The 72089-nt window shown below is 54.7% G+C and overlaps 1 protein-coding gene across 1 annotated transcript; it reads left to right on the top strand.

The window, feature by feature from the left end:
- Nucleotides 1-42293: 42293 nt before the first annotated feature.
- On the top strand, nucleotides 42294-71047 carry LOC142931188 (steroidogenic factor 1-like). The gene is made up of 5 exons (XM_076074793.1): nucleotides 42294-43596; nucleotides 57560-57684; nucleotides 57997-58138; nucleotides 60996-62089; nucleotides 70834-71047. Exons 1-5 carry the CDS (start codon nucleotides 43530-43532, stop codon nucleotides 70972-70974), a joined length of 1569 nt encoding a protein of 522 aa, XP_075930908.1. The 5' UTR covers nucleotides 42294-43529; the 3' UTR covers nucleotides 70975-71047.
- Nucleotides 71048-72089: the final 1042 nt, after the last annotated feature.

Below are 72089 nucleotides of genomic sequence, written 5' to 3'. Positions count from 1 at the left end.
GTTCTTTGGGTAAAGTCACGTGGATAGAAGACAAATAATAATTAAGTGAATAAAAATAATAACAAATACAAATAATACTGTAGCCTGGTTCTTAATCGGAGTGAGTGTACTGGCAGTCTATAATGTAGACTGTAGCCTGGTTATTAAGCTGAGTGAGTGTACTGGCAGTCTATAATGTAGACTGTAGCCTGGTTATTAAGTTTGGTGAGTGTACTGGCAGTCTATAATGTAGACTGTAGCCTGGTTATTAAGTTTGGTGAGTGTACTGACAGTCTATAATGTAGACTGTAGCCTGGTTATTAAGTTTGGTGAGTGTACTGGCAGTCTATAATGTAGACTGTAGCCTGGTTATTAAGCTGGGTGAGTGTACTGGCAGTCTATAATGTAGACTGTAGCCTGGTTATTAAGTTTGGTGAGTGTACTGGCAGTCTATAATGTAGACTGTAGCCTGGTTATTAAGCTGGGTGAGTGTACTGACAGTCTATAATGTAGACTGTAGCCTGGTTATTAAGCTGAGTGAGTGTACTGGCAGTCTATAATGTAGACTGCATCCTGGTCATTAAGCTGAGTCAGTGTACTGGCAGTCTATAATGCAGACTGTAGCCTGGTTATTAAGCTGAGTCAGTGTACTGGCAGTCTATAATGTAGACTGTAGCCTGGTTATTAAGCTGGGTGAGTGTACTGGCAGTCTATTATGTAGACTGTAGCCTGGTTATTAAGTTTGGTGAGTGTACTGGCAGTCTATAATGTAGACTGTAGCCTGGTTATTAAGTTTGGTGAGTGTACTGACAGTCTATACTGTAGACTGTAGCAATGTTTAAGCTGAGTGAGTGTACTGGCAGTCTATAATGTAGACTGTAGCCTGGTTATTAAGTTTGGTGAGTGTACTGGCAGTCTATAATGTAGACTGTAGCCTGGTTATTAAGTTTGGTGAGTGTACTGACAGTCTATAATGTTGACTGTAGCCTGGTTATTAAGTTTGGTGAGTGTACTGGCAGTCTATAATGTAGACTGTAGCCTGGTTATTAAGTTTGGTGAGTGTACTGGCAGTCTATAATGTAGACTGTAGCAATGTTTATTAAGCCGAGTGAGTGTACTGGCAGTCTATAATGTAGACTGTAGCCTGGTTATTAAGCTGAGTGAGTGTACTGGCAGTCTATAATGTAGACTGTAGCCTGGTTATTAAGCTGAGTGTACTGGCAGTCTATAATGTAGACTGTAGCCTGGTTATTAAGTTTGGTGAGTGTACTGGCAGTCTATAATGTAGACTGTAGCAATGGTTATTAAGCTGAGTGAGTGTACTGGCAGTCTATAATGTAGACTGTAGCCTGGTTATTAAGCTGGGTGAGTGTACTGGCAGTCTATAATGTAGACTGTAGCCTATAATGTAGACTGTAGCCTATAATGTAGACTGTAGCCTGACGTTTCGATCGCAACACAAGCGGTCGCTTTCCTGATGACCAGCGCTTGTGTAGCGATCGAAACGTCGTCGCTTTTTATTTACTTTATTTTTAGTCTTATTTTTTCGTCTACGTGACTTTACCGAAAGAACCACAGAGTATGAATTCCTGCAGCCACGAAAGTTTCAAGTCAAAATTCTTAACGCAAGTGTTCGTGTGTATGTGTACACGTGGATATGTGTGTATGTGTACACGTGTATATATGTGTACGTGTGTATGTGTACACGTGTGTATGTGTGTTCGTGTGTATGTGTGTTCGTGTGTATGTGCACACGTGTATATGTGTACGTGTGTATGTGTACACGTGTATATGTGTACTGGTGTATGTATATGTGTACACGTGTATGCATGTGTACACGTGTATGTATATGTGTACACGTGTATATGTGTACAGGTGTATGTATATGTGTACAGGTGTATGTATATGTGTACACGTATATATGTGTGTATGTGTACACGTGTACATGTGTACAGGTGTATGTATATGTGTACAGGTGTATGTATATGTGTACGCGTGTATATGTGTACAGCTGTCTGTGTGTACACGCGTGTACGTCTGGGGAGCGGTAGTTGTGGCGGTTAGCACAACGCTGCGCTACGAGCCCTGGCGACCCGAGTTCGATTCCCGCTCACGGCCACCATCAGTGTCGATTATCTGAACCGCTGAGGCCGGTCAGCGCCGGGGCCAGCCCATAGGGGCCCGAGCACGCGCTCCGTGTGTTCGCGTTGTGGGGAGAGGTGGCGCAGTGGTTAGCGCGCCGCGGTACGAGCCGACTCCACGCGGTTTACAAGCAACCCGGAGAAAATCCAAATTCAGCGACACATTCATCCGTGCGTGTACGTCTGGGGAGCGGTGGTGTAGCGGTTAGCGCTACGCTGCGCTACGAACCCGGCGACCCGAGTTCGATTGCCGCTCACGGCCACCATCAGTGTCGATTATCTGAACAGATTCTGGGCCTCCCCTAGGTCGACTCGGCCTTAAATGCATACCTGGTGCGGTGTGTAAACATCGCCACTCGGGAGACAAAGGCGGCCGGGCGTGGTGTTGGACACCCACCCCCTCGCGTGCCGTTCTGGCCTTCATAAGGTGCTCGCTAACAGCACTTGCCCCAACAGTCTGTTATGGCTATACGGTGGATCTTTGTCTTTGTATGTGCGTACACGTGTACGTGTGCACAGATGTATGTTGCGTACACGTGTGTATTTGTACACGTGCATATGTGCATACAGGTACGTGTATGTACACACGTACGTATGTGTAGCGGCTCCGCATCAGTCGGGCGACATTACCTTTGCATCGGCTACGTCACGCTGTGTGGCAGCTACCTGGTCTGTCGCTCCACACGAAGCATCGGGTCTTCTCGGCCACGGTCATGCCCTCCTTTCTCTACGCTTGCGAAACGTGGACCCCCCCACCCCCACACCACCTAATGGAACATCTTCGTCGGTTAGAAACATTTAGGCCGGGCCTGCCTACGATTCATCCTGGGTTTAACCAGGCTGGATTGTGTGAGGTCACAAATCCTTGAAAGGTCTGGACACATTCCCATCGGTGAGCTCCTCCGGCAAGCGAGGCTGCGTTGGCTGGGTCGTGTAGCCCGCATGCCCAGCCACCGCGTGCCCAAGCAGCTTTCTATTTGGCCGCATAGAGGAGGCTAAACGGGCGCGGCACGGGCTAGAGAAGAGATGGAGTGATGTGGTACAGAAGGATGTGGAGCTGAGTGGACTTGCCCATGAGCGGTACCAGTGGTGTCAAGATCGGCCTCTGTGGAGGAGGAGGCTCGTGAAGGACGCTGCTGCTAGGCAGCTGGAGGCAACAACGGAGGGCGGAGGAGTGACGCTCACAACAACGAGTGGAGCACCGTGCGTCTAAAACGCAGCGAGTTGGCACAGTAGGCGGCACAGGTGATGCATCGCATCTCGGTCAGTCAAGCCATGGCACGAGACGGGGTCTGACCCGTGACCTCCTGTCAGTAGCGCGCCCTCGACACTTCGCGTGACCTCAAAGTGCACCTAGCCTGGCGCGCGCGCCGTGGTGATGTCACCGCCACTTAGTGGCGAATGGCGGTTGTTGTTGCGTGTTTACACGTGCGTGTATCTATATATCTATCTCCCCACTATATATGTGTGTACACATGTATGTGTACACACATATATAGTGGGGAGCGGTAGTGAAGTGGTTAGCGCTACGCTGCGCTACGAACCTGGCGACCCGAGTTCGATTCGCGCTCACGGCCAACATCAGAGACCATTATCTCAACCGGTCCTGGGCCTCCCGTAGTTCGAGTAGGCCTCAAATGAGTACCTGGTGCGGTGTGTGAACAACGCCACTGGGGGAGACAAAGGCGGCCGGGCGTGGTGCTGGCCACCCACCTCGTGTGCCGTGCCGGCTTTCATAGGTGCTACTCGCTAATAGCACTTGCCCCAACAGTCTGTTAAGGCTATACGGTCGGTAGTTCTTTGTCTTAATGTTTGCACACGTATACACTCATGTGCACATTTGAAACTCATGTGCACATATAACCTGCAGACTCCATTAGGGTTCAGTGTTAATCACCGAGGCTCACGGAACTAGACTAAGGCTCCCGCAGGGTTCAGTGTTAATAACTGAGACTCACAGAGCCAGACTAAGGCTCCCACAGGGTGCAGTGTTAATCACTGAGAGTCAAAGCATCAGACTAAGGCTCCCACAGGGTTCAGTGTTAATCACTGAGACTCAAAGAACCAGACTAAGGCCCCCACAGGGTTCAGTGTTAATCACTGAGACTCAAAGAACCAGACTAAGGCTCCCACAGGGTTCAGTGTTAATCACTGATACTCACAGAACCAGACTAAGGCTCCCACAGGGTTCAGTGTTAATCACTGAGGCTCACAGAATCAGACTAAGGCCCCCACAGGGTTCAGTGTTAATCACTAAGGCTCACAGAGCCAGGCTAAGGCTCCCACAGGGTTCAGTGTCAATCACTGAGGCTCACAGAGCCAGACTAAGGCTCCCACAGGGTTCGTGTGTTAATCACTGAGACTCACAGAGCCAGACGAAGGCTCCCACAGGGTTCCGTGTTAATCACTGAGGCTCACAGAACCAGACTAAGGCTCCCACAGGGTTCAGTGTTAATGACTAAGGCTCCCACAGGGTTCGTGTGTTAATCACTGAGACTCACTGAGGCAGACTAAGGCCCCCACAGGGTTCAGTGTCAATCACTGAGGCTCACAAAGCCAGACTAAGGCTCCCACAGGGTTCGTGTGTTAATCACTGAGACCCACAGAACCAGACTAAGGCTTCCACAGGGTTCAGTGTAAATCACTGAGACTCACATAACCAGACTAAGGCACGCACAGAGTTCAGTGTTAATCACTGAGACTCACAGAGCCAGACTGAGGCACCCACAAGGTTCAGTGTTAATCACTGAGTCTCACAGAACCAGACTAAGGCTCCCACAGGGTTCAGTGTTAATCACTGAGACTCACAGTGCCAGACTAAGGCTCGTACAGGGTGCAGTGTTAATCACTGAGACTCACAGAGCCAGACTAAGGCTGCCACAGGGTTCAGTGTTAATCACTGAGACTCACAGTGCCAGACTAAGGCTCGTACAGGGTGCAGTGTTAATCAATGAGACTCACAGAGCCAGACTAAGGCTCCCACAGGGTTCAGTGTTAATCACTGAGGCTCACAGAACCAGACTAAGGCCCCCACAGGGTTCGTGTTAATCACTGTGGCTCACAGAACCAGACGAAGGCCCCCGCAGGGTTCAGTGTTAATAACTGAGGCTCCAGAACCAGACTAAGGCTCCCACAGGGTTCAGTGTTAATCACTGAGTCTCACAGAATCCGACTAAGGTTCCCACAGGGTTCAGTGTTAATCACGGAGGCTCACAGAACCAGACTAAGGCCCCCACAGGGTTCAGTGTTAATCACTGAGACTCACAGAGCCAGACTAAGACAGCCACAGGGTTCAGTGTTAATCACTGAGTCTCACAGAATCAGACTAAGCCTCGCACAGGGTTCAGTGTTAATCACTGAGACTCACAGAACCAGACTAAGGCCCCCACAGGGTTCAGTGTTAATCACTGAGACTTACAGAACCAGACTAAGGCTCCCACAGGGTTCAGCGTTAATCACTGAGACTCACAGAGCCAGACTAAGGCTCCCACAGGGTTCAGTGTTAATCACTGAGTCTCACAGAATCAGACTAAGGCTCCCACAGGGTTCAGTGGTAATCACTGAGGCTCACAGAACCAGACAAAGGCTACCACAGGGTTTAGTGTTAATCACCGAGGCTCACAGAACCAGGCTAAGGCTCCCACAGGGTTCAGTGTCAATCACTGAGGCTCACAGAAGCAGACTAAGGCCCTCACAGGGTTCAGTGTTAACCACTGAGGCTCACAGAACTAGACTAAGGCTCCCACAGGGTTCAGTGTTAATAAATGAGACTCACAGAACCAGACTAAGGCTCCCACAGGGTTCAGTGTTAATCACCGAGACTCACAGAGCCAGCCTAAGGCTCCCACAGGGTTCAGTGTTAACCACCGAGACTCACAGAGCCAGCCTAAGTCTCCCACAGGGTTCAGTGTTAATCATCGAGACTCACAGAGCCAGACTAAGGCTGCCACAGGGTTCGTGTTAATCACTGAGACTCGCAGAACCAGACTAAGGCTCCCACAGGGTTCAGCGTTAATCACTGAGACTCACAGAGCCAGACTAAGGCTCCCACATGGTTCAGTGTTAATCACTGAGTCTCACAGAATCAGACTAAGGCTCCCACAGGGTTCAGTGGTAATCACTGAGGCTCACAGAACCAGACAAAGGCTACCACAGGGTTTAGTGTTAATCACCGAGGCTCACACAACCAGGCTAAGGCTCCCACAGGGTTCAGTGTCAATCACTGAGTCTCACAGAATCAGACTAAGGCTCCCACAGGGTTCAGTGTTAATCACCGAGACTCACAGAGCCAGCCTAAGGCTCCCACAGGGTTCAGTGTTAACCACCGAGACTCACAGAGCCAGCCTAAGTCTCCCACAGGGTTCAGTTTTAATCACGGAGGCTCACAGAACCAGACTAAGGTTCCCAAAGGGTTCAGTGTTAATCACTGAGGCTCACAGAACCAGACTAAGGCTCCCACAGGGTTCGTGTTAATCACTGAGACTCACAGAACCAGACTAAGGCTCCCACAGGGTTCACTGTCAATCACGGAGGCTCACAGAATCAGACTAAGGCCCCCACAGGGTTCAGTGTTAATCACGGAGGCTCACAGAGCCAGACTAAGGCTCCCACTGGGTTCAATGTTAATCACTGAGACTCACAAAGCCAGACTAAGGCTCCCACTGGGTTCAGTGTTAATCACTGAGACTCACAGAGCCAGACCGAGGCTCCCACAGGGTTCAGTGTTAATCACTGAGGCTCACAGAACCAGACTAAGGCTCCCACAGGGTTCAGTGTTAATCACTGAGACTCACAGAGCCAGACAAAGGCAGCCACAGGGTTCAGTGTTAATCATCGAGACTCACAGAGCCAGACTAAGGCTCCCACAGAGTTCAGTGTTAATCACTGAGGCTCACAGAGCCAGACTAAGGCCCCCACAGGGTTCAGTGTTAATCACTGAGGCTCACAGAGCCAGACTAAGGCTCCCACAGGGTTCAGTGTTAATCAGTGAGACTCACAGAGCCAGACTAAGGCCCCCACAGGGTTCAGTGTTAATCACTGAGGCTCACAGAGCCAGCCTAAGTCTCCCACAGGGTTCGGTTTTAATCACGGAGGCTCACAGAACCAGACTAAGGTTCCCAAAGGGTTCAGTGTTAATCACTGAGGCTCACAGAGCCAGACTAAGGCCCCCACAGGGTTCAGTGTTAATCACTGAGGCTCACAGAGCCAGCCTAAGTCTCCCACAGGGTTCGGTTTTAATCACGGAGGCTCACAGAACCAGACTAAGGTTCCCAAAGGGTTCAGTGTTAATCACTGAGGCTCACAGAACCAGACTAAGGCTCCCACAGGGTTCAGTGTTAATCACCGAGACTCACAGAGCCAGACTAAGGCTCCCACAGGGTTCGTGTTAATCACTGAGACTCACAGAACCAGACTAAGGCTCCCACAGGGTTCAGCGTTAATCACTGAGACTCACAGAGCCAGACTAAGGCTCCCACAGGGTTCAGTGTTAATCACTGAGTCTCACAGAATCAGACTAAGGCTCCCACAGGGTTCAGTGGTAATCACTGAGGCTCACAGAACCGGACAAAGGCTACCACAGGGTTTAGTGTTAATCACCGAGGCTCACAGAACCAGGCTAAGGCTCCCACAGGGTTCAGTGTCAATCACTGAGGCTCACAGAAGCAGACTAAGGCCCTCACAGGGTTCAGTGTTAACCACTGAGGCTCACAGAACTAGACTAAGGCTCCCACAGGGTTCAGTGTTAATCACCGAGACTCACAGAACCAGACTAAGGCTCCCACAGGGTTCGTGTTAATCACTGAGACTCACAGAACCAGACTAAGGCTCCCACAGGGTTCACTGTCAATCACGGAGGCTCACAGAACCAGACTAAGGCCCCCACAGGGTTCAGTGTTAATCACGGAGGCTCACAGAGCCAGACTAAGGCTCCCACTGGGTTGAGTGTTAATCACTGAGACTCACAGAGCCAGAATAAGGCTCGCGCAGGGTTCAGTGTTAATCAGTGAGACTCACAGAGCCAGACCGAGGCTCCCACAGGGTTCAGTGTTAATCACTGAGGCTCACAGAACCAGACTAAGGCTCCCACATGGTTTAGTGTTAATCACTGAGACTCACAGAGCCAGACAAAGGCAGCCACAGGGTTCAGTGTTAATCACCGAGACTCACAGAGCCAGACAAAGTCTCCCACAGGGTTCAGTGTTAACCACTGAGACTCACAGAGCCAGACAAAGGCAGCCACAGGGTTCAGTGTTAATCATCGAGACTCACAGAGCCAGACTAAGGCTCCCACGAGTTCAGTGTTAATCACTGAGGCTCACAGAGCCAGACTAAGGCCCCCACAGGGTTCAGTGTTAATCACTGAGGCTCACAGAGCCAGACTAAGGCTCCCACAGGGTTCAGTGTTAATCAGTGAGACTCACAGAGCCAGACCGAGGCTCCCACAGGGTTCAGTGTTAATCAGTGAGGCTCACAGAACCAGACTAAGGCTCCCACAGGGTTTAGTGTTAATCACTGAGACTCACAGAGCCAGACAAAGGCAGCCACAGGGTTCAGTGTTAATCACCGAGACTCACAGAGCCAGACTAAGTCTCCCACAGGGTTCAGTGTTAATCACTGAGACTCACAGAGCCAGACTAAGGCCCCCACAGGGTTCAGTGTTAATCACTGAGACTCACAGAGCCAGACTAAGGCTCCCACAGGGTTCAGTGTTAATCACTGAGACTCACAGAGGTTAAGGCGTTTACAATCAAAGTACAGGACAACAATGACGATCGTGAGATAAGGGATGAGGGAGTGAGAGAGGGAGTGAGAGACGGGGTGAGAGTGCGAGAGACGAGGTGAGGGAGTGAGAGACGGGGTGAAGAGTGAGAGACGAGGTGAGGGAGCGAGAGACGGGGTGAGGGAGCGAGAGACGAGGTGAGGGAGCGAGAGACGGGGTGAGGAAGTGAGAGACGAGGTGACGAGTGACAGACGAGGTGAGGGAGTGAGGGACAGGTTGAGGAGAGACGAGGTGAGGTAGTGAGAGATGGGGTGAGGAGTGAGAGAAGAGGTGAGGGAGTGAGAGATGGGGTGAGGAGTGAGAGATGAGGTGAGGGAGTGAGAGACGAGGTGAGTGAGAGACGGGGTGAGTAGTGAGAGACGAGGTGAGGAGTGAGAGACGAGGTGAGGGAGTGAGAGACGGGGTGAGGGAGTGAGAGACGAAGTGAGGAGTGAGAGACGAGGTGAGGGAGTGAGAGACGGGGTGAGGGAGTGAGAGACGAGGTGAGGAGCGAGAGACGAGGTGAGGAGAGACGAGGTGAGGGAGTGAGAGACGAGGTGAGGGAGTGAGAGACGGGGTGAGAGAGCGAGAGACGAGGTGAGGGAGTGAGAGACGAGGTGAGTGAGAGACGGGGTGAGGAGTGAGAGACGAGGTGAGGGAGTGAGAGACGGGGTGAGGGAGTGAGAGACGAGGTGAGTGAGAGACGGGGTGAGGAGTGAGAGACGAGGTGAGAGAGCGAGAGACGAGGTGAGGGAGTGAGAGGCGAGGTGAGGAGTGAGACGAGGTGAGGAGTAAGAGACGAGATGAGGAGTGAGAGACGAGGTGAGGGAGTGAGAGACGAGGTGAGTGAGAGACGGGGTGAGGAGTGAGAGGCGAGGTGAGTGAGAGACGAGGTGAGGGAGTGAGAGACGGGGTGAGGGAGTGAGAGGCGAGGTGAGAGAGCGAGAGACGACGTGAGGGAGTGAGAGGCGAGTTGAGGAGTGAGACGAGGTGAGGAGTAAGAGACGAGGTGAGGAGTGAGACGAGGTGAGGAGTAAGAGACGAGGTGAGGAGTGAGCGACGAGGTGAGTGAGAGACGGGGTGAGGAGTGAGCGACGAGGTGAGTGAGAGACGGGGTGAGGAGTGAGAGACGAGGTGAGGGAGTGAGAGACGGGGTGAGGGAGTGAGAGACGAGGTGAGAGTGCGAGAGACGAGGTGAGGGAGTGAGAGGCGAGGTGAGGAGTGAGACGAGGTGAGGAGTAAGAGACGAGGTGAGGAGTGAGAGACGAGGTGTGGGCGTGAGAGACGAGGTGAGTGAGAGACGGGGTGAGGAGTGAGAGACGAGGTGAGGAGTGAGAGACGAGGTGAGAGAGCGAGAGACGAGGTGAGGGAGTGAGAGACGAGGTGAGGAGTGAGACGAGGTGAGGAGTAAGAGACGAGGTGAGGAGTGAGAGTCACTCACCCAGGCCGCGCTCTCTCCATCTTGACTTGGACTCTGCGTCTCCGCGACTCTCCGCTTCTGACAAGCAGCGCGCTCCTCCCTCTCTCCCCCCACCCTCTCTCCTCCCACTCTCCCCCCACTCTCCCACCACTCTCCCCCCACTCTCCCACCACTCTCCTCCTACTCTCCCCTCCTCCCTCTCTCTAGTAATTCACCCCCCACCCTCTCTCCTTCTCCAACACTCTCATTCTAATCACTCTCCACCGCACTCCCAACTTATCTCTTTCTTACGCTCTCTCTCTTTATCTCACTCCGTTAGTCCTTCTTACATCTCCCCCCCCCACACACACACTCATCTCACCCCCGACACCACTCGCTCCCCATCTCCATCCCACTCGCTCCCCGTGGTTCCACGCGACACGTGCTCGCAGAGTCACGTGACTCCTTCAATCGTTAATTAATGGGGCAGTCACGTGACTCTTTCCAGGATAATTCTCGCCTCGCCGGGGGGAGAATCACAGCCCCTCTCCCTTCTCCCCCCTTCCCTCTCTCTCTCTCTCCCTGTCAACATCATCACTTCCTTTGCTCTCTCCGCTCTCTCCTCATCTCTTCTCTCGCTCTCCGGGTTACCCCCCCCCCCATCTCTCTCCCCTTTCTCCCTCTACTCTCCCATCTCTCTCCAATCTCTCCCCACTCTCTCTTCCCTCTCTCTCCCCCCACTCCCCTCGCCCACCTCTATCCCCCCTCTCCAATTGCTTACTATCCCCATCTCCCCACCCCTCACCATACCTGTTCAATTTCTCTCTCCCCCAGGTCTCTCTCACCATTCCCTCTTCTCTCCCATCTCTCCCTCGCCCTTCTCTTCACTCTCCAATCTCACTCCGCTCTCTCCCGCACCATTCTCTCCAATCTCTCCCAGCTCTCCCTCTCCCCCCTCGGTCTCTCCCCCCTCGGTCTCTCCCCCCTCGGTCTCTCCCCCCTCGGTCTCTCCCCCCTCGGTCTCTCCCCCCTCGGTCTCTCCCCCCTCGGTCTCTCCCCCCTCGGTCTCTCCCCCCTCTCATCTCTCCCCCCTCATCTCTCCCCCCTCATCTCTCCCCCCTCATCTCTCCCCCCTCATCTCTCCCCCCTCATCTCTCTGCTCTCTCTCCGCTCACTTCACGCCGGAATTCCCTTTTTATAGCAAGGAGCGCAGACGGGTCACGTGACTTGCCCCCCCCCCACGACATCTATAATCCCCCCCACCAGTACTCCCTCTAATTAAATGTGATTGGCTCGCGGTGGGTCCGGCTCGCGTCTGATTGGTCAGCTCGGAGCCCAGCCCCACCCCCGTGTTTGGGTGTCTGCCTCGCGCCCGGGGAGGGGTGGGGAGTGCGCGAAGGGGCGGGGCTGTGGGCAGAGGGGGGGGCTCGGGGACTCCCTCCACGAGTCATTGTCTGAGCAGACTTAACCCCTGTGTCCCCCTGTCTCCTAGTGTCTCCATGTCTCTCCATGTCTCCCCGTGTCTCTCCCTGTCTCCCAGTGTCTCCATGTCTCTCCATGTCTCCCCGTGTCTCCCCGTGTCTCCCTGTGTCTCCATGTCTCCCCGTGTCTCCCAGTGTCTCCCTGTGTCTCCCAGTGTCTCCCAGTGTCTCCCCCTGTCTCCCTGTCTCCTAGTGTCTCGCCGTGTCTCCCTGTCTCGCTGTCTCCCCCTGTCTCCCCGCGTCTCCATGTCTCCCCGTGTCTCCCTATCTCCCCGTGTCTCCCTGTATCCCAGTGTCTCTCCCTGTGTCTCCCAGTGTCTCCATGTCTCTCCATGTCTCCCCCTGTCTCCCTGTGTCTCCCAGTGTCTCCATGTCTCTCCATGTCTCCCCGTGTCTCTCCCTGTCTCTCTGTGTCTCCCCCTGTCTCCCTGTGTTCCCCTGTCTCCCAGTGTCTCCCTGTGTCTCTCCATGTCTCCCAGTGTCTGCCCGTGTCTCCCCCTGTCTCCCTGTGTCTCCATGTCTCCCCGTGTCTCCCCCTCTCTCCCCCTGTCTCCCTGTGTCTCCCAGTGTCTCCATGTCTCCTCGTGTCTCCCCCTGTCTCCCTGTGTTCCCCTGTCTCCCAGTGTCTCCCTGTGTCTCTCCATGTCTCTCCATGTCTCCCAGTGTCTCCCCGTGTCTCCCCCTGTCTCCCTGTGTCTCCATGTCTCCCCGTGTCTCCCCCTGACTCCCCCTGTCTCCCTGTGTCTCCCAGTATCTCTCCATGTCTCCCAGTGTCTCCCCGTGTCTCCCCCTGTCTCCCTGTGTCTCCATGTCTCCCCGTGTCTCCCCCTGTCTCCCCCTGTCTCCCTGTGTCTCCCAGTGTCTCCATGTCTCTCCATGTCTCCCCCTGTCTCCCCCTGTCTCCCTGTGTCTCCCAGTGTATCCATGTCTCCCCGTGTCTCCCCCTGTCTCCCTGTGTCTCCCAGTGTATACATGTCTCCCCGTGTCTCCCCCTGTCTCCCTGTGTCTCCCAGTGTCTCCATGTCTCCCCCTGTCTCCCTGTGTCTCCCAGTGTATCCATGTCTCCCCGTGTCTCCCCCTGTCTCCCTGTGTCTCCCTGTGTCTCCCAGTGTATCCATGTCTCCCCATGTCTCCCCCTGTCTCCCTGTGTCTCCCAGTGTATCCCCCTGTCTCCCTGTCTCCCAGTGTCTCCATGTCTCTGCATGTCTCCCCGTGTCTCCCTGTCTCCTAGTGTCTCCCTTTGTCTCCCAGTGTCTCCCAGTGTCTCCATGTCTCCCCGTGTCTCCCCCTGTCTCCCTGTCTCCTAGTGTCTCGCCGTGTCTCCCTGTCTCGCTGTCTCCCCCTGTCTCCCCGTGTCTCCCTGTCTCCCCGTGTCTCCATGTCTCCCCGTGTCTCCCTATCTCCCCGTGTCTCCCTGCATCCCAGTGTCTCCCCGTGTCTCCCTGTCTCCCAGTGTCTCACTGTCTCCTCGTGTCTCCCAATGTCTCACCGTGTCTCCCTGTCTTCCCGTGTATCCCCATTTCTCCCTATCTCCCTGTGTCTTCCCGTTTCTCCCTACCTCCCCGTGTCTCCCCGTGTCTCCTTATCGCCCCGTGTCTCCCCGCGTCTCCCTATCTCCCCGTGTCTCCCCGTGTCTCCCTATCTCCCCGTGTCTCCCCGCGTCTCCGTGTCTCCCCGTGTCTCCCCGCGTCTCCTTATCTCCCCGTGTCTCCCCGCGTCTCCCTATCTCCCCGTGTCTCCCCGTGTCTCCCTATCTCCCCGTGTCTCCCCGCGTCTCCCTATCTCCCCGTGTCCCCGTGCGTCTCCGTGTCTCTCCGCGTGTCCCCCTGCCTCCCAGTGTCTTCTGGACATTTGTGATTTTAAAAAATAAGAGCTTCATAGCTCATCAGATTCCTCCAGCCTCTACCTGTGCCTCTTTCTCTCGCCCTCAGTATCGCCCTGCGTTTCCTTGTCTTCATGTATACGCCTGTGTCTCCCCGTGTCTACCATTGTCTCCCCCCCCCCCCCCCCGCATGTCTCCGTGTATCGCCCTGTGTGTCTCCGCGTGTCTCCCCGCGTGTCCCTGTGCCCCTGTGCGTTTGCCTGTGTGTCCGTCGCCGTATCTTTGTGTGCGTCTCTCTGTGTCCCTCTGTGTCTGCGCTCGTGTCCGCACAGAGTGAAGCCTTCCATAGACACACACACACAGAGACTGTCTCTGTGTCCCTTGATCTGTCTCCTTGCCAACTGTGCTTGCTTGCTGGTGCAGCGGTTCGGCCGTTCGCACTACAAACCCTGGCCACTAGGCCTCGGCAAGGTAATTTACCCCTTTTTACCGGGTAAAAGGGTAAAGGTAAAGGTATCGACACGCCAAGGGGTAAGGTAAAGGGTAGGGTAAAGGTAACGTGAAGTATTACCCGGTACACACCTTGTTTACCGCTCGCTAAAAGCTCCGTGGCGCAGTCCGTGGCCTCCATTTAAAATTGGAATCATCGATAGTGTTCTAGAGATGAATAAAGCGCTCTACCTAGCATTTACCTGTTACAAACCTTGTTCATGTGTAGTACCACCCCAGTAATTACCCTGTGATCGGGTAATTTGTATGGGGTAAGGGTAAAAGGTAGGGTGGTAAAGGTAGGCTCGTTGCTTTTGACCTTTGACCTTTTACCTGACCTTGCTAAAGGTAAAAAGTAAGGGTAGAGTGATTGTATTGTGGTAGGATGAAAGGTAGGGTAAAGGTAGGCTCGTTGCTTTTGACCTTTTAGCATACCTTGCCGAGGTCTACTGGCGAGCCGAATTCACTTCCCGCTCATGGCCACCGCCTCTCCTCGGAGGACTCAGCATCAAATGAGTACCTGCCGCGTTGCGTAATGCATCAGCAATGCGGGAGACAAAGGCGGCCCGATCCTGATTCTGGCCACACCACAACACTCTTCCTTTCCGCTATCGTGTGCCGCAGTTCCGGCCTTCATAGGTGCTCGCTCGCTAACAGCACTTGCCCCAACAGTCTGTCAAAGGCTGTACGGAGGGGAGGGGGGGGGGCCTTTGTCTTTGTGTGTCATCACGCGCGCTGCTCGCGATGGTCGTCTCTGTCTGACACCAGGGGTCACAGCTGCGACATTCGCAGGAAGCGCCCGGAGGAAATCTGCGGAAGCGCCCGGAGGAAATCCGCGGAAACGCCTGGAGGAAATCCGAGGAAGCGCCCGGAGGAAATCCGAGGAAGCGCCCGGAGGAAATCCGAGGAAGCGCCCGGAGGAAGTCCGCGCATCTCATTAACGCTCGCTAATGAATAAACTGTTGACGATTACAGCATTCATGATGACGGCGTTTTGCTAATGGAGATGATGATGATGGTGGTGGTTCTAGATTTGAAGTTTTTCTTACTGCAATGATCCATACTCTTTGGTTCTATCGGTAAAGTCACGGAAGCTTGTGTTGCCTCCGAAACGTCGTGATTTTATTAATTTTATTTTTACCTACGTGACTTTACCGAAAGAACCAAAGAGTATGATGATGATGATGATGGTGGCGGTTTGTGAAGACGTCAGAGATGATGCTGATTGTATGATGAGGATGATGATAATGATTGTTATTCAGTAATTTTATGTTACCAGGTAAGGCCAACTGACGTCTGGAGCTCTTTTTCAGAAGCGACCAGGCCACAGATGATAGCCCCGCGAAAGTGACTTATCACGTGGACATTCATAGCAGCCACACACTCTAAAAGCGCGTTTCTAAATGTGGAGGGAAAAACCAGAGCACCCCGAGAGAAAGAGAGACACCGCAAACTCCAAATATACAGCAGCAGACGTCAGGGCCGGGATCGAAGCCACGACCTCCTGCGTACCAGGCGAGGTAGTTAACATCCCCTAGCCACCGTTATGATGATGAGAGAGACACGCAAACTCCAAATATACAGCAGGCGTCAGAGTTGGGATCGAACCCACGACCTCATGTATACCAGGCGAGGTAGTTAACATCTCCTAGCCACCGTGATGATGATGAGAGAGAGAGAGACACGCAAACTCCAAATGTACAGCAGGCGTCAGGGTCTGGATCTAACCCACGACCTCCTGCGTACCAGGCGAGGTAGTTAACATCTCCTAGCCACCATGATGATGATGAGAGAGAGACACGCAAACACCAAATATACAGCAGGCGTCAGAGTTGGGATCGAACCCACGACCTCATGTATACCAGGCGAGGTAGTTAACATCTCCTAGCCACCGTGATGATGATGAGAGAGAGACACGCAAACTCCAAGTATACAGCAGGCGTCAGAGTTGGGATCGAACCCACGACCTCCTGCATACCAGGCGAGGTAGTTAACATCTCCTAGCCACCGTGGCGCCTCGTAATTACAACGAGGCGGTTCGTGACATGAAGGCATTTCCAAGATGAACGCGCACTGACCAGCGTGGTGAAGTATGGTCAAACAACCCCAACCACCGCCCACCGGTGACCTACACGGCGTGCCTCGGCGTGGGCTTCATCCAGCAGTGGATCGACCAAGGTCCTGATCGTGATTGATCTAAACCGGCCACGTGACCGTCACACGCGACGGCCGAGACGAGGAACGGAGTGGCAGCCAAAAGGAGGGAAGAACAAAGGCAAAGATCCCCCGGGTGGCCTTGAACAGACTGCAGGGGCAAGTGCTGTTGGCGAGTAGCAGCACCTATGAAGGCCGGCGCTGTGGCACACGAGGGGGTGGGTGACCAGCACCACGCCCGCCAGGCCGCCTTTGTCTCCCCAGTGGAGATGTTTAACTACACACCGCACCACCAGACACTCACCCACAACCCTACCCACACACACAAATCCCGCACCCCCGCCCCCACCCCACATACACCATACACACGCCCAGCAGTGGATAGACCCTGGCTTGGAGTGGGGTGGGGGTTGATCCGTCCAGCAGTGGATAGACCACGGCATGGGGGGGGTGGAGGGGTGATTCACGCAGCAGTGGATAGACCACGGCATGGGGGGGGGGAGGGTGGAGGGGCGATTCACGCAGCAGTGGATAGACCACGGCATGGGGGGGGGGGGTGGAGGGGTGATTCACTCAACAGTGGATAGACCACGGCTGGTGGCTGTAAAACCATCGCTCGTGGACCATCACGAGAAGCAGCAAACAGCCATCACGCAGAACATCACAATTAGCCGGGCCTCGAGGGGGGCGGGGGGAAGGATGGAGAGGGGGGGGGGATGAGAATTGGGTGACCCCCTCCACTTCTCCCCCCCCCTCACCTCCTCCTTCTTCCCCCTCCTCCCCCTCCACCCCCTCCCCTCACCCCCATCCTCTCATTTCTCATGCCAAGACTCCGGTCTTCATTACACGCACGCAGACAGAGACAAAGGTACCCCCGCCGCCGTGTTAGCCTGCGCAGGCTGCTGGGGCAAGTGCTTCGGGGTGATGGTGTGTGGCCAGCAACCACACGGGCACACAGCTGTAAAGGCATGCGTACACGTGTGTGTGTGTGAGCACGTGGTAGGGAAGGAGGTGATGGGGGAGGAGGTTGATGGGGGAGTACGAGGGGGAGGAGGTGAAGGCGATGGAGGAGGAATGTGATGGGGGGGGGGGGAGGTGATGGGGAGGATTCGGTAATAGGTGTGTGGAGAAGAGAAAGAGGTGATGTTGAGGAGGTGATGGGGGAGAGGAGGAGGTGATGGAGAAGATAGAGGTGATGTGGAGGAGGTGATGGGGGAGAGGAGGAGGTGATGTGGAGGAGGTGATGGGGGAGAGGAGGAGGTGATGTGGAGGAGGTGATGGGGGAGAGGAGGAGGTGATGTGGAGGAGGTGATGGGGGAGAGGAGGAGGTGATGTGGAGGAGGTGATGGGGAAGAGGTGATGGGGGAGAGGTGATGGAGGAGAGGAGGAGGTGATGGGGAGGAGGAGATGATGGCAGAGGAGGAAAAGGTTATGGGGTAGGAGGAAGTGAAGATGATTCGAGACGAGGTGAAGGTGATGGGGGGAGGAGGTGACAGGGAGAAAGAGCAGGAAGCAGGTAGTGAAGCCCTGATCGACTGATGGTATTGTAATGCCGACTTAACACACTTTATTGAAGACACGTTCACTTGACATCAGGCGAAGACCCCTACTGCAACAGCCCCGAGTCTCCCGTGCAACACCCCCTTATATACCAACACGAGGCCACGCCCCCTTCCCGAACCCTCTCGCTGATTCTGAACGCTCGCTCCACCGGCAGACACCACCGTCCTCTTTCGTCGCCTGACCACGCTCCCTTCTCGAACATTCCCGTAGCCACCGGTCCCTTCGCACTCACAACTGATACCCCCGTCATTACCTCCCGTGGCCACCAGTCCCTTCACACTCACAACTGATACCCCTGTCATTACCTCCCGTGGCCACCAGTCCCTTCAGACTCACAACTGATACCCCTGTCATTACCTCCCGTGGCCACCAGTCCCTTCAGACTCACAACTGATACCCCTGTCATTACCTCCCGTGGCCACCAGTCCCTTCAGACTCACAACTGATACCCCTGTCATCACCTCCCGTGGCCACCAGTCCCTTCGCACTCACAGCTGACTCCCCCGTCATTACCTCCCGTGGCCACCAGTCCCTTCGCACTCACAGCTGACTCCCCCGTCATTACCTCCCGTGGCCACTGGTCCCTTCATACTCACAGCTGACTCCCCCGTCATTACCTCCCGTGACCACTGGTGCATTCATACTGTAAGTGACCTCCCTGTCATTAACCTCCCGTGGCCACTAGTCCACTCACACCTCGCGCAGGCTCGCTCGATCGTCATTGCACTATCACAAACAAGCAGAGACGTAGGCTCCCTTTTAAAGTCTCCTCCCACCTCTGCTGCAGCAGACGGACAGAGAACATGGCGTCTGTGCAGGACCGCCACGAAAAGCCTGAAAATCACACCGTGGGCTCAGCGAAGTCTCCGGTGGTGATGTTTACACACCGCACCAGGTCCTCATTTGAGGCTGAGTAGACCTAGGGGGAGGCCCGCGACGGGTTCAAATAATCGTTACTGCTGTTGGCGAGAATCCAACTCGGGTCGCCAGGCTCGTAGCTCTAACCGCTGTCCATTCACACACAATAACAAAGACAAAGACAAAGATCCCCCGTATAGCCTTGTCAGACTGTCGGGGCAAGTGCTGTTAGCGAGCACCTATAAAGACCGGCACGGCGCATGAGGGGGTGGGTGGCCAGGACCACGCCCGACCGCCTTTGTCTCCCCAGTGGCGATGTTTTTACACACCGCACCAGGTACTCATTTGAGGCTGAGTCGACCTAGGGGCAGGCCCATAACCGGTTTAGATAATCGTCGCTGGTGGTGGCCGTGAGCGGGAATCGAACTCGAGTCGCCAGGTTCGTAGCGCAGCGCGCTAACCGTTACACCGCCGCTATCCACTAACACACACAAACTTACACTCATGCAGGTAAACCTACACAGAGTGACACAACAACAGCAGTAGCCATTCGCCACGAAGTGGCGGTGACGTCACCACGGCGCTTGTGCCAGGCCAGGTGCGCTCCGAGGCCACTTGAAGTGTGCGAAAGTTGGCTGACAGGTCACGGGACTGAGTCAGGTGGCATTGAGTTGACTGACCGCCGAGACGACTAGCCGATGCTCCAAGCTGTGCCCCCTACTGTGCCAGCCTGTAACATCGCTCCAGGTTCAGCACCAGTGTCTTCAACACCTCCTCTGAGTGAGCAGCAATCTCCAGATCAGCATACATAACGTGGTTGACCAATAGGGAGCCATCCCTAGACCGCACCCGGGGCATCGATCAGCCTCCCATTGTATCTGATGTGCCAGATGGGAATTCCTCCGGTACAGCCACGGAAAGCTTCTCGAACTGCGTGATCAAAGGAAATGTTTAAACCAATAACGCATGGGGGCAGAGAGCATCGATGGTATCACAGGCCTTGACCAGGTCAATAGAGCGGAGATGTCGGTCTTGTTGGAATTCCCTCCACCTCTTGTTCGTGTTTTTGTTTTTTTGTTTGTTGTGGTTGCACCCGATTCAAGAGCCGAATGGCTCACAGAGCTATACCAACATAAATCAACTGAAACTGAAGCTGGCGGCATCTGCGCAGGACCGCCCTGGTCTGAAACCACATTGGGGCTCCGCAAACCTCTCTCCTCAGCGCGTTGTCTGGCGAAAAGGGGATGTTGCATAATCCTGGCCAGGGCGAGGATGGAGACGGACCGGGTAGGCAATCAGTCCGGTCCCCAACCCCCCTGCTTTTAAAAAAAAAAATGGGAACCACCAGGGCACACTTTCAATCCTGCGGAAAGCCTGTCCTGTGGACCGGGCAGTCGTAATGATTTGGCAACGTGGCAGTCTGTACACAAAACGCCACCCTCCCCAAGCAGGTCGCTTGAGAGGTCATCTCTGCCCGGCAATTTACCTGGTCTCAAACTCCGAATCGCACTTCCTCGACAGATGGCCCATCAGCCAACCAAACTCGCACACGCACGCGCGCGCGCGCGCACACGAACGCGCGCGCACACTCCCTTACACTGCAGCGCACATACGCGCGAACACAGTCTGGCGCTGATGCGCACGTACACACGGCAGGTTCCCCGCGAAGCCTTAACAGGCTGTTGGGGTAAGTGCTGTGAGCGAGTGATATATATTAAGGGTGGCCAGAATCTCGCCCGGCCGCCTTTGTCTCTTCAGTGCTGATGTTTGACAGACAGAGCACCAGGCAAAGATTTGAGTCGACCAAGGGGAGGCTGGGGGCCGGTTGAGATAATTGTCACGGGTGTTGGTGGCGGCCGTGAGCGGGAATTGAACTCGGGTGGCTCGCTTCGTAGCGCAGTGCGCTAACCGCTACGCAACCACTCCCCACACACAAACAAGACAAAGATCCACCGTGTAGCCTTAACAGACTGAAGGGGCAAGTGCTGCTAGCGAGCGCCTATAAAGGCCGGAACGGTACACGAGGGGGTGGGTGGCCAGCACCACGCCCGACCGCCTTTGTCTCCTTAGTAGCAATGTTTACACGCCGCACCAGGTACTCATTTGAGGCTGAGTCGACCTAGGGATGGCCCGGGACCGGTTCAGATAATCGTCACTGGTGTTGGCCGTGAGCGGGAATTAAACCCGGGTCGCCAGGTTCATAGCGCAGCGCGCTAACCGCTACACCACCGCTCACACACAGACACACACACGACAACAACCACCATTCGCCACTAAGTGGCGGTGACGTCACCACGACGCTTGTGCCAGGCTATGTGCACCTTGAGGCCACGTGAAGTGTCGAACGCCCGCTGGCAGGAGGTCACGGGGCAGACACAGGTGTCACAGGTCGACTGACTGAGACGACTGGCTGATGCATCACCTGTGCTCCCTACTGTGCCAACTTGCTGTGCTTTAGCCACCCGGCGCTCCGCTCGTTGTTGTGAGCGTCGCTCCTCCGCCCTCCGTTGTTGTTGGAGGGCGACTGCCTCCAACTGCCCAGTAGCGTCCTTCACGAGCCTCCTCCACAGAGGGCGATCTTGACACCGCTGGTATCAGTCATCGGCAAGTCCACTCAGCTCCACGTCCTCCTGTACCACATCACTCCATCTCTTCTCTAGCCCGTGCCGCGCCCGTTTAGCCCCCTCTATCCGGCCGAACAAAAGATGTTTAGGCATGCGGTGGCTGGGCATGCTGGCTACATGGCCCAGCCAACGCAGCCTTGCCTGCCAGAGGAGCTCACCGATGGAACTTTGCCCAGATCTTTCAAGGATTTGTGAGCTCCTCACGCAATCCAGCCTGGTTAAATCCAGGATGGATAGTAGGCAGGCCAGCCTAAATGTTTCTAATCGGCAAAGATGTTCCATTAGGGGGGGTCCAGGTTTCGCATGCATAGAGAAGGGAGGGAATGATCGTGGCCGAGAAGACCTGAAGCTTCGTGCGGAGCGACAGACCAGGTAGCTTCCACACAGCGTTACGCAACCGATAAAAAGATATTGCTGCTCAACTGATTCGGAGTGAAACCTCTGCTGTTAAACCGGAGCTGGTTATGAGAACACTGCCCAGGTATGGGAAACTCTCCACTCTCTCCACAACTGCCCCATCACCGATTGGGAGTTGCGGGGGTGGAGTGTCCGATGGTACAAATTACCCAGGCAGGTGCTTAGTTTTGGTGGGGCTGATGGTAAGGCCTCACTTCTTAGTGGCACGCTCCAGTTTCAACAGCAGCGTCTCCAACGCCTCCTCTGAATGAGCGGCAATTACCAAATCATCGGCATACATAACGTGGTTGACCAATAGGGAGCCATCCCTTCACCGCACCCGGGCATCGATCTGCCTCCCAGTATATCTGTACCAAATGGAAACTCCTCCGGTACAGCTGTTGAAGGCTTCACGAACTACGTGGTCAAAATAGATGTTAAATAACGTGGGAGCCAGAGGGCATCCCTGTCGCACACCAAGGTGTACAGGGAATGGCTCTGACTCCCGGCCACGTAGTTTTACCCGGGTCTGCTCACCATCATGAAGGTCCTTAATAATCGTGAGCAGAGGGTCAGGGACTCTGAAAGCACGAATAACAACCCAGAGCCCAGGCCTACTGATGGTATCATAGGCCTTGACCAGGTCAATAAAGCAGAGATGTAGGTCTTGTTGGAATTCCCTACACCTCTGCTGTAGCAGACAGACAGAAAATATGGCATCTGTGCAGGACCGCCCTTTCCTGAAACCGCATTGGGGCTCCGCAAGCCTGTTCTCAGCGTGCCTGGCAAGGCGATGTTGAATAACCCTTGCCAGGACCTTTCCCGGCACACTGAGGAGTGAGATGCCCCTGTAGTTGTTACAGTCTGTGCGGTCCCCCTTCTTAAAGAGGGGGACCACCAGGGCATCCTTCCAATCCTGCGGAATCCGTCCAGTGGTCTAGACTGTTGTTATGTCATGTAGGGCAGTCTGTGCACAAACGCCACCCTCCCTCAGCATTTCGCTTGGAAGATAATCTCTGCCCGGTGCCTTTCCTGGTTTCGCCTTCAGTACTTCCTCAACAGATGGCACCTCAGCCAGCCACTCACAGGGGGTGACTTCTTCTTCCAATATTTGAGGCACTGCAGCCTCAGCAGGGTCATCCCCACTTTTTGCCACATTGTTTTCCTGGCTGAGGGATTTCCCCTCCCCCAGGACCTCACAGAAATGCTCAGCAAATCTGCAAACCTGTTCCTGGGGGTCGGAGATTGGATCACCGTTTTTCCCCCAATGATGGTAATAGGTGTGGCGCTGCAGGTTACTTTTTGATGGAGTTAAATTGGGATTTGTGATCGCGGGCCACTGAGGCAGACTCCATCTCCTCAGCAACCCGCGACCACCACCCATTCTTGCAGCGCCTCACGGCTCTCTGAACCTCCGAGCGAAGGCTGCGGTAAGCCTCCTCATTCTCTGACGTGGGATGCTGTAGACGATTAGAGTGGGCCTGTCTCTTTTTCTCAACCATCCTGAACACCTCTGTCAGCCAGGGTCTCTGGGGAGGTCTAGACCGCGTACCCAAAGCAGCCATTACAGCTGCATGAGTCACAGTCCTAAACATCGCCCATTTACCCTCGATATCAGGAGTGGATTACGATGCCAACCCCAGCCGCAAGCGATGATGAAATTCTCGCTTGCAACTTTCATCAGCTAACTGAGACCAGACCACCTTAGGTTGGAATGGGGTCCTGGGTGTACACCCACCACCGGAGTGGAAGAATGGCAGGCGCATCTTACAGATGACAAGTCGATGGTCAGCGGGCAGATCAGCTCCACGGTAGGTCCTGGTGTCAAGGACATGGGCTCGCATCCGCTGGTCCGTCACTATGTAGTCCAGCAGATGTTCTTGCTTGGACCCGGCATGCATCCATGATGTTGTGGGGATGCGCCGATGCCGGAACAGCGTGTTGGTAATTACAAGCCCATGGGCTGCACAAAAATCTAGCAGCCTCCTACCGTTGTTATTGAGCTGATCTGGCCCATGCCTTCCAATCACTCTAGACCAGGTGCCAGCATCATGACCAACTCGGGCATTGAAGTCACCCAACAAGATGACTCTATCCCGAGGGGAAACTTTAGCCAGCACCTGTGACAGGAGGTCATAGAAGGCATCGGCCTTGCCTGCATCCCTCCACGGATGTTCGTCTTCGGTGGGGGCATAAGTAACCACGACCACCACTTCTCGCCTCTGGTTGATGGGAAGGCGAGCCCAAAGTAGCCTGGGGCTTACAGCTTCCCACACCTCACCGCCACGCTCCCACGCCCCCTTCATTCTTTTGTTCAAAAGAAGAGCCACACATGGTGGCAGGAGCCAGAGCCGGTCCACCTGACCTCCTGAATACTACAGAAATCCAGACGGTCCTGGTCCAGCTACCGACAGAGGAGTGGCAGCCTCTCCTCCGCAGTGAGCGTTCGAACAATCCACGTGGCCATCCATAGTGACTTTTCGTTGTTTCGGGAGGAACCCCGAGGCTAAAGATTAAATCTCCGTGCTCCAACACACACACAGACACACAGACACACGCAGTCACACGCAGTCACACAAAGATCCCCCGTATAGCCTTAACAGACTGTAGGGGCAAGTGCTGTTAGTGAGCACCTATGAAGGCCGGAACGGTACACGAGGTGGTGGGTGGCCAGCACCACGCCCGGCCGCCTTAGTCTCTCCAGTGGCAATGTTTTTATCCACCGCACCAGGTACTCATTTGAGGCTGAGTCGACCTAGGGGAGGTCCAGGACCAGTTCAGATAATCGCCACTGGTGTTGGCCGTGAGCGGGAATCGAACCCGGGTCGTCAGGTTCATAGCGCAGCGTAGCACTAACCGCTACACTACCGCTCCCCACACGCGGTCACAACGCACAGACACACACATAGAAACACACATAGACACACACATAGACACACACATAGACACACACATAGACACACACACATAGACACACACACAGTCACACACACAGTCACACACACATAGACACACACATAGACACACATAGACACACACATAGACACACATAGACACACACATAGACACACACATAGACACACATAGACACACATAGACACACAGTCACACACACACACGAGCGCAATCTTTCACGCACGTACGCACTCAGTCTGGCGCACGTGCACACACGCACACTCAAAGGCAAAGATCCCCCGTCTAGCCTGTAGCAGACTGCAGAAGCAAGTGCCGTTAGCGAGCACCTATGGATTGGTACACGAGAGGGTGCATGGCCAGAACCACGCCCGGCCGCCTTTGTCTCCCCAGTAGCGATGTTTAACACGTCGCACCAGGGACTCATTTGAGGCTTAGTCGACATAGGGGAGGTCCAGGACCGGTTCAAATAATCGTCACTGGGCGTTGGCCCCGTGAGCGGGAATCGAACTCGGGTGGTAGCAGGGTTCGTAGCGCAGCGTAGCGCTAACCACCGCGCCACCTCTCTCCACAAAGGTACTGACACACACAGAGACACACAGAGACAAATACACAGAGAGAGAGACACACACGCACAGAGACGCACAGAGACAAATACACACAGAGAGAGAAACACACGCACAGAGACGCACAGAGACAAATACACACAGAGAGAGACACACACGCACAGAGACGCACACACTCACACAGTCTAGCGAGCCCCGCCGCCACCCCCCCACTCCTCCCCGCGGCCCCCCCGGGTTTTGCTGCAGCAGCAGCCCCCCTCCACTCTTTCCCCCTCTCCTCCCCCCCACCACTGCTGCCCCCCACCCTCTCTCCTCCCCCCCCCCACCTTTCTCTCGAGCTTCGAGCTGGATTAACCCATACTAGGTCTCTGTGTGAGTCTATGGGTTTCTGTGTGAGTCTATGGGTCGCTGTGTGAGACTGTGTCTCTGTGTGAGTCTATGGGTCTCTGTGTGAGTCTATGGGTCTCTGTGTGAGTCTGTGTCTCTGTGTGAGTCTATGGGTCTCTGTGTGAGTCTGTGGGTCTCTGTGTGAGTCTATGGGTCTCTGTGTGAGTCTGTGTCTCTGTGTGAGTCTATGGGTCTCTGTGTGAGTCTATGGGTCTCTGTGTGAGTCTATGGGTCTCTGTGTGAGTCTGTGGGTCTCTGTGTGAGTCTACGGGTCTCTGTGTGAGTCTACGGGTCTCTGTGTGAGTCTATGGGTCTCTGTGTGAGTCTGTGGGGCTCTGTGTGAGTCTATGGGTCTCTGTGTGAGTCTATGGGTCTCTGCGTGAGTCTATGGGTCTCTGTGTGAGTCTATGGGTCTCTGTGTGAGTCTATGGGTCTCTGTGTGAGTCTATGGGTCTCTCTGTGAGTCTACGGGTCTCTGTGTGAGTCTATGGGTCTCTGTGTGAGTCTATGGGTCTCTGTGTGAGTCTATGGGTCTCTGTGTGAGTCTATGGGTCTCCCTTTGTCTATGGGTTTCTGTGTGAGTCTATGGGTCTCCCTTTGTCTATGGGTCTCTGTGTGAGTCTATGGGTCTCTGTGTGAGTCTATGGGTCTCTGTGTGAGTAGATGGATCTCCCTTTGTCTATGTGTCTCTGTGTGAGTCTACGGGTATCCCTTTGTCTATGGGTCTCTGTGTGAGTCTATGGGTCTCTGTGTGAGTCTATGAGTCTCTGTGTGAGTCTATGGGTCTCTGTGTGAGTCTATGGGTCTCTGTGTGAGTCTATAGGTCTCTGTGTGAGTCTGTCGGTCTCTGTGTGAGTCTATGGGTCTCTGTGTGAGTCTATGGGTCTCCCTTTGTCTATGGGGCTCTGTGTGAGTCTATGTGTATCCCTTTGTCTATGGGTCTGTGTGTGAGTCTATGGGTCTCTGTGTGAGTCTATGGGTCTCTGTGTGAGTCTGTGGGTCTCTGTGTGAGTCTATGGGTCTCTGTGTGAGTCTATGGGTCTCCCTTTGTCTATGGGTTTCTGTGTGAGTCTATGGGGCTCCCTTTGTCTATGGGTCTCTGTGTGAGTCTATGGGTCTCTGTGTGAGTAGATGGATCTCCCTTTGTCTATGTGTCTCTGTGTGAGTCTATGGGTCTTTGTGTGAGTCTATGGGTCTCTGTGTGAGTCCATGGGTCTCTGTGTGAGTCAATGGGTCTCCCTTTGTCTATGGGTCTCTGTGTGAGTCTTATGGGTCTCTGGGTGAGTCTATGGGTCTCTGTGTGAGTCTATGGGTCTCTGTGTGAGTCTATGGGTCTCTGGGTGAGTCTATGGGTCTCTGTGTGAGTCTATGGGCCTCCCTTTGTCTATGGGTCTCTGTGTGAGTCTATGGGTCTCTGTGTGAGTCTACAGGTCTCTGTGTGAGTCTACGGGTCTCTGTGTGAGTCTACGGGTCTTTGTGTGAGTCTATGGGTCTCTGTGTGAGTCTATGGGTCTCCCTTTGTCTATGGGGCTCTGTGTGAATCTATGGGTATCCCTTTGTCTATGGGTCTCTGTGTGAGTCTATGGGTCTCTGTGTGAGTCTATGGGTCTCTGTGTGAGTCTGTGGGTCTCTGTGTGAGTCTATGGGTCTCTGTGTGAGTCTATGGGTCTCCCTTTGTCTATGGGTTTCTGTGTGAGTCTATGAGGCTCCCTTTGTCTATGGGTCTCTGTGTGAGTCTATGGGTCTCTGTGTGAGTCTATGGGTCTCTGTGTGAGTAGATGGATCTCCCTTTGTCTATGTGTCTCTGTGTGAGTCTATGGGTCTTTGTGTGAGTCTATGGGTCTCTGTGTGAGTCCATGGGTCTCTGTGTGAGTCAATGGGTCTCCCTTTGTCTATGGGTCTCTGTGTGAGTCTTGTGGGTCTCTGTGTGAGTCTATGGGTCTCTGTGTGAGTCTATGGGTCTCTGTGTGAGTCTATGGGTCTCTGGGTGAGTCTATGGGTCTCTGTGTGAGTCTATGGGTCTCCCTTTGTCTATGGGTCTCTGTGTGAGTCTATGGGTCTCTGTGTGAGTCTACAGGTCTCTGTGTGAGTCTACGGGTCTCTGTGTGAGTCTACGGGTCTTTGTGTGAGTCTATGGGTCTCTGTGTGAGTCTATGGGTCTCTGTGTGAGTCTATGGGTCTCTGTGTGAGTCTATGGGTCTCTGTGTGAGTCTGTGGGTCTCTGTGTGAGTCTATGGGTCTCTGTGTGAGTCTACGGGTCTCTGTGTGAGTCTACGGGTCCCTGTGTGAGTCTATGGGTCTCTGTGTGAGTCTATCGGTCTCTGTGTGAGTCTATGGGTATCCCTTTGTCTATGGGTTTCTGTTTGAGTCTATGGGTCTCTGTGTGAGTCTATGGGTCTCTGTGTTAGTCTATGGGTCTCTGTGTGAGCCTATGGGCCTCTATGTGAGTCTATGGGTCTCTGTGTGAGTCTATGGGTCTCTGTGTGAGTCTATGAGTCTCTGTGTGAGCCTATGGGTCTTTGTGTGAGTCTATAGGTCTCTGTGTGAGTTATGGGTCTCTGTGTGAGTCTGTGGGTCTCTGTGTGAGTCTGTGGGTCTCTGTGTGAGTCTATGGGTCTCTGTGTGAGTCTATGGGTCTCTGTGTGAGTCTACGGGTCTCTCTTTGTCTATGGGTCTCTGTGTAAGTCTATGGGTCTCTGTGTGAGTCTATGGGTCTCTGTGTGAGTAAATGGGTCTCTGTGTGAGTCTATGGGTCTCCCTTTGTCTATGGGTCTCTGTGTGAGTCAATGGGTCTCTGTCTGAGTCTATGGGTCTCTGTGTGAGTCTACGTGTTTCTGTGTGAGTCTATGGGTCTCTGTGTGAGTCTATGGGTCTCTGTATGAGTCTATGTGTCTCTGTGTGAGTCTATGGGTCTCCCTTTGTCTATGGGCCTCTGTGTGAGTCTATGGGTCTCTGTGTGAGTCTATGGGTCTCCCTTTGTCTATGGGTCTCTGTGTGAGTCAATGGGTCTCTGTGTGAGTCTATGGGTCTCTGTGTGAGTCTATGGGTATCCCTTTGTCTATGGGTTTCTGTGTGAGTCTATGGGTCTCCCTTTGTCTATGGGTCTCTGTGTGAGTCTATGAGTCTCTGTGTGAGTCTATGGGTCTCGCTTTGTCTATGGGTCTCTGTGTGAGTCTATGTATCTCTGTTTGAGTCTATGGGTCTCTGTGTGAGTCTATGGGTCTCTCTTTGTCTATGGATCTCTGTGTGATTATATGGGTTTCTGTGCGAGTCTATGGGTCTCTGTGTGAGTGAATGGGTCTCTGTGTGAGTCTATGGGTCTCCCTTTGTCTATGGGTCTCTGTGTGAGTGAATGGGTCTCTGTGTGAGTCTATGGGTCTCCCTTTGTCTATGGGTCTCTGTGTGAGTCTATGGGTCTCTGTGTGAGTCTATGGGTCTCTCTTTGTCTATGGGTCTCTGTGTGAGTCTATGGGTCTCTGTGTGAGTCTATGGGTCTCAGTGTGAGTCTATGGGTCTCTCTTTGTCTATGGGTCTTTGTGTGAGTCTATGGGTCTCTCTTTGTATATGGATCTTTGTGTGATTCTATGGGTTTCTGTGCGAGTTTGTTGGTCTCTGTGTGAGTCTATGGATTTGTATGTGAGTCTGTGGATCTGTGTGAGTCTCGTATGAGAATGACATCACAGTGAGGGGCGTGGTTGGTTCACAGAACGTCACAGACGGAGGCGGGACTACGAAAGTCGGGCGACATGACGTATTTGAGAAAGCCTGTTTGTGACGTCACCACAAAACTGCGCACAACGTGGATCAGTGCTGCCACCACGTGGTCGAGTCTCGGATCTTCTGGTGGAAATTCCACGTTCTCATGGCAGCGTCTAAGTCTATCCATCTTTCTGTGCCCTTGACGAGAGAGGAAACCGAAGAAAAACCCGCCACTCAGACCACGTGTCAACTTCCCAATCCGAGCCTATAGCACCTGATATGCCCAGTCAGTCTCCCATCCAAATACTAAGCGGGCTCAACACCTGCTTAGATGAGTGTGGATTTTACACTGTGTGTGTGTGTGGGGGTGTCACCTGCAAGCTAAAGGCGCAGCCATGCAAGTGCTGGGCCACGTCACTGCTGGCTGTCAGGGGCCTCCACTCTAGCGGGGTATAACCCTGTGAGCCATGCGGCTGTTGACTCGGGTGCACCCGCAACAAAAACATGAACAAGAAACATCTTCTTTGGTTCTTTCGGTAAAGTCACCACGTAGAATGAGAATAAAATAATAAATTGATAAAATAACATAACTCAATAATATTCTCACGACGTTTCGGCCACAACACAAGCGGCCTTCATCAGGTGAAGGGACGAGACTGTCTGGTAGGACAGCGCTGTCCTACCAGACAGTCTCGTGTTGTGGCCGAAACGTCGTGAGAATATTATTGTGTTATTTTATTTTATCAATTTATTATTTTATTCTCATTCTACGTGACTTTACCGAAAGAACCAAAGAAGATGAATCATTGCAGTCACGAAAGCTTTAAATCAAAATTTAACAAGAAACATCTTAAAGTGACTACACGCAACAGAAAAATCCTGGGGGAAAAAAACAGCAAAGTCTTCCAGAAAAAAACAACCCACCGCATTCCAACGCTGCGTGCAAACATGCCAGTGGGATGCAAGTCAGACAATAACAACCATAAGACAAAGTAGATTAAAGCTATCAGACCAACTCTGTACTACAACAAACAAACATGGCTAAACCAAATCCTCAGCGCCAGCGTAGAGGGCTGGCCCGTACGTGGTGGAAGATGTGATCAGTTACCTACACTTTACCCCACCTCCAACACCACGTCACGTGCACAGGACTCGCCCGCGAGAGAGAGAGAGAGAAGGAATCACAGACGAGCGGCCCTACCCGGGGAAACTGCAAACCATTGCCCGAGCTCTGCTGTCCTTTATATATCAAGGCGCTGTCGGATCAATTAACGGATGTTTACGTGTGGCGTGCGTGCGAGGGGGCAACGCTCTATGCCATGCAGGCGGGACAGCTGGGGTCCACGTGTTTTGCTGTACCGGCTTCGCCCTGGCACGGCACCTCCTCGCCACGCATGGGGAAGGCAGTGTGGAACAGATGGAGATTGGCCAACGCTGTGCCCTCTTCGCCTCGCTGAGCCAGTAGCAGGGCGGCCAGCCACAAACATTTTGCGTCGACTGCCGAGCCTGCAGATCGAATCGAGGCGGCCACCTATAATCATTATAATCAGTGCCGGACGAAGCTACAGTGCGGGGGCCTGTAGCATGATGTTATGAAGGTACCCTAAATTTAAAAAAAATAACGTAAATATTAAAACACAAATGTTTAACTTGCACAGTAAAGTAAGTGTATTTTTTCATTTTCTATACAGCCAGATAATACGACAAATCGCTAACCTTAAACACCCAGTCGTTAATAAAAGTTGAAGGCAGTATAGTACTCTAGTGATAGAGCAAGTGCAGAATCACTGAACCGGAATTGATAGCTTGAAAGCGTTTAGCACTGGGCCCTTGAAAGTGCGGGGCGCGTAGCTACACTACATTTGTAGCTACTACCACATGTAGTGTAGCTAGCTACACTAGCTAGCTACACTACATGTAGTGTAGCTAGTAGTGTAGCTAGTACCACATGCGTAGCTACTACCACATGCGTAGCTACTACATATGTAGCTACCACATGCGTAGCTGCTTGTGCTACTACAATAATCCGGCACTGATTATTGTAATCGGCGTTGCTGTTCAGATCCGTAGACCTTGGATGTGTCTGTTATAGATGTGTCTGTTATAGATGTGTCTACTATAGATGTGTCTGTTATAGATGTGTCTACTATAGATGTGTCTATTATAGATGTCTATTATAGATGTGTCTGCTATAGATGTGTCTATTATAGATATGTCTACTATAGATGTGTCTATTATATATGTGTCTGCTATAGATGTGTCTATTATAGATGTGTCTACTATAGATGTGTCTATTATAGATGTGTCTACTATAGATGTGTCTACTATAGATGTGTCTATTATAGATGTGTCTGCTATAGATGTGTCTATTATAGATATGTCTACTATAGATGTGTCTATTATATATGTGTCTGCTATAGATGTGTCTATTATAGATGTGTCTACTATAGATGTGTCTATTATAGATGTGTCTACTATAGATGTGTCTATTATATATGTGTCTACTTTAGATGTGTCTACTAAAGATATGTCTATTATAGATGTGTCTACTATAGATGTGTCTACTATAGATATGTCTATTATAGACGTGTCTACTATAGATGTGTCTACTATAGATGTGTCTAGTAAAGATGTGTCTACTATAGATGCGTCTACTAGATGTGTCTACTATAGATGTGCCTGCTATAGATGTGTCTATTATAGGTGTGTCTACTATAGATGTGTCTACTATAGATGTGTCTATTATAGATGTGTCTGTTATAGATGTGTCTATTATAGATGTGTCTACTATAGACGTGTCTACTATAGATGTCTACTATAGATGTGTCTGTCTATTATAGATGTGTCTACTATAGATGTGTCTTTTATAGATGGGTCCACTATAGAAGTGTCTATTATAGATGTGTCTACTATAGATGTGTCTATTATAGATGTGTCTACTATAGATGTGTCTACTATAGATGTGTCTACTATAGATGTGTCTGTTATAGATGTGTCTACTATAGATGTGTCTACTATAGATGTGTCTACTTTAGATGTGTCTACTATAGATGTGTCTGCTATAGATGTGTCTATTATAGATGTGTCTATTATAGATGTGTCTACTATAGATGTGTCTGCTATAGATGTTTTTGCTATAGATGTGTCTATTATAGATGTGTCTACTATAGATGTGTCTATTATAGATGTGTCTATTATAGATGTGTCTACTATAGATGTGTCTACTATATATGTGTCTGCTATAGATGTGTCTGCTATAGATGTGTCTATTATAGATGTATCTACTATATGTGTCTACTATAGATGTGTCTACTATAGATGTCTGCTGGGCCACTAGAGGACGCTGTTACCCCGTGGGTTGCAGGAAGGGGAGGAAGGGTGGGAGGGAAGGGGGGGAGAGGTGGGGAGGGACAGGGGGAGGGAGGGATCGAGAGGGGGGGGGATAGCCCCTCGCTTGAGTTTATTTTCTCAGATAATTCCCGAGCCGTCCTCAACTAACCCTTCGTTCGCCGTCCGTCTTTGTATCTCTCTACAGTCCGCCGCGCCGAGGTAATAGTGCGAAGTGTCTGTGTGTTTGTGTGTGTCTGTGTAGTCATCTCAGTCGACCCGTGGCACCTGGGTCTGCCCCGTGACCTCCTGCCAACGGGCGTTCGACACTTCACGTGGCCTCAGGGTGCACGTAGCCTGGCACAAGCGTCGTGGTGACGTCACCGCCACTTAGTGGTGAATGGCGGTTGTTGTTGTTGTCTGTGTAGATGTGTGTGTGTCTGTGTGCATGTGTGTGTCTGTGTAGATGTGTGTCTGTGTGTCGATTCCCGCTCACGGCCAACACCAGTGACGATTATCTGCACCGGTCCTGGGCCTCCCCTAGGTCGACTCAGCCTCAAATGAGTACCTGGTGCGGTGTGTGAACATCGCCACTGGGGAGACAAAAGCGGTCGGCCGTGGTGTTGGACAACCACCCCCTCGTGTACCGTTCCGGCCTTCATAGGTGCTCGCTAACAGCACTTGCCCCTACAGTCTGTTAACGCTATACGGGGGATCTTTGTCTTTATGTGTCTGTATGGATGTGTGTGTCTTTGTGCCTGTGTGTGTCTGTGTGGATGTGTGTGTCTGTGTGTCTATGTGTGTCTGTGTGGATGTGTGTGTCTGTGTGGATGTGTGTGTCTGTGTGGATGTGTGTGTGTCTGTGTGTGTCTGTGTGGATGTGTGTCTGTGTGTGTCTGTGTGGATGTGTGTGTGTGTCTGTGTGGATGTGTGTGTCTGTGTGTGGATGTGTGTGTGTCTGTGTGTGTCTTTGTGGATGTGTGTGTCTGTGTGTGTCTGTGTGGATGTGTGTGTCTGTGTGTCTGTGTGGATGTGTGTCTTTGTGCCTGTGTGTGGATGTGTGTGTGTCTGTGTGGATGTGTGTGTCTGTGTGTCTGTGTGGATGTGTGTGTCTTTGTGGATGTGTGTCTGTGTGTGTCTGTGTGTGCCTGTGTGTGGATGTGTGTGTGTCTGTGTGGATGTGTGTCTGTGTGTCTGTGTGGATGTGTGTGTCTATGTGGATGTGTGGATGTGTGTCTGTGTGGATATGTGTCTGTGTGTGTCTGTGTGGATGTGTGTGTCTGTGTGTGGATGCGTGGATGTGTGTGTGTCTGTGTGTGTCTGTGTGGATGTGTGTGTCTGTGTGGATGTTTGTGTCTGTGTGGATGTGTGTGTGTGGATGTGTGGATGTGTGTGTGTGTCTGTGTGGATGTGTGTGTCTGTGTGTGTCTGTGTGGATGTGTGTGTGTCTGTGTGTGTCTGTGTGGATGTGTGTGTGTCTGCGTGTGCATGGTGCGGGAGTGGTAGTGTAGTGGTTAGCGCGCTGCGCTACGAATCTGGCCACCCGAGTTTGATTCCCGCTCACGGCCACCAACACCAGTGACGATTATCTGAACCGGTCCTGGACCTCCGGTAGGTCGACTCAGCCTCAAATGAGCACCTGGTGCGGTGTGTAAACATCGCAACTGGGGGAGACAAAGGCGGCCGGGCGTGGTGTTGGCCACCCACCGCCTCGTGTGCCGTGCCGGCCTTCATAGGTGCTCGCTAACAGCACTTGCCCCTACAGTCTGTTGAGGCTATACGGGGGATCTTTGTCTTTGTGTTGCGGGAGTGGTGGCGCAACGCGCTGCGAAGCGCAGTGACAGCGGTTCGATTCCTAGCCACGCTTACATTCGTTGGCGATTTTCCGAACCGGTCCTGTGTTGATTCGGCCTGTGTGTAAAAAAATAAACATCAGCATCGGGGAGACAAAGGCGGCCGGGGGAGTGGTAATGTCCAACACCAGCCACTCGTGTGCCGTGCTCGCAAACAGCACTTGCCTCAACAGCCCGTTGAAGGCTACACGGGGGACACTTTGACTTTGCCCAAGCATCTTCTGTTCGGCCCGATAGAGGGGGCTTAACGGGACGCGGCACGGGCTCGAGAAGAGATGCAGCTGATGCGGTAGAGGATCCTCCTCCTGTACCAAGGGGGAGAGGGAAGGAAGGAGTGTCCTGGGAGAGTGTAAGTCGAGGTTGGAGAGGCAAGGAGTGTGCGTGGAGCTGAGTGGACGTGCCGATGACCGGTTCCGGCGGTGTCAAGATCGGGCCTCTGTGGAGGAGGAGGCTCGTGAAGGACGCTGCTGCTGGGTGGCTGGAGGCAGTCGCCCCTTCTCCAGCAACAGCGGATGAGCGGCGCTCACAACAACGAGCAGAGCGCCTGGCGGTTAAAGTCACAGCGAGTTTGGCACAGTGGGAGGCACTGGTGGTGCATCTGTCCAGTCGTCTCAGTCAGTCAACCCATGGCACCTGCTGGATCTATTCTGTGACCTCCTGAGAGCGAGCCTTCGACACTTTACGTGACGGGCCCAAAGTGCACCTAGCCTGGCACAAGCACCGAGACAACGTCACGATGGCCTCGTGGCGGCTGTTGGGTGTCTCCGTGCTTGTTGCGTCTGTGTGTCTGTCTGTGTGTGCAGGGGGGAGCGGTGGCGAAGCGGTTAGCGCGCTGCGCTACGACCCCACCGACCCGAGTTCGATTCCCGCTCACGGCCACCAACACCAGTGGCGATTCATTATCTGAACCGCTCCTGGGACTCCCCTAGGTCGGCTTGGCCTCAAATGAGTACCTGGTGCGGTTTGGTGTAAACATCGCCACTGGGGAGACAAAGGCGGCCGGACGGGGTGCTGGCCACCCACCCACGCCCACGTGGTGCCGTTCCGGCCTTCATCGGCCCTTTCTCGCTCACAGCACTTGCCCCACCAGCCCTGCTCAGGCTATACGGGGGACCTTTATCTTTAGCGCACTCCGTGTCGGCAAGTGTGACGGGGAGGGAGGGAGGGAGAGTTGGGGGAGGGGCGCGGGGTGGGGGGGGAGAGGGGGATCAGGAAGCCGAGTGATGTTGAGATCGATAGAGCCGTGTCCCACGTGCAAGCGAGTGCGCCGTGAGGGAGCGGTGGCGCAGCGGTGAGCGCACTGCGCTCCGAGACCCCCCCCCCCTCCCCCGGGGCCACGTGACACCACGGGTCGATCCCCGCTCGCGCCGCCCGGCACCGCCGATGGGCACGGGCTGTGCTACGTACGGCGCGAAAGAAGTTAGACGGACATAGAACGGTGCTGACTCGCCGACAGCACGTGGCCCCAACAGTCGGTTAAAGTCGATACAAGGGGCATCTTTATCTTGTTGTTTGCGAGAGAGAAGAGAGAGTGAAGTCGTGAAATATTTTGTGAAATATTTAATTTAAACAAGGGGGGCACATAAAGCAAAGCCTTGAAAAACAAAACACACAAAAAACCGAAATGATGAACGAGGCAAAGTGCCGACTACACCGAGCATCTTGTTTCGTCTGATCGTGAAAACAAGAGAGAGAGAAGAGAAGAGTCATCGTCGGTTCGGAATGCGCGGGGAAGCGATGAGGGTCAGACACAAGAGAGTTCACACTCACTTGGGGCTGAGCGGATCTAGAGGAGAGCCACAACACGGGAAGACATGCGCCACAAATGTCGACCGTGAGCGGGAATCGAACTCAGGTGGACCGGGTTCGCAGCGCTCCCGCTCCCGACTCGCGTACACAGACAAAGCTCCTCCGTATAGCCTTGCCATGCTGCGGGGGCAAGTGCGGTTAGCGAGTAGCAACGACCATGAAAGCCGGCACGGAGGAAGGGGGGGGGGGGTGGTGGTGGTGTTGGTGTGGTCAGCAACTACGCCCGGCCGCCTTTGTCTCCCCGCCACGGTGACGAGCGTTGCCCTCGTGCGTGGCAGGCCGGGGGCTGACCGCCTATCGCGGCCTCCGAATCGGCGAACAAGAGAGGCGCTCAACATTGCAGGAGACGACTCAGTTGCAGCTCAGCGACGCCTCCTTCCGCGGGCCGTTTCGGCTCCATCGGCGCGGCAGTTGAAGCAATTGGTGGGGGTGAGGGGGGGGGGGTAGTGGGGGGTGAGGGGGAGGGTGGGGGGTGGGGGTTTCTAACATCACCCCCTCCCCGTGTCGTCGCCTATGTCAAACTCATGGTGGCAGTGGGTAACTGCCTACCTCTTCCTTCTTCTTACAAGACGGTAGCCGGCCAAGCGTGGAAGAGTCCCCCCCACCCACCCACGCAGCAGGGCCAGAGATTCCCTCCTAAGCGGAGGGGCCCCCTGCCGCACAACAGCGACGTTGGGCGGGCACCTGCAGGGGCTGCGCCTCTACCTCGAAATGAGGTAGAGGCGCAACCTGCTACACACCACGTGTCTTGGCGTCGTCACCACCACCACCACCACGGTCTATCCGCTGCTGGATGAAGGACTCCTCCTCATCCCCCCTCCTCATCCCCCTCCTCATCCCCCCTCCTCCACCCCCTCCTCCACCCCCTCCTCATCCCCCCTCCTCCACCCCCTCCTCATCCCCCTCCTCATCCCCCCTCCTCATCCCCCTCCTCATCCCCCTTCTCATCCCCCCTCCTCATCTCCCCTCCTCATCCCCCCTCCTCCACCCCCTCCTCATCCCCCCTCCTCATCCCCCCTCCTCATCCCCCCTCCTCCACCCCCTCCTCATCCCCCCTCCTCATCCCCCCTCCTCATCCCCCCTCCTCAACCCCCCTCCTCATCCCCCTCCTCATCCCCCCTCCTCATCCCCCCTCCTCATCCCCCTCCTCAACCCCCCTCCTCATCCCCCCTCCTCCACCCCCTCCTCATCCCCCCTCCTCCACCCCCTCCTCAACCCCCTCCTCATCCCCCTCCTCATCCCCTCTCCTCATCCCCCTCATCAACCCCCCTCCTCATCCCCCCTCCTCCATCCCCTCCTCATCCCCCCTCCTCCACCCCCTCCTCAACCCCCTCCTCATCCCCCTCCTCATCCCCTCTCCTCATCCCCCTCATCAACCCCCCTCCTCATCCCCTTCCTCAACCCCCTCCTCATCCCCCTCCTCAACCCCCCTCATACCCCTCCTCAACCCCCCTCCTCATCCCCCTCCTCAACCCCCTCCTCATCCCCCTCCTCAACCCCCCTCCTTATCCCCCTTCTCATCCCCCCTCCTCATCCCCCCTCCTCATCCCCCTCCTCAACCCCCCTCATACCCCTCCTCAACCCCCCTCTTCATCCCCCTCCTCAACCCCCTCCTCATCCCCCTCCTCAACCCCCCTCCTCCACCCCCTCCTCATCCCCCTCCTCAACCCCCCCTCCTCATCCCCTTCCTCAATCGCCTCCTCATCCCCCTCCTCAACCCCCCTCATACCCCTCCTCAACCCCCCTCCTCATCCCCCTCCTCAACCCCCTCCTCATCCCCCTCCTCAACCCCCCTCCTTATCCCCCTCCTCATCCCCCCTCCTCATCCCCCCTCCTCCACCCCCTCCTCATCCCCCTCCTCAACCCCCCTCCTCATCCCCTTCCTCAACCCCCTCCTCATCCCCCTCCTCAACCCCCCTCCTCATCCCCCTCCTCAACCCCCCTCCTCATCCCCCTCCTCAACCCCCTCCTCATCCCCCTCCTCATCCCCCTCCTCAACCCCCTCCTCAACCCCCCTCCTCAACCCCCTCCTCATCCCCCCTCCTCCACTCCCTCCTCCACCCCCTCCTCATCCTCCTCCTCATCCGCCCTCTTCCACCCCCTCCTCAACCACTTCATCCACCTCCTCCCATCATCATGACGGTGGCTATGAGATGTTAACTACCTCGCCTGGTATACAGGAGACCGTGAGTTCGATCCCGACCCAGATGCCTGCTGCTGTATATTTGGAGTTTGCGTGCCTCTCTCTCTCGCCGTGGTCGCGTGGATTTTTCTCCGGGTCCTCCGGGGTTTCCCCTCCACATTTAGTATAAACATCACCGCGCGTTTAGAGTCTTTGGCTGCTATAAATCTCCACGTGATGATGATTAATTATAATTTGTGATAGCCACGTGGCTTCTGACAAATGGCTATAGAGCAGCTCAGTGAGCCTTACCGGTAAAATAAAAAAAAACTAATTGTGTCATTTTCGTCGTTTTAGTTTCGTCTCGACCGCAGCGATAGCAGCAGCAGCAGCGCCCAGTGACCTGAGACGCCAAACGGCCAACAACAATCAGCACTGATCTTAGAAGATGTGCAATCGATGTTGAGTGTGGATAACGCGTGCCTTGGATTTGAGCAAGTTCATTGTTGTTGTTGTTGTTGGAAGAGCTTGGAGGAAGAAGAGACGATGTTGATGGTGGTGGTGATGGTGGTGGTGATGGTGATAGTGGTGATGATGGTGGCCATGATTGTGGTGGTGATGGTGGTGATGATGGTGGTGATGGTGGTGATAATGGTGATGATGGTGGTCATGATTGTGGTGGTGATGATGGTGATGATGGTGGTGATGGTGGTGATAATGGTGATGATAGTGGTCATGATTGTGGTGGTGATAGTGGTGATGATGGTGGTGATAGTGGTGATAGTGGTGATGATGGTGGTGATGGTGGTGATGGTGGTGATAGTGGTGATGATGGTGGTCATGATTGTGGTGGTGATGGTGGTGATGATGGTGGTCATGATTGTGGTGGTGATGATGGTGGTGATGGTGGTGATAGTGGTGATGATGGTGGTCATGATTGTGGTGGTGATAGTGGTGATGATGGTGATGGTGGTGATAGTGGTGATAGTGGTGATGATGGTGGTTATGATTGTGGTGGTGATGGTGGTGATGATGGTGGTGATGGTTGTGATAGTGGTGATGATGGTGGTCATGATTGTGGTGGTGATGGTGGTGATGGGAGAGGGGATACAACAGCTGAGCGGTGCGAGGAAGAAGCAGAGAAAGAAGTGGGTGGGTGAGTGGGTGGGTGAGTGAGGGGGTGGGTGAAAGGGTGGGTGAGTGGGCGGCTGAGAAGGTGAGTGAGTGCGTGAGTGAGTGGGTGAGTGGGTGGGTGAGTGATTGGGTTTGTGAATGGGAGAGCGAGTGGATGAGCGAGTGGATGAGTGAGTTGGTGACTGAGTGAGTGAGTAGGGGAGGGAGGGAATTAATGGATGCGTGGGTGAGTGGGTCAGTGAGTGGGTGAGTGAGTAAGTGAATGGGTGAATAATTGGGTGAGTGAGCGGATGAGTGTGGTATTATTGCGACCTGCAGTGTGCTGCGTGGGTGGGTGAGAGGGTGGATGAGTGGGTGTGTGAATGGGTGAGCGAGTGGATGAGTGAGTTGGTGACTGAGTGAGTGAGTAGGTGATGGAGTGATTGCATGGGTGCGTGGGTGAGAGGGTCAGTGAGTGGGTGGGTGAGAGGGTGAGTGGGCGGGTGAGTAGGTGCACGGGTGAGTAATTGGGCGAATGAGCGGGTGAGTGTGGTGTTATTGCGACCTGCGGTGCGGTGGTTGAACACAGTGGGGTGGTGGTGGTGTTGGTGGTGAAGCGACGGACGAGTGAATTCCACGGGAACAGAATCCAGGGTGTCAGCAGCAGCAGCAGCGATGGAAGAGCTACGAGGAGGCGACTGCCCGCTGGTGGTGGAGCAGTGGAAGTGTGAGAGGTGGCTCCCCAGCGTGTCGCTCACTGGAGGTGTTCCTCACCAGCGCGTGGTCTCTACTCCCCGTGATCTCTTCCGGCTCCTCCTCTCTCCCAGCGCAGGCCACACCACGGGCCACGCGCATTCACCAATGCGCCTGTCTGTGTGTGTGTCTGTGTGTGTGTGTCTGTCTGTGCGTCTGTCTGTGTGTGTATGCGTGTGTGTCTGTGTGTGTGTCTGTGTGTGTGTTGTGTCTGTGTGTCTGTCTGTGTGTGTGCCTGTGTGTGTGTGTGTCTGGAACATCTGGGTTTAACCAGGCTGGATTGTGTGAGGAGCTCACAAATCCTTGTAAGATCGGGGCAAGGTCCCATCGGTGAGCTCCTCCGGCAGGCAAGGCTGTGCTGGCTGGGTCATGTAGCCCACATGCCCAGCTACCGCATGCCGAAACAGCTTCTGTTCGGCCGGATCGAGGGGGCTAAACGGGCGCGGCACGGGATAGAGAAGAGATGGAGTGATGTGGTACAGGAGGACGTGGAGCTGAGTGGACTTGCCGATGACTGGTACCAGCGGTGTCAAGATCGGCCTCTGTGGAGGAGGCTCGTGAAGGACGCTATTGGGCAGTTGGAGGCAGTCGCCCTCCAATAACAACGGAGGGCGGAGGAGCGACGCTCACAACAACGAGTGGAGCGCCGGGTAGCTAAAGCACAGCAGGTTGGCACAGTAGGGGGCACAGGTGGTGCATCAGCCAGTCATGTCGGTCATCTCAGTCAGTCTACCCGTGGCACCTGCTGGGTCTGCCCCGTGACCTCCTGCCAGCGGGCGTTCGACACTTCACATGGCCTCAAGGTGCACATGGCCTGGCACAAGCGTCGTGGTGACGTCACCGCCACTTAGTGGCGAATGGCGGTTGTTGTTGTGTGTGTCTGTCTGTGTTGTGTGTGTGTCTGTCTGTGTGTCTGTGTGTGTGTCTGTGTGTGTTGTCTGTTCTGTGTGTGTGTTCTGTGTGTGTGACTATCTGTGTGTGTCTGTGTGTGTGTTTGTGTGTTGTGTGTGTGTCTGGGTGTGTGTTGTGTAGTGGGGAGCGGTAGTGTAGCGGTTAGCGCGCTGCGCTATAAACCCAGCTACCCGAGTTCGATTCCCGCTCACAGTCAACACCGGTGACGATTATCTGAACCGGTCCTGGGCCTCCCCTAGGTCGACTCAGCCTCAAATGAGTACCTGTTGCGGTGTGTGAACATCGCCACGAAGAGAGACAAAGGCGGTCGGGAGTGGTGCTGGCCACCCGCCCCCCTCGTGTGCCGTGCCGCCCTTCATAGGAGCTACTCGCTAACAGCACTTGCCCCAACAGTCTGTCAAGGCTATACGGGGGTCTTTGTCTTTTTGGGTGTGAGTAGATGGAATAGTTGGGAGATGCCAGGCGGCCTGGGTAGACTGTCGATACAAATACAGTCCTGTACGTAAAACGCATACGCCAACAACAAAGACAATGACCTCCCCCCCCCCCCCGTGTAGCCTACACATGCTGTTGGGGCAAGTGCTGTTAGCGAATGCCTATGAAGGCCAGGCCCCGCTGCCTTTATCTCCCTAGCGGCGATGTTTAACCATCGCAGGAGGTACTCAGTTGAGGCTGAATCGACCTAGGGGAGACCCGGGATCGGTTCGGATAATCGTCACCGGTGGTGGCCGTGAGCGGGAATCGAACTCGGAAAAGCCGGGTTCGTAGCGGTGGCGCGCCAACCGCTGCACCACCGCTCCCCCCCTGCACACACAGACACACAGACAACGACAAAGATCCATCCCTCGGATAGCCTTTTCAGGTTGTTGGGACAAGTGCGGTCTGCGTTTCATTGTGCACGCGTGCGTGTGTTGTGTGTGGCTGTCTCAGCGTGGCAGTGCGCTAGCCACTGCCCCACCGCTCCCACCCGCTAACACACATTGACACACGCGCTTTGACCCCACGTTCGCTTGACCCCCGTAGCACTCCTCGACCCCCAGCTCCTACCCCGCCCCCCTTTCCCCCCGCTTGACACCCCCCCCCCCACCTCTTCTCCCCCCCCCACCACCACCAATCACCCCACCCCTCCCCTCCCTCCCCGCCCCTACCCCTCCATCCCGCGGACAGCTGAGATCGCACGGCGCGACCCTCGTGTTAGTGTCGCGTGTGAGACACGGGGAGCGGAGGAGACGCGGGGAGCGGAGGAGACACGGACAGAGACACGGGCAGAGGCACGGACAGAGACACGGGCAAGAGACACGGGCAGAGACACGGGGAGCAGAGGAGACACGGACAGAGACACGGATAGAGACACGGGAAAGAGACACGGGCAGAGACACGGGCAAGAGACACGGGCAGAGACACGGGGAGCAGAGGAGACACGGCCAGAGACACGGACAGAGACACGGGCAAGAGACACGGGCAGAGACACGGGGAGCAGAGGAGACACGGACAGAGACACGGACAGAGACACGGGCAAGAGACACGGGCAGAGAAACGGGCAAGATACACGGGCAAGAGACACGGGCAGAGACACGGGGAGCGGAGGAGACACGGACAGAGACACGGGCAGAGGCACGGACAGAGACACGGGCAAGAGACACGGACAGAGACACGGGGAGCGGAGGAGACGCTCTGAGATACGAGGACACGGGGAGACACGGGGAGACCGGCAGAGAAGACGCAGGGACACACGGGAGACGCGGGGAGAGGAGACACTGAGATAAGGAGGACACACGGGGAGACAGGGAGAGACACTGGCAGATAGACACGGCGAGTGGGGACACGGCGAGTGGAGAGGGTACACAAATACAGCAGGAGAGGGATAGGAGAGACACAGGGACGAGGAGACGAGCCAGAGAGAGAGAGAAGTCACGGAGAGAGGAGCGAAGACAAGTGGAGACACGGGGGGTATCTGAGGGCTAAATGAGACACAGGGAGACACAGTGAAGGGTGGAGAGACACAGGGACATGGGAATCATGGGGATACAGTGAGAGACACGCGGAGACGCGTGGGGACACAGGGGGACACGCGCAGCACCGGGGGATACAAGGGGGACACGCGGGGGGACAGTGGAATACGGGAGACACGCGGAGACACATTGAGTCACGCGGAGACACTGAGAAACAAAATTGCAACACGTGGGGACAGGGGGAGACACACGTTGAGACAACACGTGGAGACAACACGTAGGGACAGGGGGAGACACACGTGGAGACAACACGTGGAGACAACACGTGGAGACGCGCGGAGACACACGTGGAAACACGTGGAGACACGCGCGGAGACACGTGGAGACACGTGGAGACACGCGGAGACACGTGGAGACACGTGGAGACACGCGGAGACACACGTGGAGACACTGGAAAATGCTTCCCACTGCCGAGGTTGACTCCGTGCCGTGTACACGCGGAGGTGTCGCGCGCATAGGGCCAGGTAAGTGTACACACACACACACGTGTACACATACACCCACGTGTACACACACACGCACGTGTACACATACACACACTTGTACACATACACACGTGTACACACACACGCGCGCATACACACACATGTGTACACGCACGCATGTACACACATACGTGTACACACATGCGCGGATACACACGCACACGTGTACACACAAAGGCAAAAAAGACAAAGATCCCCCGTATAGCCTTAACAGACTGTTGGGGCAAGTGCTGTAATCGAGCATCACCTACGAAGGCCAGTACGGCACACGAGGGGGTGGGTGGCCAGTACCACGCCCGGCCGCCTTTGTCTCCCCAGTGGCGATGTTCACTATACACCGCACCAGGTACTCATTTTAGGCTGAGTTGACCTAGGGGAGGCCAAGGACCGGTTCGGATAATCGGCCACTGATGGTGGCCGTTACCGCTGCACTACCGCTCCCCCTACAATGACAAAGATCCACCGTATAGCCTTGACAGACTGTTGGGGCAAGTGCTGTTAGCCGTATTTGTGTACACGAGTGTGTGTGAGCACACACAATTGCTGGTAGCCGTATTTGTGTACACGAGTGTGTGTGAGCACACACAAGTGCTGTTAGCCGTATTTGTGTACACGAGTGTGTGTGAGCACACACAAGTGCTGTTAGCCGTATTTGTGAACTCGAGTGTGTGTGAGTACACACAAGTGCTGTTAGCCGTATTTGTGTACACGAGTGTGTGTGAGTACACACGAGTGCTGTTAGCCGTATTTGTGTACACGAGTGTGTGTGAGTACACACAAGTGCTGTTAGCCGTATTTGTGTACACGAGTGTGTGTGAGTACACACGAGTGCTGTTAGCGAGCAGCAGCACCTATTAAGACCGATACGGCACACGAGTGGGTGACATCACGCCCGGCCGCCTTTGTCTCCCCATAGACAACACACACACCCACACTCACTCACCCATTCACACACACACACACCTATATATACGCACACACATTCTTACACTGACACCGATGAATACACAAAGACAAAGATGCCCCGTATAGCCTACGGAGGCTCTTGGGGCAACTTCTGATCGCGAGATACTGTGCTATGAACTCAGCGATCCAAGTTCGATTCCCGCTCGCGACCAACACGAGCCGGGGATATTTGAACCGTTCGTCGGCCTCCCCGTAGGTAGGCTCAGCCTCAAATGAGTGCCTGGTGCGGGGTATAAATATTAGCAGTGGGGAGACAAAGGTGGCCGGGCGTGGTTGCTGGCCACTCACCTCCTTCGCGTGCCGTGTCGGCCTTCATAGGTGCGACTCGCAAACAGCACTTGCCCCAACAGTCTGCGCAGGCTATAAGGGGAACCTTTGCATTTACCTTGTGTTGACGTATGTGTGTTTGAGTGTATGTACGTAACGTGTAGACATGTGTGTACGCATGTGTGTGTGTGTACGTGCGCATGAGCACGTGTGCGTAGCTGTACTTGTGGGGAGCGGTGGTGCAGCGGTTAGCGCTACGCTGCGTTGCGAACCCGGCGACCCGGGTTCGATTCCCGTTCGCGGCAGAATACCGGTAACGATTATCTGAATTGGTCCTGGGCCTCCCCTAGGTCTACTCAGCCTCAAATGAGTACCTGGTTCGGTGTGTAAACATCGCCACTGGGGAGACAAAGGCGGCCAGGCGTGGTGCTAGCCACCCAAAACCTCGCGTGCCGTGCCGGCCTTCATAGGTGCTGCTCGCTAACAGCACTTGCCCCAACAGTCTGTTTCAGGCTATACGGGGGATCATTGTGGCTATATTTAGACCGCCTTAATAGGTGCTCGCTAACAGCGCTTGCTCCTCAACAGTCCGTGCAGGCTATGCGGGGGACCTTTGTCTTTGTGTAAACTGTATCCTATGGCATTCAATGTATCTTTAGCGCGTTCGTAAACGTCTGCATTGCTGAGGTGTAGGGTTTGCGGTGTGCATCTGCGGGGAGCGGTGGCGCAGTGGTTAGCGCGCTGCACCGTGCTTACGAACCCGCCGACCCGAGTTCTAATTCCCGCTCACGGCCACCGACACCTAGTGACGATTATCTGAACCGGTCCTGGGCCTCACCTTAGGTCAACTCAGCCTCAAATGAGTACCTGGTGCGATGTGTAAACATCGCCACTGGGGAGACAAAGGCGGTCGGGCGTGGTGCTGGCCACCGACCCCCTCGCGTGCCGTGCCGGCCTTCATAGCTGCTACTCGCTAACAGCACTTGCCCCTACAGTCTGTTATGGAGGGTGTGGTATGTGTGTTGTGTAGGGTGTGTTGTGTGTGTTGTGTAGGGTGTGGTGTGTGTGTTGTGTAGGGTGTGGTGTGTGTGTTGTGTAGGGTGTGGTGTGTGTGTTGTGTAGGGTGTGGTGTGTGTGTTGTGTAGGGTGTGGTGTGTGTGTTGTGTAGGGTGCGGTGTGTGTGTTGTGTAGGGTGTGGTGTGTGTGTTGTGTAGGGTGTGGTGTGTGTGTAGGGTGTGGTGTGTGTGTTGTGTAGAGTGTGGTGTGTGTGTTGTGTAGAGTGTGGTGTGTGTGTTGTGTAGGGTGTGGTATGTGTGTTGTGTAGGGTGTGGTGTGTGTGTTGTGTAGGGTGTGGTGTGTGTGTTGTGTAGGGTGTGGTGTGTGTGTTGTGTAGGGTGTGGTGTGTGTGTTGTGTAGGGTGTGGTGTGTGTGTTGTGTAGGGTGTGGTGTGTGTGTTGTGTAGGGTGTGGTGTGTGTGTTGTGTAGGGTGTGGTGTGTGTTGTGTAGAGTGTGGTGTGTGTGTTGTGTAGGGTGTGGTGTGTGTGTTGTGTAGGGGTGTTGTGTGTGTTGTGTAGGGAGCAGTAGTGTAGCGGTTAGCGCGCTGCGCTACGAACCCGGCAACCAGAGTACGAATCACGCTCACGGCCAACACCAGTGACGATTATCTGAACCGGTCCTGCGGTGTGTAAAATCATTGCCACTGGGGAGACAAAGGCGGCCGGGCGTGGTGCTGGCCACCCACCCCCTCGTGTGCCGTGCCGGCCTTCACAGGTGCTCGCTTACTGCACTTGCCCCAACAGTCTGGGAAGGCTATACGGGGGAATTGAGTCTTTGTGTAGTGTCCATGTGTACGAATTGGGAGCGGTGGCGCAGTGGTTAGCGGAACTGCGCCACTAACCCCGTGAGATAACTCCCATTACGAGGCACGGCGAACATCAGTGGATGACTCACTGACCATAGCCCGAACTCAAACCCTAACTTTATCCCATGAGGAATATTGAATCATTCATACAGTGAGGGAAAAAAGTATTTGATCCCCTGCTGATTTTGTACGTTTGCCCACTGACAAAGAAATGCCCAGTCTATAATTTTAATGGTAGGTTTATTTGAACAGTGAGAGACAGAATAACAACAAAAAACATCCAGAAAACGCATGTCAAAAATGTTATTAATTGATTTGCATTTTAATGAGGGAAATAAGTACTTGACCCCTCAGCAAAACATGACTTAGTACTTCGTGGCAAAACCCCTGTTGGCAATCACAGAGGTCAGATGTTTCTTGTAGTTGGCCACCAGGTTTGCACACATCTCAGGAGGGATTTTGTCCCACTCCTCTTTGCAGATCTTCTCCAAGTCATTAAGGTTTCGAGGGTGACGTTTGGCAACTCGAACCTTCAGCTCCCTCCACAGATTTTCTATGGGATTAAGGTCTGGAGACTGGCTAGGCCACTCCAGGACCTTAATGTACTTCTTCTTGAGCCACTCCTTTGTTGCCTTGGCCGTGTGTTTTGGGTCATTGTCATGCTGGAATACCCATCCACGACCCATTTTCAATGCCCTGGCTGAGGGAAGGAGGTTCTCACCCAAGATTTGACGGTACATGGCCCGTCCATCGTCCCTTTGATGCGGTGAAGTTGTCCTGTCCCCTTAGCAAAAAAAACACCCCCAAAGCATAATGTTTCCACCTCCATGGTTGACGGTGGGGATGGTGTTCTTGGGGTCATAGGCAGCATTCCTGCTCCTCCAAACACGGCGAGTTGAGTTGATGCCAAAGAGCTCCATTTTGGTCTCATCTGACCACAACAATTTCACCCAGTTGTCCTCTGAATCATTCAGATGTTCATTGGCAAACTTCAGACGGGACCTTGCGGGCGCTGCAGGATTTCAGTCCTTCACGGCGTAGTGTTACCAATTGTTTTCTTGGTGACTATGGTCCCAGCTGCCTTGAGATCATTGACAAGATCCTCCCGTGTAGTTCTGGGCTGATTCCTCACCGTTCTCATGATGATTGCAACTCCACGAGGTGAGATCTTGCATGGAGCCCCAGGCCGAGGGAGATTGACAGTTCTTCTGTGTTTATGCCATTTGCGAATAATCGCACCAACTGTTGTCACCTTCTTACCAAGCTGCTTGGCAATGGTCTTGTAGCCCATTTCAGCCTTGTGTAGGTCTACAATCTTGTGCCTGACATTCTTGGAGAGCTCTTTGGTCTTGGCCATGGTGGAGAGTTTGGAATCTGATTGATTGCTTCTGTGGACAGGTGTCTTTTATACAGGTAACAAGCTGAGATTAGGACACCTGGGAGCCAGAAATCTTTCTGCTTGAGAGGGGGTCAAATACTTATTTCCCTCATTAAAATGCAAATCAATTTATAACATTTTTGACATGCGTTTTTCTGGATTTTGTTGTTATTCTGTCTCTCACTATTCAAATAAACCTACCATTAAAATTATAGACTGATCATTTCTTTGTCAGTGGGCAAACGTACAAAATCAGCAGGGGATCAAATACTTTTTTCCCTCACTGTACATACACCGTATGCTTACATTATACACACCATCTAACACACCCCAATACACCCTACACCATACCACACCACGAACCACACACACATCACACCCTACACAACACACACATATCACACCCTACACAACACACACACACCACACCCTACACAACACACACACATCACACCCGACACAACACACACATACCACACCCTACACAAAACAAAGACAAAGATCCCCCGTATAGCCTGAAACAGACTGTTGGGGCAAGTGCTGTTAGCGAACACCTATGAAGGCCGGCACGGCGCACGAGGGGGTGGGTGGCCATCACCACGCCCGGCCGCCTTTGTCTCCCTGGTGGCGATGTTTACACACCACACCAGGTACTCATTTGAGGCTGAGTCGACCTAGGAGAGGCCCAGGACCGGTTCAGCTATTCAGGTCGCTGTTGTGAGCGGGAATCATCGGTGGACCGAGTAATTCGCCACCCGCCCCAATGTGGAGTGTGACGCTCGAGCCGATAGGTAGCAGTCTCAGCCACTGGTGTTAGTACTCAGTGCTGGACACACTTAAACATCATATACACTCTCGCTCATCGTCATCATAATAGCAGTATTCTTATTTGTATAATCATAATACATTCTCACACAGGATATAATACAAAAGACCCCCGTAAAGCCGACACAGAATGTCGGGGGCAAGTGCTGTTCGCGAGCAGCACCCAAGAAGGCCGTAACAGCACTGAACCATTGAGGGGGGTGGTGTGGCTTGTACCACACTCAGCCGCCTTTGTATCCCCCGCACTCCCCCCCCCTCGCTCCACGAGACAGGTACTCACCTGATCTGGAGGGCAGGTTCAGGTGCTCGCTGTCACCGATGTTGGCCGTGAGCGGGAATCGAACTGGGGTCTTTTATTTTTTTTGCCGGGTTCGAAGCGCAGTGCAACGCTAACTGCAGCGCCACCGCTCCCCGTGACACACGTTGGCCAGAGTGGCGGTGACGTCACCGCGGCGCTTGTGCCAGGCTAGGTACACCTTGAGACCGTCACACCCAAAGACCCAGGTGCCACGTGGGTTGCCTGACTGAAATGCCGGGCACAAATACAAAGGTAAAGATCCCCCGTATAGCCTTAACAGACTGTAGGGGCAAGTGCTGTTAGCGAGCAACTATGGAGGCCGGCACGGCACACGAGGGGGTGGGTGGCCAGCACCACGCCCGGCCGCCTTTGTCTCCCCAGTGGGAATGTTTACACATCGCACCAGGTATTCATTTTAGGCTGAGTCAACCTAGGAGAGGCCCAGAACCGGTTCAGAGAATCGTTCCTGGTGTTGGCCGTGAGCGGGAATTGAACCCGGGTCGCCAGGTTCATAGCGCAGCTCGCTAACCGCTACACTACCGTTCCCCCCAACACACACACACACAGACACACGCACAGACACACACACAGACACACGCACAGACACACGCACAGACACACAGACACACACACGCACAGACACACACCGTCAGACACACGCACAGACAAACACACACACAGACACATATACATACAGACAGACACACCCACAGACACACACAGACACACGCACAGACACAGTCAGACACACGCACAGAGACACACACGCACAAACACACGCACAGACAAACACACAGTCAGACACACGCACAGACAAACACACACATACATACAGACAGACACACCCACAGACACACACAGACACACGCACAGACACACAGACAGACACACGCACAGAGACACACAGAGACAGACACACGCACAGACACACACACAAAGACAACGACAAAGATCAATCCCTCGGATAGCCTTTTCAGGTTGTTGGGGCAAGTGCGGTCTGTTTCATTGTGCACGCGTGCGTGTGTTGTGTGTGGCTGTCTCACCGTGGCAGTGCGCTAACCACTGCGCCACCGCTCCGTCCCCATGAACATGCAACTGCAGTAACCGGTTAAGCAGAACTCTGTAAGCGGTTAACCAGAACCGTTCCTAATATCAAGAAAAGTTGAATTTGAGTTTCCCGAAACGCTGCGGGTCGGGATAGGAGTTGTGAACATGTTAAAATCTATTTTGTAAACTTACAACCGTCTCTCTCTCTCTCTCCCTACGGTGTGTGTCCTCGGCTTGTGTCGCTCGGCCCGACGTCCGACGTTTCGCTGCACATGCCTCGGGCTTCTTCGGGCAACTGAAGTTCAACACGAGAGATGTTTTAACTTTGATGATGTTTCTTTTTTACCCCCTCCGGCTCTAAATTCTCAGCCGTCATCATCCCCCTGCTGCTGATCTTAGCATCGAGCCGGTGCTGGCAATTCCACATTCACATGGCGGGGGACGAGTCTATCCACAAAGTGGTGCTACATTTGTACTCGTTTTTATCGCCCCCCGAGGGAGGGAGGAATGATGGGCCGAGTCAGAACTTTAACTCGCAACCTTCTGAGCAGATATAATGTGATCATATCTTTACTTATAGTAGGCATTAATTATACTGCATTTTTTTTACTAAGTATGATTTGAAAGAGTGTGACTCAAATGCCATTTGATAGCGGCCTCCGCGTGTAATATTTTCAACCACAGAGACACACAAAGTTCCCCCGTGTAGCCTTAAACGGACTGGTGAGGCAAGTGGCGTTAACGAGTAGCACCTGCGAAGATCGGCACGCCACGCGAAGAGGGTGAATGGCCAGCACCACGCCCGCCCCGGCCGCCTTTGTCTCTCCAGCGGCGATGTTTACACGGACGCAACCAGGCACTATCCCGATGTAACGATGGGTGGAGCGAAGGCCGGTTCCGATGTTCGCTGGTCGTGAGCGCGAATCGAACTCGGGTCTTCGGATTCGTAGTGCGCTAATCGCTGCGCCACCGCTCCCCACACACACACATATGTATACATCCACACGTCTATGTATATACACTCACACACATATATACACACACAACTACAAAGATTCCTCGTATAGCTTTAACAGACTGTTGGGGCAAGTGCTGTTAGCGAGCACCTATGAAGGCCGACACGGCACACGAAGGGGTGGGTGGCCAGCAACCACACCCGACCGCCTTTGTCTCCCCAGAGCTGATGTTTTACTGCACATCGCATCAGGTACTTATTTAAGGCTGAGTCGACCTCGCGATATATATATATACACTTGGATGAATACTGTATAAACATAGAAAATATGCGTATGTATTAGTGTATAACTAGTCTTAGTGTGTGTGTGTATATATAGTATCGTTTAACTTTAGTAATTAATTATCATCGTGATGAAATATATAAATGACAAACTAAACTCGCATAAGCACACATCTATATATTTGTTTGTTATACGTAACATCAGCCACACGGCGTTCTAAGAGCTGTAGCTCATCAGCAGTATTGGCTCAATGCAGGCAAACACCGGTTTCGACATTAAGTGTCTCATCATCATCAGCAGAGTCGGGCTCGCTTGAACCAGTGTTGGTGTGGGCGCGGCACGGGCTCGAGAAGAGGTGGAGCTGATGCGGTGCAGGAGGAGGAGGATGTGGAGCTGAGTGGACGTGCCGATGACCGGTACCGGCGGTATGAAGATCGGGCCTCTGTGGAGGAGGCTCGTGAAAGACGCAGCAACAGCGGAGGGCAGAGGGACGACGCTCACAACAATGAGCCGAGCGCCGGGCGTATAAAACGCAGCGAGTTGGCACAGTGGGGAGCACAGGCGGTGCATCTGCCAGTCATATCGGTCAGTCATCCCATGGCACCAGCTGGGTCAGTCCCGTGACCTCCTCCTGCCAGCGGCGAGCCTTCGACATTTCCATGCAACGGCATGAAGGTGCACCTAGCCTGGCACAAGCGCCGTGGTGACGTCGCCGCCAATAAAACAAAAACTCAACAAAATTGGCCACGTGTGTTCATCGCGTGACAATTATAGTCCTTGGTTGTGTCGGGTGGATGAGGATTTACGACACACAAGTGTTTAGTAACGTGACCTGCCCCAGCCCCCCCCACGTAAACAAATACAGAACTAATGTGTTGTCAATCATTATATAGACCACGAAAGCCCACACGCGTGTTCGATTTAAAGAGGGGGAAAACGTCTATAATAGGCAACGTTTCGGGCAATGACCCTTTTGCACATCACGTGGCACCGAATTGTTGTCTGTTCTAAACGTTTTCTTTGAAAGGCCCCAAAGACAAAGATTCCCCGTATAGCCTTAACAGACTGTAGGGGCAAGTGCTGTTAGCGAGCACCTATGAAGGCCCGAACGGTACACGAGGGGGTGGGTAGCCAGCACCACGCCCGACCGCCTTTGTCTCCCCAGTGGCAATGTTTTTATCCACCGCACCAGGTACTCATTTGAGGCTGATTCGATCCAGGGGAGGCCCAGGACCGGTTCAGATAACCGTCACTGGTGTTGGCCGTGAGCGGGAATTGAACCCGGGTTGCCAGGTTCCTAGTGCAGCGCGCTAACCACTACACTACCGCGACCCCCCACTCAGTAAACACACACACACATGTTGTCGTTGTTGTTGACACGGACCGTGTTGAGTTGTTTACGCGTCCACGAACACGGGCACCCGACAACAGCCACGCTGATTAACGTTCGTGTGGGCGAGACCCTTCACCACCCGACCGCGGCCAAATGAAATGAGTCACCGTGGTGAGGCGAGGGCCTTGTGAGCCAAGCGCGCCGATCGTGAGGTGTTCAGACCCACACTCACCCGGTGAGTTTTGGTGAGTGATTCTCACGCGGCCGCGATCATCGTTCTGATTGCGTGCATCCTGTGGTCCTGAAGATGCCTCGTGCAGTCGCAAGCGAAACGTCGTGAATCTGGCTGCTCGCTCGCTCACTCGTTCACCTACTCGCTGACTCACTCGCTCACTCACTCCCTCATCAACTCGTTCACCTACTCGCTCACTCACTGACTCGCTCACTCACTCACTCACCCACTCATTCACCTACTCGCTGACTCGCTGACTTGCTTGTTCACCTACTCGCTGACTCACTCGCTCACTCACTCCCTCATCAACTCGTTCACCTACTCGCTCACTCACTGACTCGCTCACTCACTCGTTTACTCGCTCGCTCACACACTCACTCACCCACTCATTCACCTACTCGCTGACTCGCTTACTCACTCGCTCACCAACTCGTTCACCTACTCGCTCACACACTCACTCGCTCACCAACTCGTTCACCTACTCGCTGACACATTCACTCACTCACTCGCTTACTCGCTCGCTCGCTCACACACTCACTCACCCACTCGTTCACCTACTCGCTTACTCACTCGTTCACCAACTCGTTCACCTACTCGCTGACACACTCACTCGCTCACCAACTCGTTCACCTACTCGCTGACACATTCACTCGCTCACTCACTCGCTTACTCGCTCACACACTCACTCACCCACTCATTCACCTACTCGCTGACTCGCTTACTCACTCGCTCACCAACTCGTTCACCTACTCGCTCACACACTCACTCGCTCACCAACTCGTTCACCTACTCGCTGACACATTCACTCACTCACTCGCTTACTCGCTCGCTCGCTCACACACTCACTCACCCACTCGTTCACCTACTCGCTTACTCACTCGTTCACCAACTCGTTCACCTACTCGCTGACACACTCACTCGCTCACCAACTCGTTCACCTACTCGCTGACACATTCACTCGCTCGCTCACTCGCTTACTCGCTCACACACTCACTCACCCACTCATTCACCTACTCGCTGACTCGCTTACTCACTCGCTCACCAACTCGTTCACCTACTCGCTCACACACTCGCTCACCAACTCGTTCACCTACTCGCTGACACATTCACTCGCTCACTCACTCGCTTACTCACTCGCTCACCTACTCGCTGACTCACTGACTCGCTCACTCACTCGTTCGCCTACTCGCTCACTCACTCGTTCACTCACACGCTTACTCACTCACTTACTCACTCGCTCACACGTTCACTCACTCCCTCAGTCATTCGCTCACTCATTCGCTTACTCGCTCACTCACACACAAACTCGCTCACCTACTCGTTCGCCTACTCGCTCACACACTCACTCGCTCACCTACTCGCTCACTCACTCGCTTACTCACTCGCTCACCTACTCGCTTACTTGCTCACCCACTAGCTCACCTACCCGCTCACTCACTCGCTAACCTGCTCGCTTACTCGCTCGCTAAAGCCATAAGCGAACGATCGCCCGTAGAGCCCGAACAGAATGTTAGGGCAAGTGCAGTTAGCGAGCACCTATTAAGAGCCGGCACGGCGCAACGTATAGACAGCACACACACACACGTGTAAAGACAGTACACATACATGTAAATACAGTACAGATACACATGGGGCATATACACATAAGCATATATGAATGTGTTGGTATGTATATATATGGATGTGTGTGTTCATCACAGGGGTTAGCGCGCTGCGCTACGAACCCGGCGACCCGAGTTCGATTCCCGCTCACGGCCACCACCAACATCAGTGACGATTATCTGAACCGGTAATGGGCTTCCCCTAGGTCGACTCAGCCTCAAATTAATACTTGGTGCGGTTCGTAAACATCGCCACTGGGGAGACAAAGGCGGCCGGGCGTGGTGCTGGACATTCCACCCCCTCGTGTGCCGTTCCGGCCTTCGTAGGTGCTCTCTAACAGCACTTACCACAACAGTCTGGTAAAACTATACAGGGGATCTTTGTCTTTGTTTATGTGGAAACCCGGTTTTTCAAAACATACGGTTAACGGTTTTCATAGGGTTAACGGTTACGCAACCCCCCTATCCCTCCACTCAGATTTTAAAACCCTGATACACACACACACACCTATACACGATACAAAAGTGCGTGTGATATAACAGATCAATATCCCCGTATAGCCTTTAACAGACTGTTGGGACAAGTGCTGTTAGCGATTAAGCACCGATGAAGGCACACGATAGGGGGTGGGTGGCCAACATAGCGCCCGGCCGCCTTTGTCTCCCCAGTGGCGATGTTTTTACACACCGCACCAGGCACTCATTCGAGGCTGAGTCGACCTAGGGGAGGCCCAGGACCGGTTCAGATAATCGTCCGAACCGATCGTGAGCGGGAATCGAACTCGGGTCGCCGGGTTTGTAGCGCTCCCCACACACTCACACATTTATAAAGTACTGTATATGCAAAGACAAAGCTACCCCGTAGAGCCTTAACAGACTGTTGGAGCAAGTTTCTCTATATCTATACGCATATATAACAACACACACGCTTACATACATACATACGCAATATTTTAACACATTATGCACACGCGCGCGATACGATGCGCTAAAACCAACAGCTGGTATAATTTACACGCAATATTATTTCGTAAAATGTACACAGTTGTAATGTTCGCGGGTGCAAGTATGTGTGCAAACACACACATATATACACACTATTAATCCTGTAATATACGTATGTTTTTTTTTACACAATATACTTACAAAGATCCTCCACCCGGGGTGTAGCCTTCGTCGACTGTTGGGACAAGTGCGGTTTGCAAGCGAAGTGGCGGAGGGGGGGTGGTACATCTACGCCCGACCGTCTTTGTCTCTCCCCACCACTAACGTCTTTGCACACACGTGTGCTCATTTAAGGCTGAGCCGACCTAGGGGAGAGAGGTGGGGGGGAGGCTCCAAGACCGGTTCAGATATCCGCCACCGATGTTGGCCCGTGGGTGGGACTAGGTGCGTCGGATTCGTAGGCACTTGCCCCAAGCCGCCCGTGTAGGCTACACGGGTGAGCTCTACCTTTGTGCGTTGCGCGTCAACTACGCACCGCATCAGGTCGTCGTTTGAGGCTGAGTCGACCTAGAGGGAGATCCTCTAGGTCGACTCAGATCCACAGCCCGCTTCAGACACCGATGTTGGCCGTGGCCTGGAATCGAACTCGGGTGGCGGAGTTCGTAACCACTGCGTGTGCCGTGAGTACACGGAGTGCGCCAAAGATAAAGGTCCCCCGTGTAGCCTTAACGGACTGTTGGGTCAAGTGCTCTTAGCGAGCACCTATGAAGGCCGGCACGGCACACGAGGGGGTGGGTGACCAACACCACGCCCGGCCGCCTTTGTCTCCCCTCTTGGCGATGTTTACACTCCGCATCTGGGACTCATTTGAGGGTCAGTTAACAGTATGCATACAAAGACAAAGCACCCCCGTATAGCCTTACCAGACTGTTGAGGCAAGTTCTGTTAGCGAGCAGCACCTATTAAGACCGGTACGGCACATGAGTTGGTGATTGGCCAACACCACGCCCGGCCGCCTTTGTCTCGCCCTGGTGCGATGCTTACACATCGCCACTGTGGAGACAAAGGCCCCAACAGTCTGTTAAGGCTATACTGGGACTCCTTTGAGGCTGGGACTCATTTGAGGCTGAGTCGACCTAGGGGAGGCGAAGGACCTGGTTGAAATATTCGCCGTAAATTGGAATCGTGAGCGGGACTTGAACTCGTGTCCGCCGGGTCGTGGCGCAAGTGCGCTAATCGCTGCGCCACCGCTCCATCCTGCACACACACACGTGCACACACACACACGTGCACACACACTCTACAGCATGTGCACACGCACGTCGCGTACATTGCATACAGATGTGTACACAATGCAGTACACATATACAAAGACAAAAAATATCCCCAAACATAGCCTGTTCCAGACTGTTGGGGTCAAGTGCTGTTGAGCGAGCACCTATGAAGGCCGGCACGGCACACTATGGGGGGTGGGTGGCCAGCACCACGCCCGGCCGCCTTTGTCTCCCCAGTGGCGATGTTTAAACATCGCACCAGGTACTCACTTGAGGCTGAGTCGACCTAGGGGAGGCCCATGTACACACACTCGATCAACCTGTACAAAGGGGGTTTAAGCGAGGTTTATATTGACTTTGCAGGGAGGCGAATGACTCGGTTAACATGCACACATATGTACACGAGTTCGATCCCCGCGCACGGCCAACACCGACGAGGATATTGTGAACCGGTCGTGGTCCTCCCCTAGGTCGACTCAGCCTCAAATTGGTACTTGGTGCGGTGTGTAAAACATCGCCACTGGGGAGACAAAGGCGGCCGGGCGTGGTTTGCTGGCCACCCACCCCCTCGTGTGCCGCAGTGCCGGCCTTCATAGGTGCTCGCTACTCGCTAACAGCACTTGCCCCGACAGCACGCGAAGGCTACTCGGGGGATCTTTGTCTTTGTGTCCTCGCAGGTCACCCCGGCGCCGCGATGCTGCGCTCGCTGTCCCTGGAGGAGGAGGGGGACGAGCTATGTCCCGTGTGCGGGGACAAAGTCTCCGGGTACCACTACGGACTCCTCACTTGCGAGAGCTGCAAGGTACTCAGGGGACTCACGGGGGACTCACGCGGGATTCATAGTGGTCTCAAAAGGTGGTACTCATCTCGATCTCCCTCTTGTCCCCCCCCCCCACCACCCCGTGTCTCCCTCTTGTCCTCCCGTGTCTCCCTCTTGTCCCCCCCCCACCCCGTGTCTCCCTCTTGTCCTCCCGTGTCTCCCTCTTGTCCCCCCCCCACCACCCCGTGTCTCCCTCTTGTCCTCCCGTGTCTCCCTCTTGTCCCCCCCCACCCCGTGTCTCCCTCTTGTCCTCCCGTGTCTCATCTCCCCCCCCCCCCCTGCCCATGCCCCCAGGGCTTCTTCAAGCGCACGGTGCAGAACAACAAGCGCTACGCATGCATCGAGAGCCAGAGCTGCCCCATCGACAAGACTCAGCGCAAGCGCTGCCCGCACTGCCGCTTCCAAAAGTGTCTCAGCGTGGGCATGAAGCTTGAGGGTACCACGCGGGCAGGGGACACGGGGAGGACACGGGGAGTGACACGGGGAGGGGCACGGAGAGACACCGGGAGGACACGGGGAGTGACACGGGGAGACGTGGGGAGGGGCACGGGGAGACACCGGGAGGACATGGGGAGTGACACGGGGAGACGCGGGGAGGGACACGAGGAGACGTGGGAAGTGACACGGGGAGACGTGGGGAGGGACACCGGGAGGACACGGGGAGAGACACGGGGAGACACCGGGAGGGACACCGGGAGGACGCGGGGAGGGACACGGGGAGACACCGGGAGGGACACGGGGAGACACCGGGAGGACACGGGGAGACACCGGGAGGACACGGGGAGTGACACGGGGAGACGCGGGGAGGGACACGGGGAGGGACATGGGGAGACACCGGTATGGACACGGGGAGACACCGGTATGGACACGGGGAGACGCGTGCGGATGGACACGGCGAGGCTTTAGTCCCTCCTCACACAACAAACCCTTCGTGCTACCGATGTTGCCCGTGGCCGGGAATCAAACTCAGGTCTCCAGCGCGCTCACCACTGCGACACCGTTACATCCAATCGTGCACACATATGCAGAGACACACAAAGACAAAGATCCCCCGTCTTTGTCTCCCCCAGTGTTGTCACACACCGCACCTGGTACTCAATTTGAGGCTGAGTCGACCTAGGCAAGGCTACTGGTATTGACCGTGAGCGGGAATCGAACTTGGGTCGTCAGGTTCGTAGCGCAGCGAACTAACCGCTACACTACCGCTCCCCACAAATATCCCCCGTATAGCCTTAACAGACTGTAGGGGGCAAGTGCTGTTAGCGAGCAGCACCTATGAAGACCGGAACGGTACACGAGGGGGTGGGTGGCCGGCACCACGCCCGACCGCCTTTGTCTCCCCAATGGCGATGTTTACTACACACCGCACCAGGCACTCATTTGAGGCCGAGTCGACCTAGGGGAGGCCCGGGACCGGTTCAGATAATCGTCACTGGTGTTGGCCGTGAGCGGGGATCGAACCCGGGTCGCCAGGTTCGTAGCGCAGCGCAGCGCTAACCGCTACACTACCGCTCCCCACACACACACAGACACACACAGACACGTGAGACAAAGACAAAGATCCCGCGTGTATGCACACAGGATATGTTTTGGGGCAAGTGCAGCTCGGTGGTGTGATGTCGCCCGCGCCACATCGGCCGCCTTTGTATCTCCACAAAATAAACACACGCCGACCCCCTCTACCTTACCCCCCCTTTAATCAAGAGCCCCCCCCCTCCCAATGCCCCTTCTACATCTTTCCCTTGACCCCTCCTACACAAGAGACTCGTGTCTCTCCGTGTCTCATTTTTGTGGTTCTAGTGTGGGGGTGGAGGAGGCGTGGGGGGCGAGCTGGGGGAGGGGGGAGGGGGTGGCGGGATGTGGTTGGGAGGGGTTAGGAAGCGACTCATCCCCCTCTCCCCCCTTCGTCACCCTCCCGCCATAGGAAAAACAAGTGCAGCAGAAGTAGCAGCAGACGTGGATTGTAGAGAAGGAAACGGGGGAGGCGATCGCTGCGTGGGAGGGGAGGGCGAGGCGTGTGTTGCGTTGAGGCGGCGGCGGCGGGGGGGGGCTGATAGAGAAGAGCGAGGCGTAGGGGGGCGGAGGGATAGAAGGGGAGGAGGGGGGGGTGCCTTTGTGGGCCCACAAACACAATTAAGAGAGTCAATGGCGACTGCGTCAATTGAGTCGCGAGTGGAGCGGCTGGGGCGCCGAGCGTCTCGGCTTCTCTCTGTGATTTCATCAGAGCGGCGATTGTTCGTAACGGCCCTTTCAGCCTTTGTCTCTCTCTCTCTCTCCTCTCTCGCTCTCTCCCGTGTGCATGCGTGCTCGTGTTCGTGTGTCTGTGTCTATCTTTTTTTTTATAGGAGGGTGATTGTGTGTGCACGCGCGCGCGTGCGTGCGTGTGTCCCCGTGTTTTTATAACAAGACAAAGATCCCCCGGATAGTCATAACTGACTTTTGGGGCAAGTGCTGTTAGCCGAGGAGCACCGATGAAGGCAGGGGGTGGGTGGCCAGCACCACCCCTGTCCGCCTTTGTCTCACCTAGTGGCGATGTTTACACATCGCACCAGGTACTTATTTGAGGCCGAGTCGACCTAGGGGAGGCCCAGCACCGTGTTTTTTTTATTTTCTAGGAGGGTGATTTTGTCTGTGCGTCGAGGGGTGTGTGGGGAGCGGTAGAGTAGCGGTTAGCGCACAGCGCTGCAAACCCGGCGACCCGAGTTTGAATCTCGCTCACGGCCATCATCAGTGACAATGTCTTGTGCCTCCCCTAGGTCGCCTCAGCCTCAAATGAGTGCCTGGTGCGGTGTGTAAACATCGCCACTGGGGATACAGCGGCGATCGGCGTGATATTGGCCACACACCCCCTCGTGTGCCGTGCCGGCCTTGATAGGCGCTACTCGCTTACATCACTTGCCCCGACAGTCTGTGAAGGCTAAACGGAGAATCTTTGTCTTTGTGTACCTGTAAACTCACAAAAAGACAGATAGACTTACATAAGAGAGCCATCGAATCGCATAGATGTAGAGGACTTGTAATCTCAGCCCGGTCACCAATGCTGCTACTACTACTGCTGATGATTCTCATGATGCTGATACAGTTACTGATAATCACAAACCTATCTAAAAAAATCTGAGTATTATGATGATACTTATTGTTCTAAAGTTGATGTAAAAACACACAATGATAGCTCGTCCCACCCCCTCTCCCATCGTCTCTCCATCTCCTCTCTTTCCCTTTTCCATCCCCTCTCCCATCCCCTCTCCATCATCCCGTCCTCTCTCCCATCCTCTCTCCCATCCGCTCTCCAGCCGTTCGCGCGGACCGCATGCGAGGCGGCAGGAACAAGTTCGGGCCCATGTACAAACGCGACCGGGCCCTCAAGCAGCAGAAGAAGGCCCTGATCCGGGCCAATGGCCTCAAGTACGAGGGCCTTCCCTCGGCCATCACGCCCATGGCCCTGCAGACGGAGCTCGCCTTCCCGGGCCTTCAGGGCAAGGGGTTGGCCCTTGGACCCCCTGCCGTGTGCGGGCCTTACCCGGGGTCCCTGCAGGGGTCGCATCCCCCTTACGCGTACCCCTACGCGGGAGCCCGAGCCATCAAATGCGAGCTCCCCGAGTACCCCGCGAGTTCCCCGGAGTCCCTGGCCGGGTTCAATCCCGGGTCCTACCCGGATCTGTACGCCCATCACCACCACCACCACCATCACCACCACCACCACGCCTTGCACCATCACCACCACCACCAACAGAACAACCACCAACACCACCAGCACCCCGACCATCCTCACCACCAGCTGAGCAACCACGGACATCACCATCACCATCCGCAGCATCACCATCAGCAGCATCATCATCAGCAGCATCACCACGGTAACGGCCACCACCACCACCAGATCACCACCGGTCAGAGCCAACACCAGCAGCAGCAGCAGCAGCCGCAGCCACCCACGGGGCCCCCCTCCTCGCCGCTCCCCCTTGCCCCACCCACCACGCTAGCTCTGGGGGGGGTGCCGCCCCCCCCTCCGCAGGGCGGGGCGGTGCCCCCCTTGATCGAGGAGCTGCTTTCTTGCGAGCCCGACGAGGCGCAGATGCAGGCGCGCATCATCTCCTGCCTCCAGCATGACCCCTTCATGCAGTGCCTGCAGCAACAGCAGCAGGAAGGGGGCCCTGAAACCCCCATTCAGGGGTCCTGCGCGCTCAGGGTGCGAGCCGAGCGGGGAATCCTCGCCCTGCCTCCGCAGCCCCCTACCCCTGCCCCGCCTCACCACGCCGGCCCCCCACCACCGCCGCCGCCTCCACTGCCCCCCGTGTCACCCTTCGCCATGATGTGCCGCATGGCCGACCAGACGCTGTTCGCCATCGTGGAGTGGGCGAGAGGCAGCGTCTACTTCAGGGATCTCAAGGTGCGTGGCGTGAGGGGGGGGCATGCGGGGAGGGGAGGGCATGGGGCAGGGGGGGCATGGGGAGAAGGGGGGGCAGGGGGAGATGGGGGGGGGGTAGAGGCAGCGTCTACTTCAGGGATCTCAAGGTGCGTGGCGTGAGGGGGGGGCATGCGGGGATGGGAGGGCATGGGGGCAGGGGGGGCATGGGGAGAAGGGGGGGCAGGGGGAGATGGGGGGGGGGGCTAGAGGCAGCGTCTACTTCAGGGATCTCAAGGTGCGTGGCGTGAGGGGGGGGGCATGGGGGGATTAGGGGGTAGTGGGCGAGGGGGGAGAGTGTTCAGGGATCTCAAGGTGCCTGGGTGGTGGGGCAGGTGGCAGGGGGACACGGGTGTGGTCGAGGGATGGCTCCCGATTGGTGAACCACGTGGATGGTGTACGACGCTGATCTGGAGATTGGCGCTGCCTCTGTGAACGAGTTGGGGACGCTGCCGCCGCCGCTGCTGCTGCTGCTGAACGCGGAGCGTGCTACACTAAGAGGCGGAGCCTTCACTATCAGCCCCACACAGAACTAATAAGCACCTGCCTCGGTGTTTTAATGTCATTAAACACTCCACACACACACCACCCTCCTCGACTCCCGAATGAGTGATGGGGGCAGTTGTTCGCACCTGGGGCAGCGCGCGCTCATGACCGGCTCCGGTGTTGGCAGCAGACGTCTCAACTCCGAATCAGTCGAGCGGCATTATCTTTTCGTCAGCTGCGTAACGAGCTAACGACCTGCCTTGTCGTTCCGTACGAAGCTTGCGGGTCTTCTCGGCACACGGTTATTGCCCTCCCTTCTCTACGCTGGCAAAACGTGGTCCAATCTGCTAGTCATCTCAGTCAAGTCAAACCATGGCATCTGGGTCTATCCCGTGAATCCGCCAGTAGCGAGCCTTCAACACTTAACGGGCCTCAAGGTGCACCTAGCCTGGCACAAACGCCGTGGCGACGTCACCGCCACTTAGTAGTTGTCGTCGCTGTGTATGTAGCCGTCTTTCCCCGCACCTCCGATTAGCGCGGCTGGCTGCGTACGGTGCGAAAGAAGAGCATCGTACGAGCATGCGAACGGCCTTCACGAGATGCTGCTCCAATTCCTGCAGTCACGAAAGCTTCAAATCAAGTTTGAGATGCTGCTCGCTCACAGCACTTGCCCCGAATGTCCGTGCAGGCTAGACGGGAGGAGCTTTGTGAGTGCCCGTGACTCGTCCTCCCTAGGGCCGGGATTAGGAGACGCGCCCCCCCTCCCCCCCCCCCAGAGAGGGGGCTAAGAGCCCCCCCCCACTCCCCCACCAGAAGGGGTGAGGACTAATTGCCCATTTGCCGCGTCACGGTGCAATCTGCCGACTCAGCGACACTCCCCGCCTCGCCCCCTCCTCCACCTCTTGCGAACGCGTCACAGCCTCGCGTCTCCACGTCTGCTGATGCTGCTGATGATGATGATACTTCTGCTGCTGCATCTGCTGATGATGACACTTCTGCTGCTGATGCTCATGATGATACTCCTGCTGCTGCATCTGCTGATGATGACACTTCTGCTGCTGATGCTCATGATGATACTTCTGCTGCTGCATCTGCTGATGATGACACTTCTGCTGCTGATGCTCATGATGATACTTCTGCTGCTGCATCTGCTGATGATGACACTTCTGCTGCTGATGCTCATGATGATACTTCTGCTGCTGCATCTGCTGATGATGACACTGCTGATGCTCATGATGATACTCCTGTTGCTGCTGCTGCAGATGATCGATGCTGCGAATTATGCTGAATGATGTGCGTCTCAGTGGGGACTGCTACATCATCAGCGTCATCAGCAGCAGCAGCATCGGCAGTACTGGCAGTCGTGAGAGGAACGGACGGGGGGAGCAGCGGGCAAGGGAGCATGGGGGAGTCGGGAGAGTTGAGAGAGAGTGAAGTTGTGGGGGGGGGGGGAGCATCGGGTAAGGAGGGAGAAGGTGGATCTATATGTCACTGCATTCCGGGCGGAGGGTGGAGTAAGGGAGGGAGGGGATCAAGGGGAGGGAGGGGGAGGGGATCAAGGGGAGGGGGAGGGAGAGAGGGGGAAGAGATTAAGGGGAGGGGGGGAAGGGTATCGAGGAGATGAAGGGGAGGGAGGGGATCAAGGGGAGGGGGGGAGGGAGAGAGGGGGAGGCGGCTTCCACGACGCCGTAAACTTGTCTCGAGTTGCACAAACTCACGATAATAATGCGAGGGGGTGGGGGTTTGTGGGCCCTGCGGGTATTTATAGGAGCACCAGCCCCGCCCTTACCCCCGGCGCCCCGCCCCTTTCCCCGCCGCCCCGCCCCCATCCGTCTGTATTTGCGTTTCTTGGGGTCGGGGTCAGATCCCCCCTGCACACCTCACCTCCATCCCATACAGCTGCTGTGGTGCGCTCACCACCACACTCACCACCACACTCACCACCACACTCACCACCACACTCAACGTGCTCACCACACTCACCACAAACACACTCACCACAAACACACTCAACGTGCTCACCACAAACACACTCACACACCACACACTCACACACCACACTCACCACAAACACACTCACACACCACAAACACACTCACCACACACTCACACACCACAAACACACTCACCACCACACTCACACACCACACACTCACCACACACACCACACACTCACCACCACACACTCACACACCACACACCACACTCACCATAAACACGCTCACCACAAACACACTCAACGTGCTCACCACACACACCACACACTGACCACCACACTCACAGACCACACACTCACACACCACACACTCACACAAACACCACACACTCACACACACACCACACACTCACACACTCACACACACACCACACACACCACACACTCACCACACACACCACACACTCACCACACACACCACACACACCACACACACCACACACACCACACACACACCACACACTCACACACCACACACTCACCACAAACACTCACACACCACACACTCACCACAAACACACTCACACACCACACTCACCACACACTCACACACCACACTCACCACACACTCACACACCACACACTCACACACCACACTCACCACAAACACCCTCATACACCACACACTCACACACCACACTCACACACCACACACTCACACACCACACACTCACCACAAACACACACACACCACACACTCACACACCACACACACACCACACTCACCACAAACACACTCACACACCACACACTCACACACTCACCACAAACACACTCACACACCACACACTCACACACCACACACTCACCACAAACACACTCACAAACCACACACACCACACACTCACACACCACACACTCACACACCACACACTCACACACCACACACTCACACACACACGCACCACACACTCACACACACACCACACACTCAACACACACACCACACACACACACCACACACTCACCACAAACACACTCACACACCACACACACCACACACTCACACACCACACACTCACACACCACACACTCACACACCACACACTCACACACCACACTCACACACCACACTCACCACACACTCACACACCACACACTCACACACCACACACTCACACATCACACACACCACACACTCACACACCACACACTCACACACACACCACACACTCACACACTCACCACAAACACACTCACCACAAACAACTCACACACCACACACACACACTACACACACACTCACCACACACTCACACACCACACACTCACACACCACACACACACCACACACACCACACACTCACACACCACACACTCACCACACACACCACACTCACCACACACACACCACACACACACCACACACACTCACACACCACACACTCACACACCACACACTCACCACCACATTCACACACCACACACTCACCACACTCACCACACACACCACACACTCACACACCACACACTCACACACCACACACTCACACACCACACTCACCACAAACACACTCACACACCACACACTCACACACCACACACCACACACTCACACACCACACACTCACACACCACACACCACACACACCACACACTCACACACTCACCACACACACCACACACTCACACACTCACACACACACACCACACACTCACGAAACTCAACACAGCACTCACCAAGCGCCTGCCACTCGCCTCCATCTGTCGGAGGTGGGGGGAGAGGTCAACCACAGGTTCAGGGGTCAACCCAGGAGGTCAACCAGGGTCAGGTATGGGGGTGGCGGGGACACCACTTCCACCTGTGTGCCTCGTGAACTATGCCAAGAGTTCTCATTCGCGCTCACGGCCAACATCAGTGGCGATTAACGGCAAGCGGTCCTGGGCCTCCCCTAGGTCGACTCAGCCTTAAACGAGCACCTGGCGTGGTGTGCACACATCACCTACTGGGGAGACAAAGGCGGCCGGGCGTGGTGCTGGCCACCCATCCCCCTCGTGTTCTCGTTGCGGGCCTTCACAGGCGCTGCTCGCTAACAGCACTTGCCCCAACAGTCTGTTGACGCTATACGGGGGATCTTTGTCTTGTAGAGTTGTGTGGGTGTAGGTGGTGGAGCGGCCCGAGTTCGATTCCCGATCACGGCCAACACCGGTGACGATTATCTGAACCGGTCCTGGGCCTCCCTTAGGTCGACTCAGCCTCAAATGAGTACCTGGTGCGGTGTAGTAAACATCGCCAATGGGGAGACAAAGGCGGTCGGGCGTGGTTGCTGGCCACCCACCCCCTCGTGTGCCGTGCCGGCCTTCATAGGTGCTCGCTGACACCACTTGCCCCAACAGTCTGTTAGCGCTATACGGGGGGATCTTTGGCGTGGCTAGCACCCATGCCCGGCCGCCTTTGTCTCCCCAGCTGTTCAAGGGGTCTGAAGGGGTCGCGGTGTTGATTGAGAAGCCAGGGCAGTTTGATCCCTGATACCGAAGCAGGGACAACGAGAAGCCTTGTAGAGGGGGGGGGGGTCAGGGGGGGCGGGGGGTCAGGGGGGCGGGGGGGTCAGGGGGGGTGTGGTCGGAGAGTTGGGGGAGAGTAAAGGGAGAGTGGGTGGAGGGGGGGGGCTTTGGGGGAGAGTGAGGGGGGAGATCTGCAGGAATAGAGTGGAGTGTGAGGGGAGAGTGTGAGAGTGTGAGGGGAGTGTGAGGGGAGAGTGTGAGGAGAGTGTGAGGGGAGAGTGTGAGAGTGTGAGGGGAGTGTGAGGGGAGAGTGTGAGGAGAGTGTGAGGGGAGAGTGTGAGAGTGTGAGGAGAGTGTGAGGGGAGAGTGTGAGGGGAGTGTGAGGGGAGAGTGTGAGGGGAGAGTGTGAGGGGAGAGTGTGAGTGGAGTGTGAGGGGAGAGTGTGAGGGGAGAGTGTGAGGGGAGAGTGTGAGGGGAGAGTGTGAGGGGAGGGTGTGAGAGTGTGAGGAGAGTGTGAGGGGAGAGTGTGAGGAGAGTGTGAGGGGAGAGTGTGAGGAGAGTATGAGGGGAGAGTGTGAGAGTGTGAGGGGAGAGTGTGAGTGGAGTGTGAGGGGAGAGTGTGAGAGTGTGAGGGGAGAGTGTGAGAGTGTGAGGGGAGAGTGTGAGGAGAGTGTGAGGGGAGAGTGTGAGGAGAGTGTGAGGGGAGAGTGTGAGGAGAGTGTGAGGGGAGAGTGTGAGGAGAGTGTGAGGGGAGAGTGTGAGGAGAGTGTGAGGGGAGAGTGTGAGGAGAGTGTGAGGGGAGAGTGTGAGAGTGTGAGAGTGTGAGGGGAGAGTGTGAGGAGAGTGGAGGGGAGTGAGGGTGGGAGTGGGAGAGTGTGAGAGTGTGTGGGGAGAGTGTGAGGGGAGAGTGTGAGGGGAGAGTTTGAGAGTGTGAGGGGAGAGTGTGAGGGGAGAGTGTGAGAGTGTGAGGAGAGTGTGAGGGGAGAGTGTGAGGGGAGAGTGTGAGGGGAGAGTGTGAGAGGAGAGTTTGAGAGTGTGAGGGGAGTGTGTGAGGAGAGTGAGGGGAGAGTGTAAGAGTGTGAGGGGAGAGGGGAGAGTGTGAGGAGAGAGTGAGGGGAGAGTGTGAGGGGAGAGTGTGAGGGGAGATCGGTGATAGATGCAGGGAGTAAGTGAGATGAGAGTAAGGAAAGGTGAGGAGAGTGAGGGGAGTGAGGTGGGAGAGAGAGAGATGGGGGCGGGTGGGTGGAGAGAGCTGGGGAGAGAGAGGGGTGGGTGGGGGGGATAGTGGGGAGAGAGAGGGTGGTGGGGGGTAGTGGGGAGAGTGGGGAGAGAGAGGGTGGTGGGGGGTAGTGGGAGAGAGAGGGGGGTGGGGGGGAGAGTGGGGATAGAGAGGGTGGTGGGGGGTAGTGGGGATAGTGGGGAGAGTGGGGAGAGAGAGGGTGGGGGGGGGTAGTGGGGAGAGTGGGGAGAGAGAGGGTGGTGGGGGGTAGTGGGGAGAGAGAGGGGTGGGGGGGATAGTGGGGAGAGTGATGGGTCTATGGGTTTCGCTCCTCTGTGATGAGTCTATGGGTCTCTGTGTGATGAGTCTATGGGTCTCTGTGTGATGAGTCTATGGGTCTCTGTGTGATGAGTCTATGGGTCTCTGTGTGATTAGTCAATGGGTCTCCGTTTGAGTCTATGTACGTACGTTGAACTTCTTTCGCACCGTACGTAGCCAACCGCCCTAATCGGAAGTGTTGTGGAAAGACAACAAACTAACACACACACACACAAAAACAGCTTCAAAGAAATGAGTTTTAAATCGAGGTGATGATTTAAAAGGTGCGCAGCCCTCAGTGGCTTCCGAATATCGGAAGGAAAGAGCGTTCCAGACGGCCGCAGAAAGAATCTTAGGTAAGGCATCAGATGGAGGGGAGAGCGAGCGAGAGTGCGCGGAGGGAGCGTGGAGGAGAGATAATAGGGGAGAGCGAGATGGGAGCGTTCGTGGATGTTAATGCGTGAGAGGGAGAGAGAAGGATGAGCGAGCGAGAGAGCGAAAGGGGGAGATGGAGGGGAGAGTGAAAGGGGGAGATGGAGGGGAGAGTGAAAGGGGAAGATGGAGGGGAGAGTGAAAGGGGGAGATGGAGGGGAGAGTGAAAGGGGGAGATGGAGGGGAGAGTGAAAGGGGGAGATGGAGGGGAGAGTGAAAGGAGTGTTTAGGGAGGTTTGTGCGTCAGAAAGGGAGAGTGAAAGAAATTTGGGGGGGCGGGGGGGGGGCGGGAGAGTTTAGGGAAGGACAGAGAGATTGGAGAGAGTTAAAAAGTGAGGGGAGAGCGGGAGAGATGGGGGGGGGGGGTGGAGGTGAGAGTCGGAGATAGCGGGGAGGTGGGAGTGGAGGAGAGAATGGGAGAGGGAGTGAAGGTGAGAGGGGAGCTGAAAGTGGGAGAGAGAGTGGAGGTGAGAGGGGAGGTGAGAGTCTAAGAGGGAGTGAAGGTGAGAGTGGAAGAGAGTGAAGGTGAGAGTGGAAGGGAGTGGAGGTGAGAGTGGAAGAGAGTGGAGGTGAAAGTGGGAGAGAGTGGAGGTGAAAGTGGGAGAGAGAGTGAAGGTGAGAGTCTAAGAGGGAGTGAAGGTGAGAGTGGAAGGGAGTGAAGGTGAGAGTGGAAGGGAGTGGAGGTGAGAGTGGAGGTGAGAGTGGAGGTGAGAGTGGAGGTGAGAGTGGAGGTGAGAGTGGAAGAGAGTGAAGGTGAGAGTGGAAGAGAGTGAAGGTGAGAGTGGAAGGGAGTGGAGGTGAGAGTGGAAGAGAGTGGAGGTGAGAGTCTAAGAGAGTGGAGGTGAGAGTCTAAGAGAGTGGAGGTGAAAGTGGGAGAGAGAGTGAAGGTGAGAGTCTAAGAGGGAGTGAAGGTGAGAGTGGAAGAGAGTGGAGGTGAGAGTGGAAGGGAGTGGAGGTGAGAGTGGAGGTGAGAGTGGAAGGGAGTGAAGGTGAGAGTCTAAGAGGGAGTGGAGGTGAGAGTGGAAGAGAGTGGAGGTGAGAGTGGAAGAGAGTGGAGGTGAGAGTGGAGGTGAGAGACCCACACGCGTGAGAGAGTGGCAGATGGAGGAGAGAGAGGGGAGGTGGGTGGCAGGGTGCGAGCGAGTGGTGAGAGGGAGGGAGGGGAGATGGATAAGAGCAAAAGGAGACGGTAGGGGAGAGTGTAAGAGGGGGAGGGGGGCCCCCTCTCCCTACATAAGAATCTGATTGTTGATGTTTTGTGAGGGGGGTGAGGTGGGGGGAGTGAGGGGAGGGGCGCGTGCAAATCCCCCCCCCACTCTCCCCCTCACGGTGGTCCTGGGTCATCAGACACATGACCCTGCACTCTGGACTCCCACGGCGATGGGTGATGGTGATAAGTGATGGGCGATTGATGTCGGGTAGTCGTGTTGATGGCGTTGATGTGAACGGTGATGTTGCGTGATGTTAGGAAAGGTGTTTGGAGTGATGTTAATGATGTTGATACTGTGGGTGATGTACCTGGACGATCGGATGAGGCTGGTGCACGGCAGCTGGTGATGGTGGTGATGTTGATGGTCGTGGTGATGTTGATGGTGATGCTGGTGATGGTGGTGATGTTGATGGTCGTGGTGATGGTGGTGGTGATGGTGGTGATGTTGATGGTCGTGGTGATGGTCGTGGTGATGGTGGTGGTGATGATGATGGTCGTGGTGATGGTGGTGGTTATGACGATGGTGGTGTAGGTGGACGACCAGATGAGGCTGCGGCGGGATGGTGGTGATGTTGACGGTGATGGTGGTGGTGATGGTGGTGGTGATGACGATGGTGGTGTAGGTGGACGACCAGATGAGGCTACTGCAGGGCTGCTGGAGCGAGCTGCTGGTGCTGGACCACGTCTACCGCCAGGTGCGGCACGGGAAGGCTTCCAGTATCCTGCTCATCACAGGGCAGCAGGTACTAACTCCCGTGTACTAACACCCCGTGTACTAACTCCCGTGTACTAACTCCCGTGTACTAACTCCCGTGTACTAACTCCCGTGTACTAACTCCCGTGTACTAACTCCCGTGTACTAACTCCCGTGTACTAACTCCCGTGTACTAACTCCCGTGTACTAACTCCCGTGTACTAACTCCCGTGTACTAACTCCCGTGTACTAACTCCCGTGTACTAACTCCCGTGTACTAACTCCCGTGTACTAACTCCCCGTGTACTAACTCCCGTGTACTAACTCCCGTGTACTAACTCCCGTGTACTAACTCCCGTGTACTAACTCCCGTGTACTAACTCCCGTGTACTAACTCCCGTGTACTAACTCCCGTGTACTAACTCCCGTGTACTAACTCCCGTGTACTAACTCCCGTGTACTAACTCCCGTGTACTAACTCCCGTGTACTAACTCCCGTGTACTAACTCCCGTGTACTAACTCCCGTGTACTAACTCCCCGTGTACTAACTCCCGTGTACTAACTCCCGTGTACTAACTCCCGTGTACTAACTCCCGTGTACTAACTCCCGTGTACTAACTCCCGTGTACTAACGCCCCGTGTACTAACTCCCGTGTACTAACTCCCGTGTACTAACTCCCGTGTACTAACTCCCGTGTACTAACTCCCGTGTACTAACTCCCGTGTACTAACTCCCGTGTACTAACGCCCCGTGTACTAACTCCCGTGTACTAACTCCCGTGTACTAACTCCCGTGTACTAACTCCCCGTGTACTAACTCCCGTGTACTAACTCCCGTGTACTAACTCCCGTGTACTAACTCCCGTGTACTAACTCCACACGTGTTCCTAACTCCCGTGTACTAACTCCCGTGTACTAACTCCCGTGTACTAACTCCCGTGTACTAACTCCCGTGTACTAACTCCCGTGTACTAACTCCCGTGTACTAACTCCCGTGTACTAACTCCCGTGTACTAACTCCCGTGTACTAACGCCCCGTGTACTAACTCCCGTGTACTAACTCCCGTGTACTAACTCCCGTGTACTAACTCCCGTGTACTAACTCCCGTGTACTAACTCCCGTGTACTAACTCCCGTGTACTAACTCCCGTGTACTAACTCCCGTGTACTAACTCCCGTGTACT

This window comes from Petromyzon marinus, chromosome 50 (assembly GCF_048934315.1).
Source record: "Petromyzon marinus isolate PM22_M1 ecotype Great Lakes invasive population chromosome 50, UKy_Petmar_22M1.pri1.0, whole genome shotgun sequence".
Classification (NCBI taxonomy): Eukaryota; Metazoa; Chordata; class Hyperoartia; order Petromyzontiformes; family Petromyzontidae; genus Petromyzon; species Petromyzon marinus.
Note: the sequence above shows the minus strand (reverse complement) of the source record. Positions and strands in the feature narration are given on the sequence as shown.

Excerpts from the sequence above, each read along its gene's own strand:
- LOC142931188 (XM_076074793.1), top strand. The coding sequence starts at position 43,530 with ATGCTTCCCACTGCCGAGGTTGACTCCGTGCCGTGTACACGCGGAGGT. Across the intron at positions 58,139-60,995 it reads CGTGGGCATGAAGCTTGAGG|CCGTTCGCGCGGACCGCATG; the intron begins GTACCACGCGGG and ends TCCGCTCTCCAG. Across the intron at positions 62,090-70,833 it reads TCTACTTCAGGGATCTCAAG|GTGGACGACCAGATGAGGCT; the intron begins GTGCGTGGCGTG and ends ATGGTGGTGTAG.